Source organism: Primulina huaijiensis, chromosome 13, assembly GCF_012295235.1.
Source record: "Primulina huaijiensis isolate GDHJ02 chromosome 13, ASM1229523v2, whole genome shotgun sequence".
NCBI classification, from domain to species: domain Eukaryota; kingdom Viridiplantae; phylum Streptophyta; class Magnoliopsida; order Lamiales; family Gesneriaceae; genus Primulina; species Primulina huaijiensis.
Window position 1 is genome coordinate 18,827,181 of NC_133318.1, and position 69,952 is coordinate 18,897,132.

Sequence of the window (69,952 nt, forward strand, 5' to 3'; positions counted from 1 at the left end):
GTGTGTGTACACGTGTATGTGTGTGTGTGTGTATNTCCATTTCGATTTGTCACCTTTATGGCTTTATTTGTCAGCACAAGATTAATGTTTCATAATGTCATTATCGATTTACCGCTAATAACTAATCACTGGTGTTACTTAAGTGGTATCCAATCAAAACAATTTTTCTATGATATATTTGAAATGTTTCTTTTCATATGATATGTGACCAAATCTTAGCATTTGGAAATTGGAGGCGGAAGCTTCATCAAGGCTATGATCAATATCTTCTTTCTGCACTTCTTAATTAATTGTTATGCCCTAATGGTTTTCGGAGACGGAAGCTGCCATTCTTGATGCCTTGATTCTGGGTTTCGATCCATGTAATGGAATAGAACACCATATCTTTTTCGAGAGCACATAAACAAATGGAATTCATTCCTCGTATGATTCAAAACAAACATGACCATGCGAGAGTGTATTCCTTTGGCCAAATGGTAGAATATGTGAGGGTTAACAATATTTTCTTTTGGTCAATTTTTGAATAAAATGAAACTCTTAGCATTGGTTCTGATAAACTTCAATTTCTATGCATCACACAGATTTTCAATAAAATAATTTATATGCCTCGGATTTATCGTTAATTTTTACAAATGTAATGAATGTACTTTGACCACTAATACATATTATTTGAACGTTCGGCCATTCGGGTGGTTCTCTTGATATTTCTACGAAATAAAGTAAAATTAATTGATATTCATGATATTAAATGATTCCCCACTACCAAATTGTTACCTCGTTAATATATAAAGACACCATAATTTTATGCCTTTTCAAGCAAGCCGTATCCATTAGTCAATATACCGATATTTGCTGGAGCATTAAAAATTATAATTTTTGTTATAATTCAAACAAAATAAATATTCAAACACAAAATTATTATTTTAAAAATTATTCCAACCTTATTATATTTAGCAAGCAGCCCATCGCCTAATAAGAGCTTAGATGGTCGTCTAGATCATTTTTTTTAAATTTAAATATCTAATTCTTCTTATTTATCTCTATATTTATCTAATAATTTTTCTATATTCAAACTCAAAATAAATAAAATATTTATCCTCTATATCCGACACAAATTGATTGAAAAATATTTTGGGCAATCTCTTTTAAAAAAATAAAATTTTAAAAAATTCTATATATATTGAGCCGCCTTGACAATCGATTTTTTAAAAACACTCAGAGGCATCAGCATTCTAAAAATCGAGGCGATAGCAACCGTCCAAAGTCTAAGAGGTGTGAATAAGCTTAATTAATACGGGTTTATTACAAATTAGGTGGTGAAGTAGTTCTGCCCCACCAAGGACTTTCACCAATATTATCAATTCAACGTACACAATTAATTATCTATTAGTTTAATTAAATTAGGTTTTCAAAATATCCAAGATTTGACGCATGCCAGCTTGAAATCCGTGTACAATTTAAATTGTGAAAGAAAACAATAACGATAGTATTAGTATATACAAAAATCATATAATTCTTAAATTATTTATGTGAGACATTTGGAAATATCTTTCAGCATAAATTGATCATTTTTAGGAATATAGATTTGGGAAGATCATTAAATTAGACAAAGAACGCGATTTAATATATTTTTGGAGGATGAAATTTTATTTTCTAATAATTTTTTCTTGAGAATTATAACAAGTTTAGTTTAGGAAGAATATCCCATGAGCTTGGAACATGACATTTAATTTAAAGTAGGTCTTTTGTGAGACGGTCTCACGAATCTTTATCTGTGAGACGGGTCAACTCTACCGATATTCTCAATAAAAAAGTAATAATTTTAGCATAAAAAGTAATATTTTTTCATGGATGACCCAAATAAGATATCTATATCATAAAATATGATCTACGTCTCACACAAATTTTTGCCATTAATTTATTCCGTGGACACATTTATTATTTATATGCATAAAAAGATGGAGATAAACATTGCATTATCTTTCTTTTTTATGCATTAAGAGGTGTTACGGTAGTTGGTCCCGCCTTCCTTGCCATTTAAATTGCTTTATCTTCATACTATTCCATCCACCACAAATTATACCAAGATATTATACAAAAAATTTATAAAAATAAATTAATTTCAAAAAAGAAGACAAAAGAGGATTCAATAATGAAGATGGGGACCCCTCCCCTACCTCCCCCAAACCCATTTCATTCAATAATTTTAAATAATATATATAATATAAAATTCAATGTTAATTTATCAAAAAAGTAATTAACCATACGTCATGAACTAACATCACTTCTTTTCATCCTATTCTATATTTATTTCACATTTCAAATAAATTGAAAATATTGTAGGTGAAAAAAAAATTTAATAATTTAAACACCAAACCACGACGTGTCTATAATTTCAAGCAATCAGCTGAAAAAATATTTTAGGATTATGTCAAAAGGTAAAAATATCCGTGAGACGAGTCAATCCTACCTCTATTCACAATAAAAAATAATACTCTTAACATAAAAAGTAATATTTTTTCATGGATGAACCAAATAAAATATCCGTCTAACAACATATGATTCGTGAGACCGTCTCACATAAGTTTTGTGTTGGAAGAAATTGTTGGTGTAGCCGTGTTTCAACTAATTGATATATGAATATATGTAGGGATGTAAATGAACCAAACCGTTCGCGAGCTATTCGAAGCTCGGCTCGATAAAAAGCTCGTTTGAGTTTGTTTGTTAATCATATCAAACCAAGCCCAAGCTCGATTTTGAGCTCGAAAATTTAATCAAACCAAGCTCAAGCCTAAAGATATTCGGTTCGTGAGCTCGCAAACATGTTCGATTATAGGCTCGCGAGCTCGAGCTCGAGCTCGGCTCGTTTAGGTGGCTCGTAAGCTTGAGCTCGAGCTCGAGCTCGAGCTCGAGTCGTTTAGGTGGCTCGTAAGCTTGAGCTTGGCTCATTTGTTGAGTTGACAAATAAAAATATTGGGACTAATGTCAGTGGAAGGAATTGAATATAAGACATGTTTGAAAAAATGATGGATTCACATCATTTAGTCACAATTACATTTTTAATCTTATTTGCATATCATTATACTAAAATGTTCTTTAAAATACAATAAATAAAATAAATTAACAGAAATACATCAACTTATTCTCTTTCCCTAAAAATTTACATAACCAAGTCATATACAAGTTGAATAACTTTACTATTAGTTTGTGAAGGTTAATTAAAAATTTTACATGCTAAATTGATATGCCATTTGATATTAATCAATAATTTAAGTTAATTATGTCAAATTCATTTCATAATGATGTACTGTCTTCGATCTACTATATTTAATGAATATTCTAGATGATTTTCGTGATATCAGTATATAATGAATATTCTAGATGTATGATTTTGGAATGTTCAATAATATACTGATTTATGTTTTTTTAGCTCTTATTTGTGTCGTTTTGGTTATTTATGAATGAATTTACATTTTTATGTCTGATTTAAAATTAGTTTATAGATATATTTAATTTTTAACAAGCTCGATTCAAACTCAAACTCGAGCTCAATTATATTCTTATCGAGCTCGAGAACGAGGCGAGCTCAAGCCAAGCTTGTTAAACATGCTAAACAAGCTATTAATGAATCAAGCTCGAGCCTGGCTTGATTAACATGCTAAACGAGCTTTTAACGAGCCGAGCTCGAGCTTTTCTCGAGCTCAGTAATTTCAATACAAACCGAGCTCGAGCCTGATAATAGAAGCTCGAATCGAGCTCGAGCTCGAGCTCGAGCCTCAAACAGTCTGAAACAAACCAAGCTCAAGCTTGATACTGTTTGGTTTGGTTTGGATCGTTTACATCCCTAAATATATGAATAATGAAAATGTTTGAAAAGTGCATCTCTTAGCCTAATTATATTTAGGCTTGGTGTAAAATATTTGTTAAGTTTTGTAGGAAGGGGACGTTACCTCGTTCTTCAGTTAATTTGTTTGGTTCTATGTATGTATACGTGTATCTATCCCTTCTGACACACTTTGATGATGTCATATTTTCATTTTCATACGTCGAACAAAACATACATCGCCTATCTTTTTCACTCAGCAAACCTCAGTTTCTTTTCTTTTATCTGATGATCATTTGAAAACGATCGGGTCAAATCACTGAACTTCCCTTTGTTCGATCCATTCGCAGGTATAATTCATTCATCAAGAACATGTAGGAAAACAGATCAATTCTATATATATATATATATAAAATCCTTTACGTATTTTTTATTTTAATTTTTATTTCAAAAACATAGTGATATTGATATATGTGTGGACATATATACATGAATGGTACTATCTTTTTCCCAGCCTTTTAAACCTACTATCAACCTTCTCTCTCTCTCTCTCTCTCTCTCTCTCTCTCTTTCTCCCCTTCTTTCTTACTTTATGAAGTACAGTACTGGAGCTGAGAGAGTTTTGGAGACGATGAAGTAGAAGGCAGACGCGTAATTCAATTGAAGGGATCGGATTTCTAGATCATATATCATGTATGCATAGCTGGTAACTAGCTGATTTGCTTTATAGATCTCTAGCTAGCTAACTTCATGTGGTCTTTTTCTATAAAGTTACCAGCATATACGCTAGCTGTGCGAAAATGGGTTTTGTGAGCTGAATTTTTATGATTACTCTTTGCAAATGGTGATGACATAGCACGTGTATAATCTGATTTTCATCATACCAGGCCAGACCAGGTACTAAATACTATATGCATCTATATTTATATATACTCAATTGTCAAAACCTTTCTTCCTCTGCAAAGTACCCAAGATTTGGTGATGTATATGTATTCAACGATCATTGATTTCTATGGTACTTCTTCAAAAGGTATTTCCAGGAAGTTATAAGTGCGTGCAGAACAAGAATTAAGAGTCTTTTATGAAGAATTCTTGAGTTTTGTGGTTCCAGGGTTTCCGGGTGATGATAATTTATTAGTTAGTGGGTTTTTCCCGGGATTTTTCATCTGAAAAACGAATGATTATTAACATTTTCGAAATTTGAATTTGATTTACAGGGTTCTATGAGAATTTGAGTGGGCGCTGCGACTTCCAAGATAGATATGGCTACGTACTTTCATGGTAACTCAGAAATCCAAGGAAGCGGCGATGGATTACAGACCCTGATTCTCATGAACCCTACTTACGTTGGATTCCCCGAGAATCAACCGCCACAGCCACCCACCAGCAACAACTTCGTGTTCCTTGACTCCAGCAACAATATCAACCTCCCCCACGCGCCGCCGCCTTCCCAAATTCAACATTTTGTCGGCATACCTCTCCAAGGGGCAAGCGCCACTGAAGCTGCCTCGTCGCAAGATCCCTACGGCCAGCATGACGTGTCGGCACTCCACGGTTTTCTATCACGCAATCTTTACAACCAGCAAATAGGCCTCGCGTCCGCGCGTCAGGTCACACGCTCTCATCAGGGGCTTTCTTTGAGCCTTTCGTCGCAGCAGCCGGCCAGCCACAGCTCTTTCAGGCTTGAAAGGGAGGTGCCCACTCAACCGCTTATGGCTGTGGCTCAGTCGCGTGAGGACAACGTTAGAGTTTCGGGTGGATCACCTTCATCGAATTCCGGAGTTTCCAACGGCGTTAACGGAGTACAAACTGTGATGTTTAATTCTAAATATTTGAAGGCAGCACAGGAGCTTCTTGATGAAGTTGTTAAGGTACAGAAGGTAACAAAGATTGTAGCTGAATTAGCAGAGGGAGCCCAGAGAATCGGAGAGCCCTCAGGCGCCGCTGGCTCTGGCGGCGGAGGAAGAGAAGAAAGTAAAAAAGGTGGGGCTGAACTCACTACAGCAGAGAGACAAGAAATTCAGATGAAGAAAGCAAAGCTTGTTAACATGCTCGATGAGGTAAGCAGCTTAAATGACACATTTGATGATGTATTGATGCTGTAACAGTCACCATACAGAAAATTACTGTGATTTGTCACCGGAAACTTTTCAAAATCAAGGTAAAAAGCTTCTTTTTTTTTTTTGAATTTCGGTTTCATAAAGATTGAAAAACGGGAAAAGTACGGATAAACACCAGGTGGCAAGTAGTATTTATGATTTAAAACGAACAAGAATAAAAATTAATGGGTTTTCCAATCGATTTATTTTCCTTGTTTCTTGAAAATATATTTTATTAATTTCTTGATTCGAAGGTGGAGCAAAGATACAGGCAATACCACCACCAGATGCAGATAGTAATCTCTTGGTTTGAACAAGCAGCAGGAGTTGGTTCTGCTCAAACTTACACTGCCCTGGCTTTGCAAACAATTTCGAAGCAATTCCGGTGCCTTAAAGACTCGATCTTGGGCCAAATCAGAGCAGCAACGAAAAGCTTAGGCGAAGAAGAAAGCTTCGGAGGAAAAACCGAAGGCTGGAAACTTAAATACGTCGATAATCAGATCCCACAGCAACGAGCCTTACAGCAATTGGGAATGATCCAGCACAATGCTTGGAGACCCCAGCGAGGTTTACCCGAACGATCTGTTTCTGTTCTTCGTGCCTGGCTCTTCGAGCACTTCCTCCACCCGTGAGTTTGGCGATTGCGAAATCATGGTGTAATATTTTTTGGTTGGATTTCAGATTAATTTTCGATGCTTACGAGTCTTGTTTTATTTTTATCCAAAATGAGCAGATATCCGAAGGATTCAGACAAGCTAATGCTTGCTAAACAGACGGGGCTAACCAGGAGCCAGGTAGTGTAGCTAGACATCTTGAATTCTTGATCAATTAACGTTCTGCTTGATTTTGGGTAAAGAAATTTAGTTGGTTTGCTTTGAATCAGGTGTCGAATTGGTTCATCAATGCTCGGGTTCGATTATGGAAGCCAATGGTAGAAGAAATGTACCTGGAAGAGACTAAAGAACAGGAAAAAACGGGATCAGAGAATAAGTCTCAAGACGAAGATTCAATCTCAAAGAACACAGCTACACAAGCCAAGAATCCAATGTTTGAAAATCAAAACAGCAGCAGAAACGAATCTGCATCTGTATCAACTTCCACCGTTTTCACGTCCCCTAGCGGATTAAAGAACAACTCAGATTTCCACCTCATTGGATCATCTGAAATGGTAAACTTTACTCAAAAGAGTCCCAAAAAATCGAGAATTCCATCTACAAACATGGACTCAAAGCGCACAATTCTTGCCAACGAGCATATGTCATTGAAATTTGGTATCGAAAGGCAGAGTAGAGATGAGTTCACATTAATCGGTGCACCCACGAATTTTATCGGAGGGTTTGGTTCTTATCCGATGGGGGAACTCGGAAGGTTTGGAGACGAGCAATTTCAGGCACCATATTCCGGCAACGGTGTATCTCTAACACTTGGTCTTCCACACCAAAACTTTATGCCGAATCAAAGCATTCAACTCGAAAGAGGCGGAGGCGACTCAAACGATTTTGGTGGCATGATAGTGTAGAGTATACATTACATATTTAGTATAAGTATATATAATTTACATAATAAATACATACATTTTTTAATAGAACCATTTGAGTTCTTGGGGACAGCTTAGGATTTTAGTCTTTAGAGGATATATTGTCGGGGTTTGTATATTACTTTTGTTGCTGCTGATATATAGATGATTGTGGTAATCAATGTGGATAATAATAAAATAAGAAACTAGTGATTTTGGGTGGTGTATGCAAGAATAAATCTTGATCATCGATCTTTCCGGACTTTATATATTTTTGATTTGAAATTCCCATTGTTTTCAATAGAAATAAAGTGAAATGTCATGTTATATAAGTTTAGCTAGTGTACGCAGATCGATGAATTTGACAAGGAAATTGATTTAAAGAGCTAGCACAAATCCATTGGTACTGCGTAATAAATTTTGTAATTATGAATTTATTTATATTCGAGGCCAATGACTTTCTCAATCATTTTTTACTATAATATGTATTTAGATATACAAGCATTCTTTCCGTAAAATAATATGTTTTCTTGTGTAGTTTTAAAAATATTTCAGAGGACCTGTTCATCAATATACACTCAAAACTTCAGCTATAACCCGATTAGTGCTCTCCATGAAGTCAATCTTGTCGAGCCTATAGCACTCAGAATTTCTATTTAGTATGCTTGATTTTGTTGGATGTCTCGTATCGACTAAATTAAGTTATTAAAAATTTTATACGTGGACTTAAACAATTCTCTTTTTTTGAAATAAAGTTAAATCATATCCATGATCTTAACACGGTATCAGAGTCAGGACCCACCGTTATATGTTGGACTTGACTTGTGGATCACTCACTAATATCTTATAAGCTCCATGTCCCAATTGTTAATTCTTGGAAGTTAGAGGGATGTATTAGATGTTTCACATCGGCTGATTTAAGTTCTTAAAATTGTATATATAAATTTACACGGTCATCCCCTTTGAGCTAGCTTTTAGGATGGAATTAGGTTCAAATCTCACATCGACTTAATTAATTTTTAAAAGTTGTATATATAGACTTCGGTAATTCTCTCTCTTGAGTTAGCTTTTGAGGTTGAATTATATTCTAAGTGCGTGATCAAATTTTGACTACTAGATTTGTTTTTAAGTCAATATGTAATAACATGCCATCTGAACTTGATTATGTTGCATCCCTATCCAACCTACGCAAGCTATGATGGTTGATGTAATGGACCTAACAATTAAAAAAATATCGAAAAAGAGAAAACATTAGTAAAGCCGATCATCAATTGCATGTTATGGATCGAATCCGATGGCTAATTAAGACCCTTATCCTTGAATTTGTTATGGTTTTATACGTTCAAGATGATGCAAGTGACAAGGACATTGTCCTATATTTTTTTTCTTGAAACCATTAGTTCACATTTTCTGCTTCATGTATATTGTCTATTTTATATATTTTGAGAGTTGAATTCTGATTCGGTCCAGTCTTCTACAGCTATTTATTGGCCTTAAATTGTTTCTTACATTATCTTTTACGACTATACTGTCTATACACAGACCAATATTGTTGAAGCTTTGCATTGACTTGATTTGGTTGTTAAATAAATCAGAGATTAAAAAAACGATGGAAAATTAGAGCAACTGCAAAACTGGTCCCAATCTTATGTTAACATTCACAAGAAAAAAAAATTAAATAAATATTATACAACTGAATAAAACGGACATGAAAAAGTATTCCTACAGCACAAAATTCTCAGTAACAGATGTTGCTGGTATGACACTCAAAATAATTACACGGAATGGCATGTCTACATAAGTTTTAACTAGTAATTCATATTTTCAGACTAAGCTTGATGCACGAATCTTGTGATGTACAACGGCATTCCACATTCTAACCATAAGTTGGGACATGAAAATCTAATCGAATAACGATTAAATAAAAGTGAAGAAATCATACTTGACTGGTACTTTGATGGCTTCCATCTAACAAAGCTAGTCTTCTCTTTGAAACTTTCGACCGGTAACACCACACTTCAAATGCCTCAGTCAAGTCTGGATACCGAATTTCCTTACTGTCTAACCATTCTCTCAAAATTTCAGCTTGGTCACCAGAGGGCAACGTTAAGATTATAGACACCAATGATGACTCCAAAGATTGCCAAAGCTCGCAATCAAATTTCACCAACAAATTATTGTCTTCGTCAGAAGAAAAAGAATCCGTCAAAGGCTTCATCATCCTTATGTATGGAAGCCAGGTCATAACCATTTGAAGGCGTTCTAGGGGAGGCAAAACTACAGTTCCATACGCTATTGCTTCCAACACTTTAGTAGTCACTTCAAGGGCTTTCACCTTTATTCCATTTAATTCATCTATGGGACATGATTGCTCTGAAATTTTCACTATATTTGCCGATGTATCCACCCATATGTGAATAAATTCTCTTGAAATTTCCAATTTTGCAGCTATTTGAGAAGCCCATAACAAATCGGTTAAATATGACAGGAATAATTCCATTTGTCTTGGTTCGGGAACTAATTCTTGGAAATCACATACCAAAGACTTGACAAGATCAACAAATCTTGATAAAAGTCTGTGGACACATTGGCTGGCTTCAAATTTAATCACATCATCAGCTGTTAATAAAGGTGCATCATCGTCCTCGGTTAGCATGTATTCAAGCTGCTCCTGAGCTGAAGTTTTCAGATCATTCATCAAAGATGGGGGTGATGATGTGGCAAATCGAATGGCTGACAGAAAAATCTTCACCACAGCCGAAGGATTGACTGGCTGGAGACGAGCAAGTATTGGTTCTGCTTGTGACCCCATGCCTGGTATGATTTTTAGAATTTCTTCTTCCTCGGATTCCTCCCACGGAACAGCTTCCAAATAGCCCACACAGGTTGAAACAATTTGTGGGCAACCAAGCTCGACAGCCACACGAAGTGTGCCAAGTGCATTTTTTACGCCACACAAGTCCGTTACCAACATATCTGAAGTGATATAGAAGAGTCGGAGAACAGTAATGTGATAATCGAAGTCACGTTCTTCACAATTAACCTCAACACAATTACGTGAGTCAAGAATCTGGCATGTTGGCCAATCATCAGACAGCCGATCAGCAAAATACTTGCTTTTGCTAATGAGAATTTCCGAATGAGAGTAAATCCAATCATCACGTCCATCTTGTGTTCTTATCCTTACGACAACATCACTGGTGGATCTGTCACCAATCTTGATTGGAGTTTTCGATTCATTATCCTAAGATGATAAAAAAAAATACCACAGAAATAGTGTCAATGATTTCCCAATGAATGCATGTTCAAGGACAGGCATAAAACATAAAACAAGTCCACATATCTACTGATAAAAATGATAAAAAGGCTGTTGCTTTACCAACTAAATAGACTGTTGTTAATCAACGCAGCTCATTATTTTCAGTCATGTAAACCATAATTGTTCATGGTAAAAAAAAAAAAGGACAAAGAAAACTCACTGCTAGTTCCATCAACCACTTGTATAGTGATAGCTACTATAACTTTTTAGTATTGTAGCACCTGAAGAAAAAAGAGAAAGAATCAGCACATAAAAATATCACCCATCGGTGCATAGGTATAAACCATGTATATTGCATAGTGTAGCTTAAGTGCAGGAATGGATCAATGGATCCTAAGGTTCTCAAACCAACATGTTCATATAAAAATAAGATGTAATAATTTTCTTTCGGTTCAACAAACAGGAAATTTCACCAAACGAATGACTCATAGTCCAGAATTGTTGGCACCAACCAAAAGCATGCCAAATGAAAAGAAAAAACGGACATCGGTCGATTTTTCAAGGATTGATTGACAATGGCTGGCTCAGATTCAGAGATACATATTCTTTCTTTCCACTTTCTCAGTCCATTGACTTTATTTTCTAACCGAGGCATGTTGAGTTGATGTCACATGATAGACATATAATCTTTATAAGGTATGTGAGGTATTTCAAAATTTTCAAATGCACCGTGTGCTACACACATAATGTAGAACTATGCTACATAGCACAACCCGATACTTCTCAAAATCCTGAACTAGCATGCACAAAAGAAAGAGAATTGAAAATACTGTAAGAATGGTCGAAAAAGTCCATGATTTGGGAAAAATATCAAATTTTTAGCAGCATACCACACCCAAAACCATGAGTCCAAGCTTAGTAAGAAAGATAAACGAGTCCCTTAAAAGTGCACCAGCTTGCTCGTGAGAAGTCAAGTGAATAAATACGCAGAATGAAGCAAAATACATTTAAACTTAAAAAGTTAAGTGGATAAATAATAAGAATGAAACAAAGTACACTAGAACTTAACCAATTGATCCGAATGGCACAGGTGAAAGTGAAACCCATATTCCGAACACGCTCCTGCATTTTCTGAAAAATCTATTTCCAAATCAGATACGCCTAAAGAGTTGAAAAGTTCATAGGTATGCGAACAGGAAATCATAAATTAAGGCACTGAAAATTCAACAGCCCGAGATAGAGAACAAAAATAGCAAAAAACAGCTGAACCAAGATAAACAAGTAATTATAATGCCGAAATCGGAAAAAAAAAATAGTTCCAAGTTTCAGCATTTATTTCAGAACGGAAAGCATGTAAGCAACTGATTCAACAACTATACCTCAACAAGAGATTAGCTATAATAGCCTAAAGTAGAAAAACAACGATAGAGATTAAATTGGGGAGGCAAACCTCCAATTTTAATTTTCTCCGCAGAATTCCTTCTGATTACCATTCTTAGGTCACAAAGCTTCAGATTTCTCATGGTTGCCACAGTGCCCCGATTAAGTTTATGGCCCAATAAAATTGCACTAGATAAAGTTTTTGGGCCCAAAACAATAATGGCCCAATAAAATGTGCCCCGTATTTGGAGAGAGATCAAAATGTGTAAGCTAAGAGAGAGATAAATGTTTATCACTATTCCCTATATATTCATTCATTCGATATATTTTTGATGATTTTCTTTTAAGTTGTTCTTGGATTGTTAGATTTGAGATGCTGAATTTCAAAAATCGTTTATTTCAAATTCTTTTTTGTTTTTTTGGATAAATAAAATTGAAGTGAATTTCAAATTTATTAATATAGCAAATTATGCAGTTTCAATTGTATTTTTGATGATTTTTAAATACATTTAAGAAGAATATCATTTGAAATTCACACATCGCATCATTCCCAAATCAAACTCTCTTTCATCCAAATCAAATTCAAGAATTCAAACACAACCTTAAATAATCTCAATATCGGAATCTATTACTTATAAAATATAAAGGATATGTATAATCCAAACTTTTCTAGAACCGTACTTTCTTAATGTAGCCGTTTTCAACCGTGTAAGGGCGACTTTACGAAATCGGATGGCGGGACTCAATATATCTAGGAGAGAGGAGAATTATTTTAATTTTTTACATACATTAAAATTAAATAAATAATGGTTTTGTAATCACATGATTGAAAATCCATAATTAAATACTTAAAAAAAACCCCTAATTAAATATTTTAATTTCAATGAAAGACTGGCATGCTCCAAGTCCATCAAGAAAACTATAAATAACACAACTTTCGGACGGTATTTCTCAGATAATCCCGACATTTCTAACATTCGATTTACGACGTAGGTGACGATCCACTGCTTTTTTTCTTAAAGTTCATAGCACCCGGATATGACATTCTCACGCTCTCTTGAATTTTCATAATTCAGTTGACAATTTTATTTGGCTACATAAAAAAATATATAAATTTTATTTTTTAAAATATATTAAATTATTTCTCCTTTAAATTCATGGAGACATATGCAGGGTGCTTTTTATGTGTACACTATATAAATTTGTAGTCTCATTACATTTCTTGTTTGCAATCAAATAGCTTTAATTATTGGCCCTGCACTGTAAATCAAGTTATCTTGTAACACCTAGTGAAAATTTATGACGTTTGACAAATGGAAACAAACATATCTAATCAAACTAGTTGAATTAGAGTTATAATTATCACTTAAATTGATTTTCCATTCTTAACTCTAAGTTGAAATTTCATGTTTTTGATGTTTTTCCTACAAAATTGTAAAGACTCAAGATTTTAGTTAAACTTCAAATAATCTCTAAAAAAATCTATTTAAAATAAGCGAAGCTCTTCCAAACACTCTAAAATACTTCCCGTGACTTTTGTCTTGTAAATTAAGTGTACGTATAAAGCTCAAAGTTCCATACCTACAACACCATTCTCATTGTGATTATCCTATGCTAGTAATCAGAAGTGAAAGGACGACAGAAAAATCAGTTCACCTGTACCGCACATTTTGACTATGTAATAACTCGACTACAGCCGCAACAACGCTCTTTCCCTCGACTACAATGTCAAAGCCAGGCTCCTCGATCTTCCTTCTTAGAAGTTTGTCAAGCTCCCCACGCAGTTTCTGCAATTTCAAAACCATGTAAACAACTCATCAGCTTTTTCGTCCCACTAATTTATTTTCAAAAGCGATTCTACAAGTTTGGTTTCAGTTGCATTGAATGCGGAACAAACACAAAGTGAGGATAGTTCGCAAAAAAAAAATGTACCCGTATCAAGTCTAATACAGTCTCCGATGCCGAAAATTGAAGATATCCGCCAAGCATTTCAATGCCATCTCCACTATTGCTCGGAATGAGGTTCCCACCGAACATCAGCAGAGCATAATCAGATATGTTAGTGCAGTCTCTAATGTATATACTGCTGGTTTTCACCCTTTCGCTGTAAACCATGTATGGAAGAGGGAAAAGGTGAACGCCAGCATTGACCGAACCTGGATGAATGTCAACTTTCCCAACTTCTTTTGTGTACAATGCTGTTCGCTTTCCTCTTCGTTTGCACTGCACCACATTTGGGTAGAGTCCAGCACAGAGCATCGCACATACCATCTCCATGTCGTCACCGTATTGGTTGTGTGCCTGCAGAACCAGATAAGAGTCAAGAATCCATACAAACAAATGCGTGGAAAATATAAATTTCCAACGGAATATTTCAAGAACGTTTTTGTTTATCCACAATTTGGTTCGATTGAGTGAATTTCTAAATATGAACGACAAATTTTAAAGTTTACAAATTTTAAAGTTAACATACTTTGGCACCACGGGATTTATCCACAAAACCAATGTCAGAGAGTAAATCCAGAAACTGATTTCTCATATCCTCCACCATTTGCATGGTTATTGGTGATATAAAATTATCCCAACAAAATGATTTTTCCATCCTGTTGCATTTAGCATCTTTCCATCCTTCAAATGCCTTCAGAAGTGCAATGTGATCACTGTTAAAGGACAAGAACATTTCCACGCAAGTGGAGGATTATGATCAATAACGTGCATGCATTTCTTCAAAGTAGGTACCAAGAACAACGTTTTTGGCATGCCATCAGATGAAAATAGACAGTGAAATTCTATTGGCCTAACCTACAAGAATCTCCAGCAAAGGATCTCTTTGCACCAGTGGCTTCCTCTTTCCTATTTATTGGAAAGACAAATGGGTTGCGATCCGAAAGAGCAGCAGCTATTGTTAATGCAGGATCGAGGCACTGAAAGATGGATCCCATAAGAAGCATTTTTCCAATATTTGGGTCCAGAGGCAAAGTGCTGAGATGCCGTCCTGTTAAGTGATAATTGTATTTACTAACTTCGTAGAATAAATTTTAATCCACATTCTTAAGGACAAAATATGAACTGAACCATCGCTCACCGAGTGGTGTAAGCTCTTCTCTATCATTTAGGGCCCCGATTGTTTTGAGAAGTTCAATGGCATTTTCCACGGAGAGAGCATCAGGTGGCTGAAGTGCCTTGGACAAAAAAGTACTAATTGCTCCAAGCTGCAATCTCTTGATATGTAGACATAACTCTTGCAGAGGTGTTCGAAGCATTTCAGGCAGTTGATACTGGAGCATAGCATCGTGGATTATTTTAGGATATAACCTATAGCAAACTCCAGGTCGCACACGACCCGCACGGCCACGTCTCTTCAATTACCCAGAATAAGACATAATACCAAATAAATAATCAGATAACCAACCACAATTCTTGTAATAAAGACTAGTCACCTGGCCACATAAAAATGCACAAGCATATTAAATAGGCCTCGTATAGATTAATTTACCTGGTGCGCTGACGCCTTAGATATCCATGAAGGAAAAAGACAAGCCAACTTATTAAGAGCATCGTAGCTAGTCTCTTTTGCCTTTCCACAGTCGACAACGTACACAACATCATCTATGGTTATACTACTCTCAGCAATGTTGGTAGATAAAATTATCTTTCTGCAAAATATAAGCAAAGGAATCTGAATCAAAAGATTTGCATTTTAAAGATGGATGTGACTTAAAGTAAAAAGAAAATGCTGATCACAGATGCATGGATGTGACTTAAGTAAAAAGAAAATGCAGATTACAGATGCATGGGTGAGCTAAAAAAATATAGACATTGATTCAACTATTCGGAAGAATCAACGTAGCTAAAGCTGCAAGGTCATACTAAAGCACAGACATGGTTTCGACTATTTGGAAATGTTATTTTCTGGGATGAACTAATACTATATAGACCATTACGAAGACCAACAATCAATTAAAAAAAAGGAGGCATATTTACCAAGTAATCAATTGTAATAAGGCGTAATAATGATGACAAGAAAAATACGAGGATGGAAAAATTGAAACATTGGCAGATAATGATTTCATATCAATTTCTCAACCCATTTAGATATGTTTCCACCAGAAATTTAAAAAGAAAAACAGGAAGATGGAGCACTGCATATAGATGAAAACGAGACTTGTCATTTAGCTGAAAAGAAATCAGACAACTTATTTTGTTAACCATGCAGTAGGAAATGAAGAGTTGAATTTGCCATTTACAGATCTTTCTGAATAACAAATAGAAAATAAGAACATATGGAATATACAGAATGCACATTTTCTCACCTAACATTAGGCGGGGGGTTATCAAAAATTTCACGCTGATTGATAGTAGGCATTGAACCATGAAGAGGAAGTACCAAAAACTTATTTCGGTCTCCAAGAAAGTTGCTTGCTTTGACTTTATCAAGGAGATTTGAAATTTCGTCCCAACCACTAAGGAAAACAAGAATTGCTCCATTACCTTCATTGCAACAAATGTGTTCAATAGTCGCTTTAACCTAAAAATTTAGACAAAATAAGTTTTCTGAGAGCCTGTTTGACATGAAATGTAATTTAAAAAACATTTACCAAACAATGTTTTTCAGGAAACTACCAAGCGCCCAGCAAATTCAGAAAAAAACCTCCAAATTGATGCATTATGAACCAAACATCAATAATCCAAAAGAATAGAGAGAATGACAAAAATGGGATTACAACAAAAACTAGGTCACACATCACAAAATAGACAATAATATGACAATAAATTCAGAGTCAATCCAACAAAAGCATTATGAGTGGTACATGGTCAAATGAATTATTTTACGGAGGCCAAATTCGAAAGTGAATGCAAATGCATAAATGGGCCAAATAAATATGAAAAACACACACAAGCTACAGCATTGAAAATTTTTAATCAGGCCAAGAGATTGATTTCACAGAAGACAAGTATCTGGGTACCTTGCATTCTATAGGGTGAGTTATATAAGGGCGATGATGCATTACTGAAAAAGAAGGGAGTATTGTTACCTATGTCAAAACCAAAACCTTGAGATATTTTAGGAGGTTCTGTCCATAATTTCGAAAAATACTTTTCTTGAACAAGGGATATGTATTGTTAAACAAGAATTATGTCAAAACCAGTATTATGTGAAAAACGGGACGTGGTGATACTTTAAAGAGGTTTCATAATTTTTGAAGTACTTTTTCTTGGATACTGAAATATTGTCTGGAACAGTGATCAAAGCAATTCTCCTGCATTATTTATTAACTGAAGCAAAGTGCAAAATAATAAAAAAGAATAATCTTAAAAATACATACAGCCTGAATTGAATCTATTCTAGTGCTGCCTTTATTTGTAACCATCAAACTGAAAGGACACATACGAGATCTAAATCCAGCTGAGAACCAGACCAAGCTGCAAGAGATTGCCTGGTGCTTGCTTTGTATTGTTTGTAGTAGGAATTGATGTCCACATCCTGAAGAGAGACAATGGGATGAGTACGAGCCATGAGGTAGGATTTAAAAACTTCACGTTGCATTGAAATGTGACGCAATCATGGAAGGCTATACAGTCACATGCAATGTTACAGGGAATTGGGTGCGACGTTGGCGTACACATTTTCAGCATTGGACACATATAATTCCAAGTTCCATAATAGGAAAGTGTAAAAAGTACTCGGATAGACCAATCAAAACCACATTTTTACTAAATCTAAGGATACGTTAAATAAAATCACTAATGGAACAATAATTAATAACGCAGCATATCAAGTTATACACAAAAAACTACTCTTCCCATTATTCCTCGAATGCCATCCTTTACTCTTGTAGCTTTAGCTTGCAGAGATGAAGGATGAAGATTCATTCTATTAATTGCATGTAAGAAAAGATCACCAGATGGTTGAAAGTGATTTCTCAAGGCTTGACCAAGAATAATAATAATAATCAAACAAGACCATATGAGAATAGTCACACAACAAACACATCAGGAAAATAATTAAACAAGACTAAGCATGACAAAGCAAACCTCAAATAATTCTGTCAAAGGATCCTTTTTAGAACCTTGTGATTGCCGATTTCTTCTTGAATTTCCTGGAAAATTCTCGAGCTCTGTTTTAAGACAATAGCATGTTTTCTCCAACACATCTTCTAAATAAAATTCTTTCACGGGAAAGGTCAATCCCTTCAAAAGAAACATTCATGGAAACTGTATGAGAGACAAAACATCCTCAAGAAAACATCGAAGACAAATGCCAAGAGGAATTAGATTTGTGCCATACAGGGATATGGATACTGGGTGCATTTCCAAAGTATCGGGAAAATAAGTCAGCATTGATAGTGGCACTCATCAAGATAACACGAAGGTCAGAACGACGAGGTAGAACATCACGCAATATTATTAACAAAAAGTCCTCGTTCATGCCTCTTTCATGAATTTCGTCCACCAGCAAATGAGTAATTCCTGTTAAATTAGGGTCCTCGACCTGTTGTCCAGAAGGAAGACGAAATCATAGTCCTTATTTTCTCGAGAAAAATAAAATAAATGGTTTAGCTTGCACAAAACGGTTTCTAATCTTGACTAGAAAAAACACGAAAAATGAAAATTAGTCATTTTGTAAGGCATCAGAATTCAAACAAGATTTCATCTACTGAGATGCCAAAATATGAAATTGCATTTATTGTTAAAAAGGATCCCAATGTTTGAATGATTATTTCCGACATTTTCGTAAACAAACTAGAAGCATCAACAAGAAACACCAATGAAGATCACAATACCAGCTGCCGAAGAAATACTCCAGTGGTGCAAAATAGCAATCTTGTTTCATCAGAACGCTTTGATTCAAGACGAATTTGATAACCTACAGTTTCACCAAGCTTTTCTCCCCTTTCAGATGATACTCGAGCTGCAACTGATATCGCAGATATTCTACGAGGTTGAGTGCATATTATGCAACAATTACCACCGCGTAGAGATGATATTTCCTCTTCCAGGATAAACTGAGGAAGCTGGGTGGTTTTCCCACAACCAGTCTCTCCTGAAACTACCAGCACCTATGTACAAAATAAAACAAATGAAAAGTTGGCTGTTTGTTGCATTATTTTTAAAAATTTGAACCACCAGAGTCTACTAATAAAAATTGCCATAAAGATATAAACAACAAAAAAAGCCATTTGTTTAAGAGTATCGTAATCACCATAACAAAAAAGATAAAAATTGTCTGCTTGAGTAATCCACAAAAGAAATTTCTCTAGAAGAAGAAGAGGAGGTGGGAACCAAGAAAATTCCGCTTTGGCACGCTTGCTCCTGACTACATGTTGGACCCTTTGCCCACTTAGAAGTAGATTCAAACCGCTCCAAGAAAGTCCTTCAATAAGTTCAATCCTAAAGATTGAAGATAGAAGCTTGCTCGGCATTCTTATCGGAAGTTCTTTATTAACTCGACTCTTAGAATTTAAACTCAGGCAAGGATACCAAGAATACATATTAATCTGTTATCTACAAGGTAGCTCTTGGCATTGCAACCCCTTAGGCCAAATAATAGAGGATTGAGATTTCGAAATTAATTTTCAATCACAGCCAGTGTTCTAAATGGCGGTCGAGGCGGCCTAGGAGGCACCCCCTCAACCGCACCGCCTATGCATGAGGCGGGTTTTTTAGGCGGCCCAAGCTATACGACGTTGGGGAGGCGGGTCGAGGCGGCGAGCAGGCGGGTCGAGGCGGGGCGAAGCAGCGAGGCAGACAGTCAAGATTTTTAAGTTGTAGTCAACAATTTTAAANGGGCAACGTTAAGATTATAGACACCAATGATGACTCCAAAGATTGCCAAAGCTCGCAATCAAATTTCACCAACAAATTATTGTCTTCGTCAGAAGAAAAAGAATCCGTCAAAGGCTTCATCATCCTTATGTATGGAAGCCAGGTCATAACCATTTGAAGGCGTTCTAGGGGAGGCAAAACTACAGTTCCATACGCTATTGCTTCCAACACTTTAGTAGTCACTTCAAGGGCTTTCACCTTTATTCCATTTAATTCATCTATGGGACATGATTGCTCTGAAATTTTCACTATATTTGCCGATGTATCCACCCATATGTGAATAAATTCTCTTGAAATTTCCAATTTTGCAGCTATTTGAGAAGCCCATAACAAATCGGTTAAATATGACAGGAATAATTCCATTTGTCTTGGTTCGGGAACTAATTCTTGGAAATCACATACCAAAGACTTGACAAGATCAACAAATCTTGATAAAAGTCTGTGGACACATTGGCTGGCTTCAAATTTAATCACATCATCAGCTGTTAATAAAGGTGCATCATCGTCCTCGGTTAGCATGTATTCAAGCTGCTCCTGAGCTGAAGTTTTCAGATCATTCATCAAAGATGGGGGTGATGATGTGGCAAATCGAATGGCTGACAGAAAAATCTTCACCACAGCCGAAGGATTGACTGGCTGGAGACGAGCAAGTATTGGTTCTGCTTGTGACCCCATGCCTGGTATGATTTTTAGAATTTCTTCTTCCTCGGATTCCTCCCACGGAACAGCTTCCAAATAGCCCACACAGGTTGAAACAATTTGTGGGCAACCAAGCTCGACAGCCACACGAAGTGTGCCAAGTGCATTTTTTACGCCACACAAGTCCGTTACCAACATATCTGAAGTGATATAGAAGAGTCGGAGAACAGTAATGTGATAATCGAAGTCACGTTCTTCACAATTAACCTCAACACAATTACGTGAGTCAAGAATCTGGCATGTTGGCCAATCATCAGACAGCCGATCAGCAAAATACTTGCTTTTGCTAATGAGAATTTCCGAATGAGAGTAAATCCAATCATCACGTCCATCTTGTGTTCTTATCCTTACGACAACATCACTGGTGGATCTGTCACCAATCTTGATTGGAGTTTTCGATTCATTATCCTAAGATGATAAAAAAAAATACCACAGAAATAGTGTCAATGATTTCCCAATGAATGCATGTTCAAGGACAGGCATAAAACATAAAACAAGTCCACATATCTACTGATAAAAATGATAAAAAGGCTGTTGCTTTACCAACTAAATAGACTGTTGTTAATCAACGCAGCTCATTATTTTCAGTCATGTAAACCATAATTGTTCATGGTAAAAAAAAAAAAGGACAAAGAAAACTCACTGCTAGTTCCATCAACCACTTGTATAGTGATAGCTACTATAACTTTTTAGTATTGTAGCACCTGAAGAAAAAAGAGAAAGAATCAGCACATAAAAATATCACCCATCGGTGCATAGGTATAAACCATGTATATTGCATAGTGTAGCTTAAGTGCAGGAATGGATCAATGGATCCTAAGGTTCTCAAACCAACATGTTCATATAAAAATAAGATGTAATAATTTTCTTTCGGTTCAACAAACAGGAAATTTCACCAAACGAATGACTCATAGTCCAGAATTGTTGGCACCAACCAAAAGCATGCCAAATGAAAAGAAAAAACGGACATCGGTCGATTTTTCAAGGATTGATTGACAATGGCTGGCTCAGATTCAGAGATACATATTCTTTCTTTCCACTTTCTCAGTCCATTGACTTTATTTTCTAACCGAGGCATGTTGAGTTGATGTCACATGATAGACATATAATCTTTATAAGGTATGTGAGGTATTTCAAAATTTTCAAATGCACCGTGTGCTACACACATAATGTAGAACTATGCTACATAGCACAACCCGATACTTCTCAAAATCCTGAACTAGCATGCACAAAAGAAAGAGAATTGAAAATACTGTAAGAATGGTCGAAAAAGTCCATGATTTGGGAAAAATATCAAATTTTTAGCAGCATACCACACCCAAAACCATGAGTCCAAGCTTAGTAAGAAAGATAAACGAGTCCCTTAAAAGTGCACCAGCTTGCTCGTGAGAAGTCAAGTGAATAAATACGCAGAATGAAGCAAAATACATTTAAACTTAAAAAGTTAAGTGGATAAATAATAAGAATGAAACAAAGTACACTAGAACTTAACCAATTGATCCGAATGGCACAGGTGAAAGTGAAACCCATATTCCGAACACGCTCCTGCATTTTCTGAAAAATCTATTTCCAAATCAGATACGCCTAAAGAGTTGAAAAGTTCATAGGTATGCGAACAGGAAATCATAAATTAAGGCACTGAAAATTCAACAGCCCGAGATAGAGAACAAAAATAGCAAAAAACAGCTGAACCAAGATAAACAAGTAATTATAATGCCGAAATCGGAAAAAAAAAATAGTTCCAAGTTTCAGCATTTATTTCAGAACGGAAAGCATGTAAGCAACTGATTCAACAACTATACCTCAACAAGAGATTAGCTATAATAGCCTAAAGTAGAAAAACAACGATAGAGATTAAATTGGGGAGGCAAACCTCCAATTTTAATTTTCTCCGCAGAATTCCTTCTGATTACCATTCTTAGGTCACAAAGCTTCAGATTTCTCATGGTTGCCACAGTGCCCCGATTAAGTTTATGGCCCAATAAAATTGCACTAGATAAAGTTTTTGGGCCCAAAACAATAATGGCCCAATAAAATGTGCCCCGTATTTGGAGAGAGATCAAAATGTGTAAGCTAAGAGAGAGATAAATGTTTATCACTATTCCCTATATATTCATTCATTCGATATATTTTTGATGATTTTCTTTTAAGTTGTTCTTGGATTGTTAGATTTGAGATGCTGAATTTCAAAAATCGTTTATTTCAAATTCTTTTTTGTTTTTTTGGATAAATAAAATTGAAGTGAATTTCAAATTTATTAATATAGCAAATTATGCAGTTTCAATTGTATTTTTGATGATTTTTAAATACATTTAAGAAGAATATCATTTGAAATTCACACATCGCATCATTCCCAAATCAAACTCTCTTTCATCCAAATCAAATTCAAGAATTCAAACACAACCTTAAATAATCTCAATATCGGAATCTATTACTTATAAAATATAAAGGATATGTATAATCCAAACTTTTCTAGAACCGTACTTTCTTAATGTAGCCGTTTTCAACCGTGTAAGGGCGACTTTACGAAATCGGATGGCGGGACTCAATATATCTAGGAGAGAGGAGAATTATTTTAATTTTTTACATACATTAAAATTAAATAAATAATGGTTTTGTAATCACATGATTGAAAATCCATAATTAAATACTTAAAAAAAACCCCTAATTAAATATTTTAATTTCAATGAAAGACTGGCATGCTCCAAGTCCATCAAGAAAACTATAAATAACACAACTTTCGGACGGTATTTCTCAGATAATCCCGACATTTCTAACATTCGATTTACGACGTAGGTGACGATCCACTGCTTTTTTTCTTAAAGTTCATAGCACCCGGATATGACATTCTCACGCTCTCTTGAATTTTCATAATTCAGTTGACAATTTTATTTGGCTACATAAAAAAATATATAAATTTTATTTTTTAAAATATATTAAATTATTTCTCCTTTAAATTCATGGAGACATATGCAGGGTGCTTTTTATGTGTACACTATATAAATTTGTAGTCTCATTACATTTCTTGTTTGCAATCAAATAGCTTTAATTATTGGCCCTGCACTGTAAATCAAGTTATCTTGTAACACCTAGTGAAAATTTATGACGTTTGACAAATGGAAACAAACATATCTAATCAAACTAGTTGAATTAGAGTTATAATTATCACTTAAATTGATTTTCCATTCTTAACTCTAAGTTGAAATTTCATGTTTTTGATGTTTTTCCTACAAAATTGTAAAGACTCAAGATTTTAGTTAAACTTCAAATAATCTCTAAAAAAATCTATTTAAAATAAGCGAAGCTCTTCCAAACACTCTAAAATACTTCCCGTGACTTTTGTCTTGTAAATTAAGTGTACGTATAAAGCTCAAAGTTCCATACCTACAACACCATTCTCATTGTGATTATCCTATGCTAGTAATCAGAAGTGAAAGGACGACAGAAAAATCAGTTCACCTGTACCGCACATTTTGACTATGTAATAACTCGACTACAGCCGCAACAACGCTCTTTCCCTCGACTACAATGTCAAAGCCAGGCTCCTCGATCTTCCTTCTTAGAAGTTTGTCAAGCTCCCCACGCAGTTTCTGCAATTTCAAAACCATGTAAACAACTCATCAGCTTTTTCGTCCCACTAATTTATTTTCAAAAGCGATTCTACAAGTTTGGTTTCAGTTGCATTGAATGCGGAACAAACACAAAGTGAGGATAGTTCGCAAAAAAAAAATGTACCCGTATCAAGTCTAATACAGTCTCCGATGCCGAAAATTGAAGATATCCGCCAAGCATTTCAATGCCATCTCCACTATTGCTCGGAATGAGGTTCCCACCGAACATCAGCAGAGCATAATCAGATATGTTAGTGCAGTCTCTAATGTATATACTGCTGGTTTTCACCCTTTCGCTGTAAACCATGTATGGAAGAGGGAAAAGGTGAACGCCAGCATTGACCGAACCTGGATGAATGTCAACTTTCCCAACTTCTTTTGTGTACAATGCTGTTCGCTTTCCTCTTCGTTTGCACTGCACCACATTTGGGTAGAGTCCAGCACAGAGCATCGCACATACCATCTCCATGTCGTCACCGTATTGGTTGTGTGCCTGCAGAACCAGATAAGAGTCAAGAATCCATACAAACAAATGCGTGGAAAATATAAATTTCCAACGGAATATTTCAAGAACGTTTTTGTTTATCCACAATTTGGTTCGATTGAGTGAATTTCTAAATATGAACGACAAATTTTAAAGTTTACAAATTTTAAAGTTAACATACTTTGGCACCACGGGATTTATCCACAAAACCAATGTCAGAGAGTAAATCCAGAAACTGATTTCTCATATCCTCCACCATTTGCATGGTTATTGGTGATATAAAATTATCCCAACAAAATGATTTTTCCATCCTGTTGCATTTAGCATCTTTCCATCCTTCAAATGCCTTCAGAAGTGCAATGTGATCACTGTTAAAGGACAAGAACATTTCCACGCAAGTGGAGGATTATGATCAATAACGTGCATGCATTTCTTCAAAGTAGGTACCAAGAACAACGTTTTTGGCATGCCATCAGATGAAAATAGACAGTGAAATTCTATTGGCCTAACCTACAAGAATCTCCAGCAAAGGATCTCTTTGCACCAGTGGCTTCCTCTTTCCTATTTATTGGAAAGACAAATGGGTTGCGATCCGAAAGAGCAGCAGCTATTGTTAATGCAGGATCGAGGCACTGAAAGATGGATCCCATAAGAAGCATTTTTCCAATATTTGGGTCCAGAGGCAAAGTGCTGAGATGCCGTCCTGTTAAGTGATAATTGTATTTACTAACTTCGTAGAATAAATTTTAATCCACATTCTTAAGGACAAAATATGAACTGAACCATCGCTCACCGAGTGGTGTAAGCTCTTCTCTATCATTTAGGGCCCCGATTGTTTTGAGAAGTTCAATGGCATTTTCCACGGAGAGAGCATCAGGTGGCTGAAGTGCCTTGGACAAAAAAGTACTAATTGCTCCAAGCTGCAATCTCTTGATATGTAGACATAACTCTTGCAGAGGTGTTCGAAGCATTTCAGGCAGTTGATACTGGAGCATAGCATCGTGGATTATTTTAGGATATAACCTATAGCAAACTCCAGGTCGCACACGACCCGCACGGCCACGTCTCTTCAATTACCCAGAATAAGACATAATACCAAATAAATAATCAGATAACCAACCACAATTCTTGTAATAAAGACTAGTCACCTGGCCACATAAAAATGCACAAGCATATTAAATAGGCCTCGTATAGATTAATTTACCTGGTGCGCTGACGCCTTAGATATCCATGAAGGAAAAAGACAAGCCAACTTATTAAGAGCATCGTAGCTAGTCTCTTTTGCCTTTCCACAGTCGACAACGTACACAACATCATCTATGGTTATACTACTCTCAGCAATGTTGGTAGATAAAATTATCTTTCTGCAAAATATAAGCAAAGGAATCTGAATCAAAAGATTTGCATTTTAAAGATGGATGTGACTTAAAGTAAAAAGAAAATGCTGATCACAGATGCATGGATGTGACTTAAGTAAAAAGAAAATGCAGATTACAGATGCATGGGTGAGCTAAAAAAATATAGACATTGATTCAACTATTCGGAAGAATCAACGTAGCTAAAGCTGCAAGGTCATACTAAAGCACAGACATGGTTTCGACTATTTGGAAATGTTATTTTCTGGGATGAACTAATACTATATAGACCATTACGAAGACCAACAATCAATTAAAAAAAAGGAGGCATATTTACCAAGTAATCAATTGTAATAAGGCGTAATAATGATGACAAGAAAAATACGAGGATGGAAAAATTGAAACATTGGCAGATAATGATTTCATATCAATTTCTCAACCCATTTAGATATGTTTCCACCAGAAATTTAAAAAGAAAAACAGGAAGATGGAGCACTGCATATAGATGAAAACGAGACTTGTCATTTAGCTGAAAAGAAATCAGACAACTTATTTTGTTAACCATGCAGTAGGAAATGAAGAGTTGAATTTGCCATTTACAGATCTTTCTGAATAACAAATAGAAAATAAGAACATATGGAATATACAGAATGCACATTTTCTCACCTAACATTAGGCGGGGGGTTATCAAAAATTTCACGCTGATTGATAGTAGGCATTGAACCATGAAGAGGAAGTACCAAAAACTTATTTCGGTCTCCAAGAAAGTTGCTTGCTTTGACTTTATCAAGGAGATTTGAAATTTCGTCCCAACCACTAAGGAAAACAAGAATTGCTCCATTACCTTCATTGCAACAAATGTGTTCAATAGTCGCTTTAACCTAAAAATTTAGACAAAATAAGTTTTCTGAGAGCCTGTTTGACATGAAATGTAATTTAAAAAACATTTACCAAACAATGTTTTTCAGGAAACTACCAAGCGCCCAGCAAATTCAGAAAAAAACCTCCAAATTGATGCATTATGAACCAAACATCAATAATCCAAAAGAATAGAGAGAATGACAAAAATGGGATTACAACAAAAACTAGGTCACACATCACAAAATAGACAATAATATGACAATAAATTCAGAGTCAATCCAACAAAAGCATTATGAGTGGTACATGGTCAAATGAATTATTTTACGGAGGCCAAATTCGAAAGTGAATGCAAATGCATAAATGGGCCAAATAAATATGAAAAACACACACAAGCTACAGCATTGAAAATTTTTAATCAGGCCAAGAGATTGATTTCACAGAAGACAAGTATCTGGGTACCTTGCATTCTATAGGGTGAGTTATATAAGGGCGATGATGCATTACTGAAAAAGAAGGGAGTATTGTTACCTATGTCAAAACCAAAACCTTGAGATATTTTAGGAGGTTCTGTCCATAATTTCGAAAAATACTTTTCTTGAACAAGGGATATGTATTGTTAAACAAGAATTATGTCAAAACCAGTATTATGTGAAAAACGGGACGTGGTGATACTTTAAAGAGGTTTCATAATTTTTGAAGTACTTTTTCTTGGATACTGAAATATTGTCTGGAACAGTGATCAAAGCAATTCTCCTGCATTATTTATTAACTGAAGCAAAGTGCAAAATAATAAAAAAGAATAATCTTAAAAATACATACAGCCTGAATTGAATCTATTCTAGTGCTGCCTTTATTTGTAACCATCAAACTGAAAGGACACATACGAGATCTAAATCCAGCTGAGAACCAGACCAAGCTGCAAGAGATTGCCTGGTGCTTGCTTTGTATTGTTTGTAGTAGGAATTGATGTCCACATCCTGAAGAGAGACAATGGGATGAGTACGAGCCATGAGGTAGGATTTAAAAACTTCACGTTGCATTGAAATGTGACGCAATCATGGAAGGCTATACAGTCACATGCAATGTTACAGGGAATTGGGTGCGACGTTGGCGTACACATTTTCAGCATTGGACACATATAATTCCAAGTTCCATAATAGGAAAGTGTAAAAAGTACTCGGATAGACCAATCAAAACCACATTTTTACTAAATCTAAGGATACGTTAAATAAAATCACTAATGGAACAATAATTAATAACGCAGCATATCAAGTTATACACAAAAAACTACTCTTCCCATTATTCCTCGAATGCCATCCTTTACTCTTGTAGCTTTAGCTTGCAGAGATGAAGGATGAAGATTCATTCTATTAATTGCATGTAAGAAAAGATCACCAGATGGTTGAAAGTGATTTCTCAAGGCTTGACCAAGAATAATAATAATAATCAAACAAGACCATATGAGAATAGTCACACAACAAACACATCAGGAAAATAATTAAACAAGACTAAGCATGACAAAGCAAACCTCAAATAATTCTGTCAAAGGATCCTTTTTAGAACCTTGTGATTGCCGATTTCTTCTTGAATTTCCTGGAAAATTCTCGAGCTCTGTTTTAAGACAATAGCATGTTTTCTCCAACACATCTTCTAAATAAAATTCTTTCACGGGAAAGGTCAATCCCTTCAAAAGAAACATTCATGGAAACTGTATGAGAGACAAAACATCCTCAAGAAAACATCGAAGACAAATGCCAAGAGGAATTAGATTTGTGCCATACAGGGATATGGATACTGGGTGCATTTCCAAAGTATCGGGAAAATAAGTCAGCATTGATAGTGGCACTCATCAAGATAACACGAAGGTCAGAACGACGAGGTAGAACATCACGCAATATTATTAACAAAAAGTCCTCGTTCATGCCTCTTTCATGAATTTCGTCCACCAGCAAATGAGTAATTCCTGTTAAATTAGGGTCCTCGACCTGTTGTCCAGAAGGAAGACGAAATCATAGTCCTTATTTTCTCGAGAAAAATAAAATAAATGGTTTAGCTTGCACAAAACGGTTTCTAATCTTGACTAGAAAAAACACGAAAAATGAAAATTAGTCATTTTGTAAGGCATCAGAATTCAAACAAGATTTCATCTACTGAGATGCCAAAATATGAAATTGCATTTATTGTTAAAAAGGATCCCAATGTTTGAATGATTATTTCCGACATTTTCGTAAACAAACTAGAAGCATCAACAAGAAACACCAATGAAGATCACAATACCAGCTGCCGAAGAAATACTCCAGTGGTGCAAAATAGCAATCTTGTTTCATCAGAACGCTTTGATTCAAGACGAATTTGATAACCTACAGTTTCACCAAGCTTTTCTCCCCTTTCAGATGATACTCGAGCTGCAACTGATATCGCAGATATTCTACGAGGTTGAGTGCATATTATGCAACAATTACCACCGCGTAGAGATGATATTTCCTCTTCCAGGATAAACTGAGGAAGCTGGGTGGTTTTCCCACAACCAGTCTCTCCTGAAACTACCAGCACCTATGTACAAAATAAAACAAATGAAAAGTTGGCTGTTTGTTGCATTATTTTTAAAAATTTGAACCACCAGAGTCTACTAATAAAAATTGCCATAAAGATATAAACAACAAAAAAAGCCATTTGTTTAAGAGTATCGTAATCACCATAACAAAAAAGATAAAAATTGTCTGCTTGAGTAATCCACAAAAGAAATTTCTCTAGAAGAAGAAGAGGAGGTGGGAACCAAGAAAATTCCGCTTTGGCACGCTTGCTCCTGACTACATGTTGGACCCTTTGCCCACTTAGAAGTAGATTCAAACCGCTCCAAGAAAGTCCTTCAATAAGTTCAATCCTAAAGATTGAAGATAGAAGCTTGCTCGGCATTCTTATCGGAAGTTCTTTATTAACTCGACTCTTAGAATTTAAACTCAGGCAAGGATACCAAGAATACATATTAATCTGTTATCTACAAGGTAGCTCTTGGCATTGCAACCCCTTAGGCCAAATAATAGAGGATTGAGATTTCGAAATTAATTTTCAATCACAGCCAGTGTTCTAAATGGCGGTCGAGGCGGCCTAGGAGGCACCCCCTCAACCGCACCGCCTATGCATGAGGCGGGTTTTTTAGGCGGCCCAAGCTATACGACGTTGGGGAGGCGGGTCGAGGCGGCGAGCAGGCGGGTCGAGGCGGGGCGAAGCAGCGAGGCAGACAGTCAAGATTTTTAAGTTGTAGTCAACAATTTTAAAAACCAAATCAAAGTCAACTAATTTTAAATATTAAAACCCTAGCACACCTCAATTTCTTTATTTTATTTTTGGTTTTCACTCTCAACCACCACACACAATCCGCCCGCCGCCACCAACCGCCGCCGCCGATGATGAGAGGATCATGGATGTAGTAAATGATGCATATGTAGATGATTTGGAAGATTAGTTATGTTTAGTCTACTACTTGTTCTAATGATGGATAATTGATTGAAACTTTGAAATTTAAACTTAGTTTTTTGGTAAAAATAATTATATTACTTTGTTAGCATAATAGCATTAATATGATGATGAATTTTTATTAATTGCACATTATCTATATGATATTATATTTTGTGCTTAAACATTATTTAATTGCACATTTTATATAAAAATGATTATATTGCATGATTATCTATAAAAAAATTACTTAGAAAAATTCAACCGCCTAGGCGGCCGAGGCGGTAGGCGGTCCCGCCATTTACAACCTTGATCACAGCCCAAATCATTCTACATCCATAGATTTGAAGTGACGTTTCTGACCCCTAAAAATGAGCTATTCACCAATCCTCTTGAACAAGTTTTGACTTTCAAGTTGCACCAACATTTGATATATTCAGTTCTACTACTACTCTTTGCATTGCTCAATCCCGCTTAACCAATTTTTGACTTTCAAGTTTCACCAACATTAGATATATTGAGTCCTACCACTATTTGAAAATGTTCACAAAAAAAAAAAAAAAAAACTTCATTTCCCATCTATCCAGCTACTATTTGCATAATTCACCTAGAAAAAGTCTCCCCTCTCCCGCCTAGTCCAAGCAATTTTTGACTTTCAAGTTGCACCAACATTTGATATATTCAGTTCTACTACTACTATTTGCATTGCTCAATCCATCTTGACCAACTTTTGACTTTCAAGTTTCACCAACATTAGATATATTGAGTCTTACTACCACTATTTGAAAAAGTTCATCCAAGAAAAAACTTCATCTCCCATCTATCCAGCTACTATTTGCATAATTCACCCAGAAAAACTCTCCCGTCTCTCGCCTAGTCCAAGCAATTTTTAAATAATATTAAAACAAGTAAGTCGTAAAGGTATTATCTTCACGCTAACTGACCCTAGAAATTACAATCACAGAATATCTACAAATGCTGCAATCTCATGCAGCTAAGTGCAGAACAACCTCTTCAACCAGCAATCATTTTTGAAAACACCACCACCATCATAATACACTCCTTGCCGTCATCTGACTGTATGGTTTCACTTACATATAATTACTCACCCCCTTCCCACGAATTAATCCCGAGAAATACTATGCTAAGAAGATATGAAGGATAATGGCAAAAAAATTGTACCTGTTCTGCCGCAACAGCTTTCAAGAATTCTGATTTCATTTTGAATGCTGGCAGCTTTTCTCTAAATGACAACATTGCCTTCACACTATCACTTTCCTGAAAGTCAATCAATCAGCATTCAGGATTCACAAATTATATTAAGAAGGCAAACTTATAAAATTTGATGCATCATGTGCATACCCTCATCTTTTCCTGTTTCTGTTTTAGTTCTATATTGAGTTCATTCAAGCCAGTCTCAATCTCCAACATTGGTGCTTGTCTCCCAATTTCAACTGTTTTGGATAGTTCATTGACAGTATCAGCAGATGTAGAAGAATTAAATCCCGCAGATGTAGTCCCCTTGGAAGTATTCAATAAATTTCCAACTCTTGTCTCAGTCTCCATGGACATACTGATCTGAAACGATAGATTCCATAAGTAACACAATCAAACTACATGCTGAAATTGTTTCCTCCAATGGCAACACACCTCTTTCTTGTTGGAGCCATGTCGTTCATCAAGATCTGCACGATAATTTGGCAATGGTACTTTGCTCACAACAAGTGCCTTCCCTTTACCATACACACAACTTCCTTTCCACAAAATAAGACCATAGTGTTATGCAGAGTTAAATAACACTATTTTCTAACAAATCAAAACGAAAAAAATCCTCAAAGAACGAAAGTACATGATTGAGGGAAAAATTATAACACTGTTAATGATTTTCTAGTAACAGAACATTTGCATGAACTTATCATGATGTAGACAGAATTTTGGCCACAAAAAGGTTCATAAAAAACAAATTATATTTGTCACCTCTTTGAAACAGCGTGTTATAACCTGAAGTTACTATGAAGATCATATAACCAATTTAAAAATAACAGTATCTTTAGAATATCTACTCTAAATTTAAATATGTTTACACATGCACGCATAAATTTCCACGGATATCAAAGGAGTTCAATTCTAATTTTCTCCGACTCAAGTAGATTGGATAATCAAAATTTTGAAAAGGGATCTTTCTGAAGCATATAACAACGAAAGTACATAGATAAAGATTTTAATTTTCATCGAAACAATTATGAAACCGCTTTTCTTTGACCAAACAACTTACAAGTAAAGACCCAACTCATAAGCCATATCACCCAGGATTTGCTGATCATCTCTACTGAAATTCCTCCTAATTACCATCTCCTGCCCTCCTCCAATCTTCATCTGTTCCAACTTTGCCCACCATTCATTCTGGTCCATCACCTCAATCTAGAGGCACGTAAAGACAAGCAGCATCTCAACTTCCGCCAAATGAGAATAGAATAAATTCCAACTACATACTAGATATTCTGATAGAATCGGTAAAGGAAATTCATTTTGTGGTCTCAGAGATAAAGATTACCAAGTCCTGATCGAAGATTACTTCTTTTCTTAGAAAGGAGTGATGAAATTGCAATTCAAACGTCAAAACTGAAATCTTGATGCATCAAAATACAATCAGCTGTTATTTACTACTAGTTAGTCCCATAAACCAGATCTTCGGATTAAAATTATTCAACCATTCTCGAAGCCACATATTCACTACCCCACGTAAGTAAAAAACTGAAAACGATACCTCCGCCGCTTTCTGACGGAGACGCTCAGCACGCCAGGCAGGGTCCCGCCATCGCTGCTCCCCACCACCTCCGTGACCCACACCTCTGCCGCCTCCTCCGCCACCTCTCCCTCTAGAACGGCCTCCACTGCCACGACGGCCTCCTTGGAAGTTTGGACGGTGAGACATGGCAGCTAAAGTTGAGATCCGAGTAAAATTTCCTTCCAAGAAGTTCCGGCAACCAATCACTTTGGCCAAGACCGCAAATGAGAGAGGGCTCCGTAACTGAAGAAGGCAGAAAACACCGCAACCGCCGAGGGAGTTGGGAAGAAGACGGGGCGACATGAATTAGCTGCACTGGCCCACTACGCGCAACAAATTTATTGAGCCCACTAAATAGTTGGGCTTTAAAGCCCATATTTTGTTCACCCATTTATATTGGTCCTATGCACAGCCGACAAACTACACGTAACATATTTAGTGAGCCCGCTCAATAGTTGGGCTTTAAGCCCGTAGTTTGTCGCCCCGTTAATGTTGGGCCTTTACACATCCGACGAATGTAGAACCCAGTTTTAGGTATCGAACGATTTTTGGGCCTTAATTGTTTGACCAGCGAATAAATCTTCGGAAATACGGCAGCCAAATATCGAGGTACGTTTACTTTGATAGTTTTTATCTCGCATTGGCTCGGTTATCATATTCTACGACAAGCGAAGACGATATTTTTTTGTTTTTTGAGCACTTTTCTATCATAATGTACATTTCATGGTAAACTTGTGGATCATATGATTCTATAGTATAGCTAGCATAGGAGATATAATGCAAAAGACAGAAATTTGAGGGTGTTTTGGACAACGTTCTTACTAGAAAAAAGTAAGTCGCATTCCATGTAGAGAGCTGTTTGCGTCCTAATTGTTTGGCGATAATTTGAGGTGCAAGGATTTTGCCTAGTGGTTCTGATAACTTTCATTTTTTAATACTTGTGGATTAGGCCAACTGCCAATGTCAGCTTTTTTTCCAATTTCTTCTTATGAGAAACAATTTTTACCCATTCTTTAGTTTTTTTTTTTTGTAAAAATTATGGTCCTGGAATGTTGTACTGTCTTTATTTCGAATGAGCAAAATTTGAGAGATTATATTTAAACCAGCCCTTCTATTCTAGTTGTGGCGGAGAGGTTTCTGTCGAGTTTTTTTTTTATTAATTCGCTATAAAGCGTTCTACCCATCAGTAGAGCTTGTGCTGGTGTAACCATCGTAAAACGTTTCATCACAATCTTGTGTTTAGATTTTGATGAGAAATATAAAACGGGGAAAGAAGGAACGAACAATTGAAGGCGTCCTATCGCTATGATCTTTGTTAAGTTTTTCTTCTGTTTCTTGTGTGTGTTCTTGCACGATAGGAGATGCCTGCAGCTGCTGTGTCTCAATGCCCCAACCGATAGTCAGAGATACTGGAACATTATGTTTGAATTGTTGGATTTGGTCTTTCGAACCCAAAATATGCTCGTTATTCATTTGCATTGCATGCGGTTACATTTTTCTAACAAATCAAGAAGAAAAAATTATGTATAAGCGAGGGATAAATAGCCACTCTTTTAGCTCTTCAAAGTCTCTCTTTGCCCTTCCCTTATTACCAACAAATGCAAAATTATTGGGTTCGTGAGTCTCACCCAATTACTATCTTCTTGAATAATCCATAAGAAAATACGAAGAAAGGTATACTTTTCAAATCAATAAACCATATACAAACAAACATATTAATCGCTGGTGAACATGTGATTGAGATCATGGATCACTTCCATGGTCGAAGCGAAAGAACCACGATCAAGATAATAATCAACAAGAGCAAAATCCCGAAACAAGCCCATTTCCTTGTATTCTTTTGATGCTTCCTGGCTACCTCAAGCTGCTTAGCTGCCCCCCTGACATAGGAATTAGCCCTATTCACCTGACTCTCAATATCATCCAACTGCTCCCCCTGGCTCTGCACCAAAACCGCCATATCCAAGAATACTTGGTGCAGTTCCCTCAAATTCCTCTCTATTTCCTTCACCGCATCATGCCTCTCTTGAATCTCCATTATAGTATCCAACATCTGCCCTCTTCCCTGTTGCTGTATCGCTTTCTGCAGGAAATTCTCGCTCTCCCCCGTCTCTATCAATCTATCCAAAACTTTCTCATCCGGGTTTTCCCCTGTCACGGTATAGTATCTCCGCTGCACCGTCTCTCTATACTCGGAACCCATTCTCTGTCTCAGTTCGTTGAACTTATTCATGGTTCCCTGGAGTTTTTTCCTCAGGCCATTGACGACAGAAGTTCGAGTTCTGTCCGAAGAGCTTCCAGGGCCACGTCCAGGTACCCTGCGGTTGGCGGTGTTGGAGCGGTCTAATTCTTCCAGACCGAGTTTAATGAGTTTCGCAGTTTTTAGAGAAGCAGAAACATCGGAATCCATTCGTGATCGGAGGCTCTTTATGGCTCCAGCGTTGTGCATGGTCTTGCTTTGCTCGTGCGAGATCTGGAGCTGGCCGTAAAGGGTCTCCAGGTCCTGAAGCTGGTTTTTGATTACTTGCACGTCCTGGAAAAATCTGTCCAGATTCTCGCCACCTGTTTCGATGGAGCTGCTCATCTCTATGGTATGAGAATTCGGCGGCGGGGAATGGTTTTCTCCCCGAGAGAATGATCTTGATAGTAGATCGTTCATGGTTTCTCTTTAATGATTTCTCTCAGTTTATGATTTGAGGCCGTATATGCGAGAATTAGATTTGGTATATAAATGGATTTGAACTTGAATTATTAATAGCATAATATGTTGAAAAATATGGTAAACTTCGGCAGGTTGAATGGGTTAGAAAAGAGACTTGTCAAATGAACGCGCCTGCCAGTCAGTTTCTTAGAAATACAGCAGGTCAGACCTGATGAACTTGCATAGAATGTTCCATCTGGCATGTCCATGTTATCCATTATATACTTCATGGCTAACTATTTTTTTACGAAAAAGGGTCTAAACATGAAGACAAATATAAGAGATACACTAGTCTTACACATTGTTTTCAATTTAAATAGTTTGTGTTTTTTGCGAGTTAGAAATTTGTAGTAATCATATTATAATAGCAAAAACTTGTGTGAGACGGTTTCACGGGTCGTATTTTGTGATATATCTTATTTGGGTCACCATTGAAAAAATATACTTTTTATGCTAAGATTATTATTTTTATTGTGAATATCGGTAGGGTTGACCGGTCTCACATATAAAGATTCGTGAGACTGTCTCACAAGATACCTACTCTATAATAATTGGCCTTTGTTATTGTTTCTACGATATTATTAAGGAAAACTACAATTTTGATCTTTTGTTTTTTGCTATTCTATAATTTTATGTTGTCTAATTTCAGTTTTAGTCAAATATTTTTCGTTTTTTTGTCAATTTTAGTCATTTTTTCATCGGAAATTTTGTTATGTTGGTATGACACTGCTCACATCAGAGTTATGTCATAACCATTAATTTGAGTGTTGTATATGTGTCACATATGAAAAATAACTAAAATTACCAAAAAAAAATAAATATAGTGGATCACGACTTAAATATAACATAGGTGATCAAGATAGCTGAAAGACTACAAAATTAATATTATAATTTTCTCTACCATTAACATCCGATATCATATCAACAAAACAATTGCGATTTTAATTATTTATTTTGGATCTATGCTCCAAGAATATATTTAGATAAGAGGACATGCTAAATCAAAGCATTAAAAAAGTGAAAACTATAAAAATATTATGAACTAAGCTCACATTTGCTCTAGGCACTAATCTAGTATTTGTAAACCATGCATGGTTTTACACATATTTTTAATGTAAATTATTAGTTTAATTACATATATAAATATATTAATATATTTTTGTTTAATAATATTTCAAAATCAATACATTTAAATAAGCATATGAGAAATAATGAAAAATATTATTATTTTTTAAAATAATTAAATTAATGATATATAAATTGAAACATTATTAAATATAATATTAATTCACATTTTTTATCATTAAGTTTTTGTAAAAATCTACTATATATACCAACAATTCTATTTATATATGCGTGTGTGATGGTAGGGGTAGATTTGTAAAAATAATATACAAATTAATGTAATAGTATTCCGTCGATTTGATTTATTGTTATGATTTAGATTATCACCATGTTATGTTGTCACATCAAAACTTGTATATATTTCCAACCACTAATTTCCTATCACCAACAAAATTTTTTGTATACTTGAAGATTTTGGTTTGATCCAATATTATAATAATATAAAATTTTTCAATACGATAATGATATAAAATTTGAAAAATATCGAAATATTGAAATAATAGAATATAAAAATATATATAATATTTTTTAATAATAAAGTTCTAAATTTTAAAAATATAAGTTTTTATATATAGAAATAAAAATATCGTGCCGACTTCACGATAAGATACAAAATTTTGATATAATCGATATTTTAATAGGTATAGAAATTTTCAGTATATCGAAAATTTCGATACGATACCGATATATATTCTTTTATAATATAATTTTTTATACTATATATAATATATAATTTTTGCTACGATATAATATATGATGCACCCCTATACACGACTAATTACTTGGTCAAAAATATCCAACTCCCCTGTATGTTTTGTGACCAATCAAATCAAATAGAGTATAGTCTTTGAGATAAAATTTTCTATCGTTAATGTGATCAAAATGACTCGATGTTAGAGTGTGCGAAGACATTTTCCTTTCCATGAAGTTGTAGAAAATTATAATCTCTTTATGATTTTGATTTTTTGTATTATAAAATTTTATATTTATTGAGTTATTTTTATATTTTGAAATTTTGGTTTTTTTTTTCCGACATGATGCTAATCTTCTCCGACATAATGATGTTAATGTGATGCAGATACGACGTTTACATATACAATGCTACATCAATATTTTAAATAAAAATATTAAAACTATTAAAAAAATTGAAAGATATCAGATTATTAAACATTATTTCAACAATATAGATGCTTGAAATTGTGAAGAACATATATATCCAACAAAAAAACTTCAAAAATCATCTCCACTGAAGGGGGGGGGGGGGGGGGGGGGGGNTGTGATTTTTTTTTTGGCCACGCCAAGAGTACATTAAATAACCTAATTGAATAGCTAGTTAATAAAAATAGCCTAATTGAATAGATTATTGTATCAATAGATGATATCTATGCTCGTATTTTTAAGTACAATGGTGTGTAATTTGAACTAGGTGTTCAGCTGTCATAATTTTTGTTGATTTTAGTTCATTTATTGATATATTAAACTTCGAGAGATTCTACTTTTTTTTTTTTGGTTATGTTTTTTGAAATTGTTTAACTTTTCATATGAATTGTTTCCATATTTTGAAAGTATACCATTTATAAGTAGGTTTCTCGTGAGATGATGTCACAAATCAATTTCCGTGAGACTGATCAACTCGAACCACACTTAAAGTGAAAAATAACACATTGAACATAAAAATAATATTTTTTCATGAGTCGAGTTGGGTCGAGTCGGGTCGGAGATCCGTCTTACAAAAATGACATTTGATACTTTTGTTCTTATTTATTGAGTTTATGTAGTAATTATTCGGAGAAACGATATTTTGAAAGTAGATAGAAAATAAATTAGATTAATAATAAAGTCATAGTTCTAATTAGTCTGTGGAATATTGCTTAAAAGTTAAAAGCCATTAGTGCTAATATTGGAATATAAAAAAGAGAACAAGTGTACCGCTTTTCTGGGCCTAAAGAAGGGTAGGTGAAAACACTAAGCAGGCCCATTAAGCTTCAAGTAAATCCAACAACACGTACAGAATGGACTCATATTTTATTGGGCCTTTATAGTAATCCAAACATTATTTAATTTGTAAAAACACGTAATTAATCCATAGCAAATAATACTCAATTTGAGAAGACATGTATGTATGTATGTATGTATAAGGGGAAAAAACAACTTAATATATAAGTACGGGAAAATTTGTAAAATAACTTCGGTCAACTATTTAATTAAGAAAATGGCCTCATCATTTGTATTTGAAATACACTTTCTTAATTAAATAGTTGACCGAATACAAATGTTGAGGTCATTTTTTTAATTAAATAGTTGACCTATGTTAAAAAACAAAATATCTCGTACAAATACTAGATTGCAAGGAAACGATCAACCGCACAAATGTTCAAGTTTCAAAGATTTCAAAACCAAACGCCGACTTTCCAAACCATGCATGCTTATACAAACTCTTGATCGGTCCTGATTTAACCAGGTTCTATTATTGAGGGAATAGAAATGTTACACACACAAAATCACATCACGATCTTACATATATTAACATTGTCTGAATCCACCCGTGTCAATGACTGACGTGGCTTGATTCGAGAGAGAGCCGAAACTCGATAGACTGGCAGAAGATATATATGTTTTATTTTATATTTTAGATGATTTTGTAGCTCCTTATAGGAGAAGGAAGATTTAGCCAAGAATGAGTTGCCTTTTAGATTTGAAATCCGATACCGATACCGATTCCGATCCCAGTATCAGCCACATTTGTAATTGGCTGAAAAGAAGTGCTGCGGAGATGATTGACATGAAAGGGAAGAAAAGTGCTAGCGTTCCCCTTTGAGAAAAGTTGACTGGTTGCTTCGGAGGTTGGACTAGTGGACTGGTTTCCATCGGACTGCAGCACGATGGAGATCAGGGATTCAGCAGGCTGTGCGAACCATTCCTCTTTTTCATCAGCGTTTTTGGTGCTGATGCTTGAGTTCTTGGTGTTGAGGAAGCGGCCACCCCTGCCTCTTGGACGGCGCATGGCGTGAAGATGGCGGGATAAGTGCATAAATGGCTGAAATTCGTCGAGAATTTTTTTTAAAGAATAGTATCCGATATCTCAAGATTTGAAATATGTAAAACAAGAAGTGAAAAAAATAAAATCAGTATACCAATAATTTTATATGTATTTCAACAATTCATGTAGTAATAGTACCTTGCGGGATTTGGTGAGTTTAATCTTCATCTCTGCCTTTGCCCGTGACCTTCTACGCCGCAAGATTCCATTGTATTGCTTCGCATTCACAAAAATCGGCCCTCCATCAGCAGACATGCTCAACGGTAACATGATCCGCCCCTGAAAACGTACTAAAATTCAGGTAAAAGAAATGCTTTAAGAGTAGAAAATGTATAATTATTAACTTGCTATGAACATTTTTTTATAAACAAAAAATAAACATTATCTCCATATTCCTGAATCTGGATTTGGTAGAGTAAGAATTGGAGGAAACAATGGACGAACCGCGATTAATTGAGTTCCGCGAGGTGAGTATACTCCAATGCATTGCTCGGTAGAAGGATGTTTTGAAAATACCTGTTCAACAATTCGTTTTCAAGAAACAGATCACACCAGATTCTAGCACCACTGTTTCATCTTATTGATTAAAAAAAAACTAAATTAATTGTGTGTACCAGAGATTGGCCGAATCCATGCTCCAAATCCCCTTGATTTTCAGTTTGAATTCGATTTTTCTCACCGTTTTCAGCGGCTTTGCAGTCACCAAAATCATACCCTGCTCAACATGTGAAAGAACTGTGGCTTTCGAAAGCAACGATATTATATATGTTCAAATCAAAAGAACCTTCCTTCTGGTAACTTAACCGTGCAACTTTATTTGGAATCAAGCTTCGTTTTCGAATCGAATAAACTAAGGTAGTTGCCATGATATCTCGAATCTTTTGTGTTTTCGCACCATCTACTATATCAACTGAATATGTAGTTCATGTTTCGTCACAACAATCCAATAAATATGGTAAAAAAAACCCGTAGAAGTAATTTTACAATCCCACTAATTTGATTAAATGTAGTCCATGCATCGATCCTCTAGAGGAATATTTATTACGTACATCTAACTATTTACCTGAGAAAATAGTGAACCGAGTTGCATTTCCCTTTGCAATTTGGTTTTCAGGTTGCATCGATATTTTATTAGCCGTGGCGAAATCATTGAGGTCAAGGCCAGTAGATGAAATTATCTTCGATTGGACGAAAGATTCGCAATATGGCGGGTCGGATCCGAATCCAGGCCATCGAGGAACAGTTGGTAATACCACACCGCCATTGATGGGATTTGGGACATGAATCCCATCATGTTCTTTGAGGAATTCTGTGTGCATGGTCATGTTTTTAGCTTCTGTTCCTGCACTGATCACCATTCTTGATTCCGGTAAAAACCCTAAGAAAGTATTTTCAATCTTTATGCATATTCTAAATAATTTCCTCAGAAAAATATTTTTGTAATTTTCTTAGAAAAGTATATTCATTGTTGATATAATCACGATGAATTAGTACTTCCCCGATAGGAAAATCAATATTTAATTAATTGGAAATTTTACTATATATCGGAATATGAAAACTTTCCAAAGTTAAACAACGTACGTAGATATCCGTTTTTTTCCTAGAAAAAAACACGTACACAAACAAAGAAATTAATGAAGATTAGACATGAGTAAATGAAGATAGAAAAAAAGTTGCATAATGTCACACTAATTAATTATAACTTCAAAAAGAAAATGTGAAATTTAGAATTAAGGTCACTGCAAAATATAAATAATATATCCATGTAATACATCTTTCCAAGTCTAACAACTTGCTTAATTCTCCAGAAATTCACATTTCTTGCCTAAAACTTAATTTCCATAATATATTTCTAATTCTGTGACCAAATTATATCTACCAATCCATCAAACATGCCACCAAAAGCCAGAAATCTCCAATCTGGATGATATCACTCAAAAAATCAATACCAAGAATCCGAAACAGAAGAACTTCACTGTTTCCAGAACAAATTTAAAACCAGGATTTCAGCAGAAAATCAAAACAGATTTATGTATGCAATGATCAAGAAAGAGCCCAAAAAACAAATTATTAAAAATACAGAAAATTTACGTTTTCTGAAATATGATTTCCTTTTTAGATATTATTCAGAACTCGGACAAAAAGGGAAAGTAAAGATTACACAGACACGCACGTACCTTAGCTAAACTGGAAGGAAAACAGCCTTCTTCAGAGTAAAAAACAAAGCACAAATCTGTCGGTAAAATTTCAAACAGCAGCCATTGGAGAGAAGAGAATAGAGAGAGAAACTAGAGAAAAGGGTAAGTATGTATAATGGTGAAAACCAAAGAGGAAGGGCCAATCATATAATTTTCCTCTCATGCATTTTTGCTTTCTTTTTTTATTTAAACTTTATGCGTGTAATATTTATATTATATCTCTTTTTCCCAGAGCCTTTTATTTTTAAAATTAATTAATGTAATTTTAATTAGTGTTTGTTGGTTTCTCACTCATTCTCAATTATATGCTCCATTAAAGAAGAAAAAGGAGAAGACGACAAAAGGAAGGGGATTATGATGAATCAATAATTGTTGATTTACTTTGATCCATTATAATTTTTAAAAAAAATTATATTTTCTAAAATTTTGATTTCTTATTTCTTTCTATATTTTATATTTTTGTTGATTGTTATAATACACTATGATCCCTAAAGAAAATGTTAAATTATTGTTCACTAAAATATAGATTTTTTAGACAGAAACAATGAAAAGGACAAATATATCACATTTCTCCATAGGCAACTTTGTGAATTATTAATTCAATATATATTAATATAATACTTATATATAAGCATAAAGGATTATTAATAAATGGATATTGGAAACAATTGAAGTTCAACAAGAGATTATATATGTCATTTGATACCAATGAAAAATGTGGTAGTTAATGAATTCTAGTACAAAAATTTTTGGTATTTCATAAATTAAAATTTCGTCATGAACTAAATTTGATTTGACACGAAATTATCGATTTTTTTTTTAATTATTTCGTGGACCGTGAATTGGAATTTTAAACTTTATGGACAAATCTTAAAGAGCTAGATCCAAACCTTGCTCGATTACTAGAAGTCGAGGCCAAATAGATATCCATAAAACAAACGTGAAATTATAATGAAAAAATGATTTCAGATGTATAAAAAATCACAAAAATTAATATTTAAAAGAATATAACAGTTTTTTATTTTTATTTGTGTAGAACCAAGTTGGTAGCCAATAATCAACTAGTTGGTGCTGATCATTTTTATCAATCAATTATATAACTGTCTTAAACTGTTTCCTCAACAAGTGGAGTACATGTGGAGCAATAGAAAACGGCAACTTTTAGTTCAAAATGGATCCAACATTATATGGCCCCATGTATTTATATTGTGTATTTATGCTAATACATGCATATTTCTCAAAAACTGATGCATTATGATTATGACCTCTTACTAATTTGTTGTCGTTCCAAATTCGTGCCGTGAGTAAATTTTCGGATTTACGCATTAGTCTGCCTGAAAATGATGCTAATCAGGTAAACCGCATTAGACAAATTTTGTGCGATGAGATCACACAAAAAATGTTGGTTGGGAAAGTTACACTCATGACCACTTATTAAACACTCAGCTATTCCACGAATTCGAATGCTCCCGATGAGCAGACATTTCCTAATATTAACTTTATTTAAGATTGTTTTAATTTTGATCTTGTATACAGCCCCGGCCCTTTTATTTCCCTGGCCTGGAGAAACCATAATAATTACAATGTTAAGTTAAATGGCCTATGTCAACCATTAATTAATTCAGAAAGTTTAATATATTTTTTTCCAATTGCTTAATTAACATCGTTCGTTAGTTAATTCTTGCTAAGTTCTCTTTATGCCAAATGGTCTCCTGTGGATTCAAATACATTGTGTCTGATGTAATAATTTCTTGTGTCATATATATTCAGAAAATTTTTGTCGCCCTTCTTGTGTCGGGTTTAAGGATACTCGGACAAATTGAGGTGTACGTCATTAAACTAGGAGGGACTCCAAATTTAGTCGAAGACCTAATTTGTTAAGATATTTGCCGAATAAAAAATATTGGGCAGCTAATATTCCATTGGATAGGATACAATATATACACCATCATGATGTGCACTTTTCTTGTTTACGAACAATCTTATTTCGGTCGATAAGTTACACATATTCTTTCTTGATTTATCTCATTGTGACAATGACCACGACACACACNTTATACGATCCACTTTGAATCAAATTTTTGCATGACTGCTCAATTTATTGTTGCTTAAGTGCATAACATTGGATTAATATGGATGTCTTCCATCATTTTAAAATCTCTAGTAGTTTTTCGAATTTAATATTTTACTTTGGATGTAAATTTCTTAATAATTAAATATCATTTCGAAAAAATTAAAATTAGCATATTACGGTAAACAAAATGATACGAAAATTAAAGTCTTATATCATTCATCATTTCATATCAACTTGTCGTAAACTCGAAATTGTGTCCCTAATCGATTATTATGTTTCTACACATAATTAGTAGAGGGCGACATTATAGTAGTTTTAATTTAATACTAAAATAAAATCCAAACTTATCATTTCCGAACATCTTGTTTTTTTTTTTTTTTTGTACAAATGTTAAATTTAGTAATGTTACCTGAATGTATATATTAATTACATTTTGAAGCAAGTAATGGTCAGTGAATTGGGAGTAGGGGAGGGCCAAAATATTTCCACTTCTGAAAAAGCAGATTACATAGTGGTGTAAAAGTTTCTGTTTTTTATTTTCCAAATTTTAAAGTTTCGAACTCTTTTTTACCCACTTTCTATATTTCTAATATTAAGTTTTATTCCGATGTTACAACGGATGTATATTCATGAGATTAGTCGATCTAAATCATACTTGAAGTGAAAAATAATATTTTTGACATAAGAAAATAATATTTTTTATAAATCGAATTGAAGATTTGTCTCATAAAAATTAATATATTAAAATGTAAGTTTTGTGATTTGGGGGAAAAAAAATCCACCAATTTTGAGGTTAATATGCATGACACTTGTAGCAACCACCATGCTAAAAAGAAACAAATATTAAGATTGAACATCATCAGTGACACTCAATATATATAACCCATGATATCTAACCATAAAAATCGAATATTTTCGCAAATAAATAATTTTTTTTCTCGATATAAATTTTTTTTCGGGAATTATAGAATAGGAACGAAAAGAATTTGATTTGTTATTTCGTAACATTTTTGAAGCTTTGAAACTTCCTTTCTCGTAATTTATAATTTTCTTCCTTGATAATGCAAAAAATTCATAGTTATTGAAACACAAATATTATATTGTCCCTAGCTAATTGAATGTGAGTCGATATTTTGGACGTGAATGGGTAGTGCGTGACATAATTTTATTTTTCTTAAATTCAAGAATAATATATATATATATATATACACACACACACACATACTTTCGAACACTTTCGACATTATTGTTAATTACAAAATAGAGGTTTATCCCAGTTGCTTTATTTTCCATGAAAAGGAGATATCATTTGATTCCGTGGATTACAAAGTATTAGCCACTAAGTTTCAATAAGTGGGACATTAATTTTTCTGACTTTTCAAATCAACATCACATAAAATAAAAAATTATTATATTATCTAGATTGAAAAATAATTTTTTTGTCATAAAATTAATATTTTTTTTATACGTAGGATGAATAGAAGAAGATCGGTCTCACCGGTCAACACTGTTCATATTTACAATAAAAAGTAATATTCTTAGCATAAAAATTAATAATTTTTCACGAGTGTCTCAAATAAAATATTCGTCTCATGAAATTAATCCGTGAGTCCGTCTCATGTAAAATTTTGTGTTAATTAATGTTTTTATAGACAATGAAAAAAGCACATATTAGCTAGAAAAACATCTCAAAAGATACATGATATATGGATGAGAACACAAGTCATTCCGACAAGGATTTAAAGTATGTAGTGTCAAGCCTCCTCCCCATCTCCCTGGCTTAGCTCAGCTAAGTAACGGAAGTAAGGATCATTTCTCGATTTATGCTTGTCATCCTCGTACGAGAATATTGTCAAAATATTCTGGGATATCCTAGGTTAGAAATATGCCTTGAGTTTAGCCCAACAGCGCACAGCTCGGATCGAGCATCTCATGTCCCGAAGCAGGCAGGATTTTACATTTAACGAGCCAAAAAGTTGAGGCTTTAAGGGCTTGGGTTTCAGATTTCGAGTTGGGCCTCTGAATATGCTTTGTTTTAACATATCTAAACCACAAAGATTTTATTTGTATTATTATATGTAAAAAGTTTTTATTTATTTTTAAATTATTATTTGACGTATAATTAGTATATAAAAATCAATATGTTTAAATTAATATTAATCATTTAAAGAATGCACTGGTTTTTTAATTTATTTAGAGATCAAGTTATATTCATGTCAAAAATAAAATAATAAACACTTGCATACACTAGATTAATGCGAAATAATTTTAATCATGCGCTCGAATGAATGATTTGATTTGGAGAGATATTTGAAATGCCATATATACTAAGTCAGATTCAAATCCATCATAATCATTATTGCATTTACATAAATTAAAGGTAAGTTGAATTTACAACTCACTCAATATAAATTCATTCAAGTAATTAAATATATTTTAAATCCATAGATTTGAAATTCATAATATCAAATCCCTTCGTCCAAGCATTATGTACATAGCTATGAGAAGCTCAAAACCAAATCGAAATCGACATACTTGTAACAATATTGTAAATGGAGAATATGGATTAATCCATAGATGTAAGTGTGCATTTGTATAAAAGGGTTATAATTAAACAAATATTTTAACTTCATAAGTAGAATCACAATATTGTTTATTGGATGCATTTGTATCTGGTTAGTTTCATAATTTTTGACTGCAATTTTTGTGTTATATGAGTTGAAAATGTAACTAAAAAAACCATTAATTGACTGTTTAGACGAGAGGATTTGCTAATTTGGTTTCCAATTTTTAATCCAAATTCATGGAGGTTACATTTGGATTGGAGAATTTGTATTTGGGAGAGTATTCGAATGAATTATTTGAAATGATCTCATGTTATTATGTATTTAAAATTCATCTCAAAAAATAACTATTTAGGATTTGAAATCAATTATCAAATAGATTTATCCAAACAAATTAATTGATTTTTTTTTATTATGAATTTGAAATCATTAGCTCAATATACATCAATTCAAATGCAATTTATATTTAGGTTGTATTTAGATAAATGAATTTGGATTTGAAAAGGTACTTGAAATGATGGTTTCAAATTAATCCATATTGAAATTCATCATAAGGACTCAAAAAACAGCTAGTTGAAATTTGAAATGCATTATTCCGTTGATTTTGTCAAGATATTTATTAACCATAATGATAGAATTCAATTTCGTAGGTCATAGGGTAAATTGAAACTCATTCCTCGAAATCTCATAGATAAAATAAAATGATTTGGATATGGTAATATGCGAGTACCGGAGAAAATGAACTTCAAGTGAGTTTCGCATGATCCAACGACTATAACAACATCATGTTCAGTAATGTAGAGGATCCAAATCCAAAATATATACTCCAATCCAAATACAGCTAATATATATATGTAATTTCTTTAAGGATAATAACAAAACCACTAACAAGAAAAGGTCAATATTGAACCAAAAAAAAAAAGAGAACTCGGGCACAAGTTTTTGTCATAATCGGAGAAAGATACAAAATCTTCTCATTTATTTGTTAACCTTTATGAGTGGACCGACGAGAGTTGCGTTTCATGCAAATATTTTAGAAATTAAGAATTACATTGGACCCATTTACTAATTATAATCAACACGAAAATCATAACTTCTCGTATATAAAGCATTTTTCCATTAATTTAATGTTACTTCTTATGTATCATATATTATTAATATTAACAATCGACCCTCTAATAGAAACTCTTGTAATTATGATAATCTAATTGTATTATTAATATAATGTTAATCCTTTGTTTTATTTATGAATAGGTTGGTCATCGGTGATTATTTGTCAAAAATTGTGATTATTTGTCAAAAATTTACTTTTTATATACAAATAGAGTTTGAAAAGGCTTAAATTTTCAAATTAAGAACAATGCATGAAATTTCCGGTAATTTCATGTTTTTAATAATATGCTAATAACTTTCGATATAAATTCACTTTTGGTATCTAAAATCAATAAATAAATTACTTTGTTATATATACATTTCAAATTTAATTGATCTCTATTATTTGTGATTTTTTAAATTATTTATTATAACGGTTACATACCTGAATTGACCTAAAACATCGGAAATTACTCGGATTTAGCCCGAGACCTTGGACCAAATAAAAGATAGTGACCACGTACGCCAATAATTGCGTTACTCAAATAACAAAACTAGCTAATAGAGAATTTGAAGCCATCGGCGTTTCATCTCTCTCTCTCTCTCTCTTAGCCGCCGCCCGCCGCCCGCCGCCATGGACAACCTCGCATCCGACCCCTCACACTTCCGGCGGAGGAACTCAATATCCACCTCAGGTTTATTGGTCCCAACCAAGCTCACCTTCCTCGACCACCACAGCTCTTCTTCCACCGTCACCACGATCACCACCACCACCTCATCTACCTCCTCCTCATTCCCGTCCGATGATCTGGAGCTACTTCCGATCAAACGGAACCCTCACAGCTACACTTCGCTGAAGGACCTTTTGCCCTCAGTCGCGGTCAACTCCCCCAAGCCAAGTGCGGTCTACTTATCTCCGCCAGGATCCGACATCTGCATCCGGAACCGTCTCGTGAAGCAGGCGGCGTGGGCCTACCTCCAGCCCACGTACACATCGCCTGGACCCGCTGGCGGTAGCTTCTTCCACCGCTCGTGGCCTCGCGTAGCCGCCGTATTTCACTTCATCTGCCGCAACGTTAGGATGGCCTTCGATCGGACCCTCCGTGCTCTTCGGCTCCGTAGCTCCAGATAACATCAACGGATATGCGGCGATTGATCCTGATTCGTATCCAAAAACCACAGATATGTACAATTTTTCTATTTCTTCTCAAATTTTTGTCTTATGTAATAGCAAATTGAAATGTTTGTATGTAATCCGTAAGTTCCAAACAAGAAAATGAAATTGAACATACATATATTTATATGCACAAAATGAACATATAATGAATGTACATTTAGTTTTTTTTTTTTTTTTTCTGTTTCTTGGCACAATTCACACCATATAATTTTCTAATTCCCAACCCTGCAGCCCGTGAACTATAATTCAAAACTGATTTTTCTACAAACCCACAACTAATCAAGACATATGAATCAAGAATAAATGACATCCTCCGGTCGAATGAAATGTTTATGATTCCTGAGTTTGGAAGGAGTGTATGGTTCCGGCACCCGCCGCTTGTCGAGGCTGTTCCTCTTGAATAATCTGGACAGCTTGCTCGGCGGCGTAGGAGCCGCCACTGAGCGCTGATCATACATGACAATCTGGTAGAGATGTAATGGTTAAAGCATGGTTAGAATTCGAGAAGCGCATTGAATTGATGGCGACATTAATGGGCCTGTGAGGAATTTTGATTTGTCAATGAAGTGAGACCCTAATTTTGTGTCTTGAATGCACATGATTTGTCACAATCGGAGATCTGATTTTATATTCTAGCATATTCATCCTACTATAATCTTTCCATTATTTATGAAAAATGTTACATGTACAATCAAGATTACACCGACGATCACACATTGTGTGTAACTTTCATTCATTATTCATAAGCAAATACTTTATTTTGTAACCAATTATTTGATATATACTAAGTTATCAAGTCATGTCGACCGAGAGACATGTATTCTGATGTCGTATGCTAAGAACATTTTAGAATAAGAATGTAAACGCCATCGCGCGGCCATTTGGAGGATCGCTCGCTAGCTATATATGAAATTTGCATATTTGCATTCATCATCGAAATCTTATTCGACAAAATTTTAATTATAAGCGTGTGGGGGTATATACCTCAATGGGTGGTGTGATATTCGTAGATTGGGCGGCGGCGGATTGGAAAAATTGAAGAATCTTAGTGGAACCCAATTCAGTGCAATTTTCCCAAAAATAGATTGCTAAATTCCAGGCTCTGTCCCTAAATTCCAGTAAGCTCCTCTCAATATCTAACTCGTGCTTCCTTACATAAGGCCGCAACATACTTTCGTAGATAAATCCACTTCCCTGTACATACCAATAATAAACCCAATACTAAACAATTAAACAAATCCAACAAATAAATAAAAGACTTTAAATCAATGTGTAGAGTCGGGTGTTTTTACCTTTGTTTTTGGATACCATAAAAAAATGAAGAGTGCCAATTTCAGCTCACCGTATATTGGGATCCTATGGAAGGATTCACGATAATCGTAAGGAACAACAAAATTAGAAGAAGGGCGACTACGGAGTCGGATACGTGCTATCTTGAATTCGAAATTGAAGGAAAAAGGGAAAATTGTACTACAATTAATATATAGAATGCATACCAAGAAACCAAAACATCGCCAACTTTCTCAAGTATTGTCAATATTGCCACAATTATCCTGCAAACAAATAGATAATAATAAAGATACGGAAGATCAAGAATGATGCCATATAAATCATAGTGCTAATAAAAATGTGTACAATGTTTGAAAGAAAATAAGATATTGAATTATTAGGTGTCAATGGGCGTGCATCGTGCATAATAATTTACAATATAATAAGTTCTAAGTGAAGTGTTTTGTTCTGAAAATTTACAATAATTAGTATATATACCTTTTTATTTTACATTTCACATAATTAGTTACAATTTGCATCGAAAAATAAATAAATAAATAGTTGTGTTCCATTTTTTGTACACATAAATTTAGATTATAAAAAAGTAAGTAGGTGTCGTGTAAAATTAGTTTTCAAAGTGCCGCTTAGCAGTCCCAAGTACCAACAAATAAGTTAGTTCAACTAAGAACAACAGAAAAGTATATAATAATTAATCACTATAGTACTTTATTATAGAACCATTTGACTTTAAAAATATCAGTAGATTAATTGGCTCAACGTTTCTAAACATTATTAGCTCTTAACATGCCATTAATTATGGTCAAAATGATAATTAACTGCAAATTGTGTGTAACGATTTGGGATGAATTCATTCAATTAACCAAGTAAAATTAACATAATAGAGCGATTTTCATTATTATTATTATTATACTTTCAATAAAAGAAAAATACTTGTCCTCTTTTTTTTTTTTGGATGGGAAATGCGTGCTTACGTACCAATATTGACACCAAAACCGGAGTTCTTGAATCTCAACTCTATTTTTCTCCATGGATTTGAAGCACTGTAACGCGGGATAAGCGTATCCAAGAACCAATCTAACAAGCCAATCAAATCCAATTAAAAGAAGTGAATTCCAAGAAAAATTTCCTATTAAAGAAAAAGGGATCAAATAAAGCAAAAGTAAGGCTTGAAACACCAACAGATCGTATAGTCGACTGCCAAAAAGAGCAAAAGGATTTACAGAGATTACATACATTAAACCGGCGGTGACGAATTCCCCGATCATCTTCAACACTACTCCAAAACAAAATTATAATCCCACAACAAATTAAATAGAAAGGTCGATATAAAAATGTTGAAGTACAAATCCCAAACAAATTACTTACATATATGTGTGTATTTTCAGCTGTTGTGTGCAGGCGGTGGACCAAAATATATAAATGGAGCACAAAAATGCTTCGAGTCAATGAACGTGAAAAAATATACTAATCATTGAAGTAAACTGAGAGAAGATAATAAAATATAATAATTAAACGACAATTCAAGTGACCAAGAAAAATATAATTGGAAATTATGTTACCTCTGCAGATTAGAGGAAGAATCCTTGTTAGTGAATTGAAAAAAGAAAATCCCAGAAATGAAGCGGCGAAAATTAGATAAAGATTGAAATAAAAATGGTGAAGATGGAGAGAGAAGGGGGAAGGTAATCAAGTGAAGGGAGTGGTTTCTTGGCACAGACGCCTCCCGCTTTATTTTACACGTAACTCATGTGATGATGATTCCTTTTTCTTCCATTTTAAGGTGGTTTGTAGTTGGTTGCCGATGAGGGTGATTTCGTCTTTTCCTCTCTGCCGGATATTAGGGTGTTGAAGTAGTCTGATTTGTCCTCACACCAGTTTTGTTTTTTCAAACAAAACATCGACTTATAATTATTCAACTACAAAAATCTACAAAAATTTGTGAGACGATCTCACAGTTTATATTTTTTGAGACGGATCTTTTATTTGGGTCATTCATAAAAAAGTATTACTTTTTATGTTAAGATTATTATTTTTTATTGTGAATATCGATATGGTTGATCCGTCAGATAAAGATTCGTAAGACCGTCTCATAAAAGACCTACTCTTATTCAACATGTTGTCATCTGAAAAGTGAGATTTTTGGCTGGCCATATTTTTGTAATATTTTTATTATATATTTTGATTTAAGAAAATTAAAAATTTGGCTGCTAGATTTTTGAAAAAGATTTTTAATTATTTGTCAGAAATATTGAGGAAAATATTGGAAGATATTATTTTGAATATATGAGAAAATATTATATTTGGAAAGATATGATGAAGATATTGGAATATATTATTTTTTGAATATATGAAAATATATGGTATTTTGAAAGATTTGTTTTATCTTGAAGAAGATCTAATATATAAGTTCTCATTTATTTTGAAGATTGCCGAGAGTGACCACATATGGTCGAAGAGGTCGAATCCGCATAAGCTGAGAGTAATATACATTGTTACGATTTTCGTTGCAACTTCTTCTGCGAAGAAGTTTTATTTTCGAGCCACTTATTCATTTTGTGTTTATGAGCTGCATCCAGTGGTAGTACATAATAGATTTGGAGCGTCTTGATTCATTCTTCAGAAGAGGAAGGTAAGTTCTTGGGAGAGTCCGTGCGTAAGAGGATTTCTAGAAGACGGATTCAAAAGCTTCTTTGATTCATTCCTCGGGAGAATAAGGTGAGTTCTCGAGATAGAATAGTTTGTATATTGAAGATAGTTAGAAAAGACAGATTCAAAATATGAGTGATGCTTTACAAATAAAGTTTATTGAAAGTGTTCATCATAAATGTGTCATAAGAAAAGAGACAGTTGATTATATGGTTTAAGTACTTCTATGATTGTAACATTCTTGAGGTTTAATGGATTTGTTTGATGGTTGGATGTGAACCCGTGAATATAGATCGGTTGGATCGAACTACATTAAAATTGCTCGTTTGCTTTCACTTATTATTATTATTATTATTATTAATTCGGCTAATTATGAAAATTGGGCAAAATAAGATGAAAACTAGATCAACAAGTAGTATGAGAGTATGTTCATTATTTTTTGTGATGTTGATCCTGGTGGTTGAGTTTGGTTTTGAAAGGCAATGGTATAATGCATGATGGAGAAAACGAAAGGCCGTTACAAGTACACATGATGCAATGATGGAAAATTTGTGAAAACGAATCTGCTAAGAACATCACATGGTTGATATTCAGGTGGAACATTGGATTATGATCTGATTTTTTATGTTCACAGTTTATATCTTTAATTTTGTTGCAACAAGCGTAGCGACAACACTTTTCAGATGCAACAGACATGGGGAGAAGCTGATTGGAAGCATTTTGATTTGATTTATGAGCTTTGGTTGATTTATGACAAAAAATGAAAGTTATCCTATTGTTAATTTTCTTGATTAATTTTGTTTTAATTTTTTAGAAAAAAAGTGAGCCAAAGGGAGATATTGAAAAGTGGTATTTTGGTTGACTATTTTTTTGATATATTTTGGTTCAAGAAAATTAAAAAGATTTGGTTGCAAGATTTTTAGAGGATTGTGAAAAGATCTGTGATTATTTGTTAGCGATATTGATGAAGATGATTCGAATATATGAGAATACATGGTATTTGGAAAAATATGATTAAGATATCAGAAGATATTATTTTGAATATATTAGAAGATATGATATTTGGAAAGATTTGTTCTATCTTAGAAATGATTTATATATATGAGTTTTCATTAATTTTGAAGATTTATCAAGAGTGGTCAGTGAACACATATGGTCAAAGAGGCCGAATGCTAATATACGTTACAATTTTCGTTGCAACAACTTCTGTGACAAAGTTTCATTTTCAAGTCATTTATTCATTTTGTGTTTGTGAGCAACATCCAGTGGTGGTACATAACAGATTTGGAGTGACTTGATTTATTCCTCGGGAGATGAAGGTGAGTTCTCGGGAGATGATGATATGTGCATCGAAGGATTTCGAGAACACAAATTCAAAAGCCTCTTTTGTCCATTCCTGTGGAGAGGAAGATAAGTTCTTGAGAGAGAACAATCTGTATATCTGAGGGAGTTCGAGAAGGTGGATTCAAAAGACTAGTGATGATTGTCAAGTGAAGTCTACTGAACGTGTTCATCATAAAGACGTCATGAGAAAATATGTCTCTTTTATTTTGTTTAAGTCCTTGCATGATTTTAAAATTCTTGAGGTTTAGTGGATTTTCTTGATGGCTGGACGTGGTTCCGTGGATGTGGGTCGATTGGACCGAACCACGGTAAAATTGCTCGTATCTTTTATTTTGCTTTCATTTTTAATTTTTTATTTATTGAGATAATTATGAAAATTAGGCAAAATAAGAGGAAAATCGGATCAATATTATTGTTTACAGATCGAGTCAAAAAAGAATATGAATGACTCTATATAATCTACAAGAGTCCCACAAGACAAAACCATGCGAAGCTAGGAGATACATTACATGATTGGCATGACGTTGAAAGGTTTGGATCTTCCATTTAGCTTTGTGTGCTTGCAAACAGTAACGATGAACAAAAGAAATTGTGACTGCATTAGTGTTGCAAAAAAGAAAAGATTAAGAATTGCGTTAAACACATTTCTGGCGTATGTTTCAATGATAATCTTTGTTCAACGATGTTGAATAGTCACCACCAAATTTCAGGAACAACTATTAATTCCGCCACAGAAGGTGAGAAATTACCCTAAAAATATTGGCACACGATAAAAGCATTATTCATGATCATTATGAGCAATAACTCTCACGCTTATATCATGAAACCCCCCCACGCCACCCCACCCCAAAACATCTGCATCTACATTAATATTTACAACGTCATAGCGTGATCTTAATTTCCAAACTAACGGTTGTGGTTATGATAAAGATTTGAGAATGCACTTCTTTTGACATGAATTATATTGTTTCCAGATCCATCATGCTCAAGAAACCACGTCATCTACCATCAAAACTATATCTAAAAAAAAATAATTACTATCGAGTCATAGACTCTATGAGACCATCACAGCTATGGCCACATCATTACCTTCCTCAGAAGAGCTAATGCACCACGAAGCTTCTGCCCTTGAACCAAATAACAAGGGCCAAATTGATGTGGCAGACCAAATCTGTCACGTCTCGAGACCGGGGTTAGTTGAAATCGATGTTATCCAACGATCAAGTAATTACTAAACAACAAGCCTAGTAATACAGTATAAACCTAAATCAGTTTATTTCACAAATATCATAAAATAGAATCGTCTTCATAATAGTAATTCTGAAAATGATAAAAATATATGAATAAGTTTACAACTTGAATTAAAAATTCAAAAGAACATTAACTTAATTGAGTTGCTTCATGTGCCTACTATCAGCTCCTCCAGTTTATAAAAAAATAGTTTTATCGCTTGGTGTTCTTCTTCTTCTCACGTATGATAGCATATTCTGAAATGTAGAGATTGGATTCTGAGACCCGAGAGAGAGAAATAATTTTCCGAACTTGGACATAACTTTGATCACTATAGCAAAATTTTGGAGAGATATTTCGAAAATTTGGAGAGCAAACTCAAAAATTTGAGGTGTAAATTTTGAATGAGAGTTTCTCCTATTTATAGAGGGGTGGCTGATATCCAGATCATGTGTTATCTCCTCGTTTAAACTTTTGAATTGAATTTTGAATATAGAATATATTATCATCTATTATCTATCATGATCTCTTATCATATATCTTTATCTTGTATTTATATATCCTATAAATCAAAATATAGTCATATTATCTTCTTAAATTTGAACTCTTTGAGTATTTGTAAACAAAGATTTAATTATCACAAACCACTTTAGATAATTTGGATAATTATTTAAATATATTATTTGATAATCTAGTACAAAATTTCAAGTACATAAATAATACATCGAGTTTGAAATTTGTGGGGTTTACAATTAAGAACTTTTATGTTACCAGTAGCAACACGGAGGCCCAAAAAGAAAGTCACGCGTCACTAATGTCACTATGAAAATGTGATCGAATCACCAACATGAATTTCATGACACCAAAAAACATGAGATGATAATATGAAAACAAATCAGCATATTGGCTCACATCAGACTACATCAACCACATTACCCATCAGACAGAAAAAAGATAGAGTAAAAGGATAAGATCCAAATGTAGTGATGACTTGAATTTCATTTACTACTTAGGTATTTTGAAAATAAAATCCGAACATTGATTCTAAAAGTAGCTGAAATATTTGATCAAGTGGAGACGTCTGAATCATTTTATGAAAAAATTAAAGAAAGTACAATAATTAGTCGAAAGAGGCATACGTGAAAAGAATGGGAACGGGTAAATGGTTTTTTCATAATCAAGCCTAAATATGAGGTTATGGGTTATGTCTTACTGTAAAAATTAAGAGACACAAAAATTTTCCTTCGAGTGGAATGCCAAATGAAAAGCGGCCAAAACTAATACTTGCAAACTAAACAACAATCACATTTTATTTTGCGAAAACTCTGGATGCTAGGTACATACACTGAAAAAATTTTTCAGGAATTGAGGTGCCAAGAGAGTCTAAACAACATGCAGACAAATTGAAATATATTTGAAATAAATATGTTATATATACCACGCTCTTCCACAAGCACAATTGATCGTTGTAGTTTGAAATATACTTTTCCCAAGATCGTCAACCTGAAGAAAGAAATAGATTTAATTATGAACAAAGAAATTTAGTTGTTCTAACTTTCTAAATACATATAGAACCCCAAGACAAATAGCATTTTTCCAATAGAAACAATGTTCATACCTGCTCAGACCATGCCGAGTAGAATAAAAATGTGTGTCTTTCCTACTAGATTGTCAGAATAATTTAATGATGAGTAAACAACGTTCAGGTCTTCCAAAACTGATTACATTAGCAAGTGTATCTAAAAAGTCTGCCCAAATATGATAATTCAATTCCTTTAATACTTACTACGCATGTTTGGTATAAATACCTTTGGAATGATTTGAACAATTTTCTTCACCGGTTCAAAAAATGCAGCACCCAAAAATTGATGCGTGACATCAATCACAACGCACTAAAAATAACAAAGAACTTCTTATTAACTTAAAATAATCAACCACAAAATCAATTCTCACACCTCTGTATTTAGACATGTCAAAACAGGCTGACGGTCATTTTCGCGGGCCTCTAAATGGCCAACCCAGCCCAACCCACCTTAGGCCGCGGGCTAGGCGGGCCGACCCGCTTATTTTTAACCCGTTTATTTTTTTAAAAAAAAATACTAAATAATATCGCAGTAAACATAGAAGAAAAATATATTTTAGTCAAATAGTTTCATAAAATACTTAAAAATATTGAAATAAGAGACATTAAGAAAGCACCAACATAATCCATAAAAAGTAAACTGCTTAAATCAAACATGAAGATTGAGACATGGAAGAGAACAGAAAGTCGAAGAAAGAGAAGGTTGTAAATTTTAGAAAATATTATGTGTTCAACAATACACATAATTATCAAACCTCCGCCGGATCCACAAAATTTAATTACAACTCGTCGGACTTCAAAAAAAACCGCTCTTGAGTTCACAAACAACTGTTACGCTTAAATATTATTTCAAGATTCATGAATAAAATTTACAGAAATTTCTTCCCTTTAAGATTCATGAATAAAATTTACAGAGATTCACATTTTATCAGAGTGAGTGATGGAGGCGAGGCCAAAGAGAAAAATAAGAAAGAAATAAGATAAGAGAGTGATGGAGGCGCATGAGACTTATTCCAATTTTTATATAAAACTTAAAACTTAAAAATAAAAAAATAAATTATACCCTAATTTGTCGGGCCAACCCGCCCCGTTTGGGCCCAACCCATCTTGGCCCGCAACCCAAACGGGCTCAGCCCATTTGGCCTGCCTCCAAACGGGCTGCTATTTTATCAACCCAACTCGCTCAATTTTTATAGCGGGCCGGGCCGACGGGCCTGAACCAATTTGACAAGTCTATCTGTATTGTTGAAAATGCAATCAAGTTTAGCAACATGACACCAAAAACACATGAGATTAAATGTGAAAAATAAATCTGTATATTGGTACCAGAAAACTTTTCGTACTCTCGATATGGTCGAGAAGACGTCCATGGGTCTTAATGAAGAGATTGACACCCTTCTCGATGGGTTTGGTCGGATCAGAATCACCGACAGACAAAGAAATGGATGAGCCGGACTTGAGAAGTTCTGGGCTACGTAGTGTGTCTGTGGAATTGAATGTTAGATTGGAAACAAGTCAGGGATAAATAATAAGTAAATATTTTGTACCTGAGCAGCCATGACTGAAGTTGAGCAAATGATGAGGACGACAGTGCCGTCCTAAGTTTTGGTGTGGTTCTTGTGGAGCGATTCCACTACAGGGATGAGTAGACCCACAGTTTTTTCGCAGACATACCAATCACGTCCTTGAACGTTATGGATGGTCAAGAGATGTTGGACGAGACGTCCACAGTCCTTTTCCAAAAATAAAAAAAAAATGTTGGAAATACAAGTGAATAAGATGATTGATAACTCATAACTTTGATAACAAATTGTTTGATTAAATCACTAACATTTCATACTTGAGAAATGTAACGGATGTGCATGTGGTTCAATGTAGTGACAGTGAGTTGGGAAAATGGGGGAAACAACTTCTCCAAGGCCATGAATCCAGTCATTTGCCTCTTATCTTTCGCAAGTTTACTGAATAAGTATCCAGCTAATTTCTGCCCATCCATCTCTTCAGTCTTTCTCGATGATTTATCGGCAGCTTGTTTCTGCCGACCATCCATCTCTTCAATATCTCTCGGTGATTTTTGCGCAGCTCGTTTCTCCCGCCCATCCTTCTCTTAAACCTCTCCCGATGTTTTTTCAGGTCGAGGAGTATAAATAGGAAGAAGAAAAGGGGGACCATTCTGTTATAAGTTAGAACTGACAAATAACTTCCCCCCGCGAAGAAATAATCTTCTACAGGGGGTGCATGTGCAGTGTGGTGGGAGTGGGAATTGGGGGCGTCTTTCGTTTGTTTTGTTTGGATTTAAAAAATGAGAACCATTATGTGTCTAATTACATTTTAAAAAAATAATTATTCTTTGTCACGCCTCGAGACTAGGGTTATTCGACACCGACGTTATTCAACAATCACATAATTATTAAACAACAAGCCTCATAGTACAGTATAAACTAAACCAATGTATTTCATAAATACCATAAAATGGAATCATCTTTACAATAGTAACTATAAAAACGATAAATCTGCGGAAGTGTTTACAACTTGAATTAAAAATTTAAAAGAATATAAACTTAATTAAACTTGTTCATGCGTTCACTACCAACCCCAAAACTGGTGTCTGATACTTGTTCCTCTATTTCTTCTTCCAATTTAGTTTGGGAGAGTAAAGTAGTGGGAGAGTGATATGGTCGTCGCTCAGTAAGTGGGGACTGTTAGAGCACATACATAACAAATACACATGCATTTTGAAAACCACATATCATATCATGCATAACATGATTTTCATAATATGTCATCATCATAACCATAAGAATAATTTTGGCCAAGCCTCTGAGATTCCTCCACTTTCCATGGTTTATTGATACCAGTCCATAATTTTTATTTCTCTATGGATGAGCCGGACTTGAGAAGTTCTGGGCTACGTAGTGTGTCTGTGGAATTGAATGTTAGATTGGAAACAAGTCAGGGATAAATAATAAGTAAATATTTTGTACCTGAGCAGCCATGACTGAAGTTGAGCAAATGATGAGGACGACAGTGCCGTCCTAAGTTTTGGTGTGGTTCTTGTGGAGCGATTCCACTACAGGGATGAGTAGACCCACAGTTTTTTCGCAGACATACCAATCACGTCCTTGAACGTTATGGATGGTCAAGAGATGTTGGACGAGACGTCCACAGTCCTTTTCCAAAAATAAAAAAAAAATGTTGGAAATACAAGTGAATAAGATGATTGATAACTCATAACTTTGATAACAAATTGTTTGATTAAATCACTAACATTTCATACTTGAGAAATGTAACGGATGTGCATGTGGTTCAATGTAGTGACAGTGAGTTGGGAAAATGGGGGAAACAACTTCTCCAAGGCCATGAATCCAGTCATTTGCCTCTTATCTTTCGCAAGTTTACTGAATAAGTATCCAGCTAATTTCTGCCCATCCATCTCTTCAGTCTTTCTCGATGATTTATCGGCAGCTTGTTTCTGCCGCCCATCCATCTCTTCAATATCTCTCGGTGATTTTTCCGTAGCTCGTTTATCCCGCCCATCCTTCTCTTAAATCTCTCCCGATGTTTTTTCAGGTCGAGGGGTATAAATAGGAAGAAGAAAAGGTGGACCATTCTGTTTTAAGTTAGAACTGACAAATGACTTCCCCCCGCGAAGAAAGAATCTTCTACAGGGGGTGCCTGTGCAGTGTAGTGGGAGTGGGAATTGGGGGCGTCTTTCGTTTCTTTTGTTTGGATTTAAAAAATGAGAACCATTATGTGTCTAATTACATTTTAAAAAAATAATTATTCTTTGTCACGCCCCGAGACTGGGGTTATTCGACACCGACGTTATTCAACAATCACACAATTATTAAACAACAAGCCTCATAGTACAGTATAAACTAAACCAATGTATTTCATAAATACCATAAAATGGAATCATCTTTACAATAATAACTATAAAAACGATAAATCTGCGGAAGCGTTTACAACTTGAATTAAAAATTTAAAAGAACATAAACTTAATTAAACTTGTTCATGCGTTCACTACCAACCCCAAAACTGGTGTCTGATACTTGTTCCTCTATTTCTTCTTCCAATTTAGTTTGGGAGAGTAAAGTAGTGGGAGAGTGATATGGTCGTCGCTCAGTAAGTGGGGACTGTTCGAGCACATACATAACAAATACACATGAATTTTGAAAACCACATATCATATCATGCATAACAGGATTTTCATAATATGTCATCATCATAACAATAAGCATAATTTTGGCCAAGCCTCTGAGATTCCTCCACTTTCCATTGTTTATTGATACCAGTCCATAATTTTTACTTCTCTATGGATGAGCCGGACTTGAGAAGTTCTGGGCTACGTAGTGTGTCTGTGGAATTGAATGTTAGATTGGAAACAAGTCAGGGATAAATAATAAGTAAATATTTTGTACCTGAGCAGCCATGACTGAAGTTGAGCAAATGATGAGGACGACAGTGCCGTCCTAAGTTTTGGTGTGGTTCTTGTGGAGCGATTCCACTACAGGGATGAGTAGACCCACAGTTTTTTCGCAGACATACCAATCACGTCCTTGAACGTTATGGATGGTCAAGAGATGTTGGACGAGACGTCCACAGTCCTTTTCCAAAAATAAAAAAAAAATGTTGGAAATACAAGTGAATAAGATGATTGATAACTCATAACTTTGATAACAAATTGTTTGATTAAATCACTAACATTTCATACTTGAGAAATGTAACGGATGTGCATGTGGTTCAATGTAGTGACAGTGAGTTGGGAAAATGGGGGAAACAACTTCTCCAAGGCCATGAATCCAGTCATTTGCCTCTTATCTTTCGCAAGTTTACTGAATAAGTATCCAGCTAATTTCTGCCCATCCATCTCTTCAGTCTTTCTCGATGATTTATCGGCAGCTTGTTTCTGCCGCCCATCCATCTCTTCAATATCTCTCGGTGATTTTTCCGCAGCTTGTTTCTCCCGCCCATCCTTCTCTTAATTCTCTCCCGATGTTTTTTCAGGTCGAGGGGTATAAATAGGAAGAAGAAAAGGGGGACCATTCTGTTATAAGTTAGAACTAACAAATAACTTCCCCCCGCGAAGAAAGAATCTTCTACAGGGGGTGCCTGTGCAGTGTGGTGGGAGTGGGAATTGGGGGCGTCTTTCGTTTGTTTTGTTTGGATTTAAAAAATGAGAACCATTATGTGTCTAATTACATTTTAAAAAAATAATTATTCTTTGTCACGCCCCGAGACTGGGGTTATTCGATACCGACGTTATTCAACAATCACACAATTATTAAACAACAAGCCTCATAGTACAGTATAAACTAAACCAATGTATTTCATAAATACCATAAAATGGAATCATCTTTACAATAGTAACTATGAAAACGATAAATCTGCGGAAGCGTTTACAACTTGAATTAAAAATTTAAAAGAACATAAACTTAATTAAACTTGTTCATGCGTTCACTACCAACCCCAAAACTGGTGTCTGATACTTGTTACTCTATTTCTTCTTCCAATTTAGTTTGGGAGAGTAAAGTAGTGGGAGAGTGATATGGTCGTCGCTCAGTAAGTGGGGACTGTTCGAGCACATACATAACAAATACACATGAATTTTGAAAACCACATATCATATCATGCATAACATGATTTTCATAATATGTCATCATCATAACCATAAGCATAATTTTGTCCAAGCCTCTGATATTCCTCTACTTTTCATGGTTTACTGATACTAGTCCATAATTTTTACTTCTCTATGGAGGCGATGCCGTATAACGGTTACAATACCGCCGTGTAAGGGTCATAAAAATATCATGCATATTGAGATTCCGACTCATATCCAGTTGAATCCTTATAGTGCCAAAACATAAAACATACGATAATCGTATCAAGAACGTGTAGAAGAAGAATTGTACTTGATCGTAATTTTTGAAAAACGAAATAATTCATAAACGAAATTATAATTTTAAAACAAACCCACTTACCTTAGACCTAGAAGAAAACGTGAAGAATTCAAAAATCATAGAAGAATCATATAATCGACACTTCGAAAACGTAGCAGCACATCGACCGAAAAATTAGCCGTCTTGCAAAATTCTTGCACTTTATTGAATCGTTGGATCGGACTTAAACTTCTATTGTACATTCAAAAGTACATAAAATAAATTATGAACGGTGGAGATCAGGCTTGGAAGGGGTTTTAATCTGTTTATGGACCAAAAATCATAGGTATGTTATTCTCACCTAAAATCTGAGCAGTTGTTTTTGCGAAGGCTATGTACGAAAACTAACCGTTGGATTTTGTCGAATTTTGGATATGTTATTCAAAACATATGCTAGCATATTCTGAAAGGTGAAGATTGGATTCTGAGCATTCAAACGAGAGAAATATTTTTTCGAACTTGGACAGAACTTTGATGACTGCAGAAAAATTTTGGAGAGGAATTTTGAAAATTTGGAGAGCAAAAATAAAAAATTTAAGTGTAATATGAAGTGTAAATTTTGAATGGGAGCTTCTCCTATTTATAGAGAGTTGGTTTTTATCCAGATCGTTTATTATCTTCTCGTTTAAACTTTTGAATTAAATCTTGAATCTAGGATAGATTATGATAGATTATAATCTATTATCTATCTTATTTTATATCTTTATCTTGTATTTATATATCCCAAAAATCAAAATATAGACATATTATCTTATTAAATTTTGAATTCCTCTTGTATTTTTTACACAAAAATTTAATTATCTCATACCACCTTATATAATCTTGATAATCTTAAAAAACTTGATAACTTTATAAGAAATTCGAGTACAAAAGTAATATATCGAGTTGAAATTTCCGGGTTTTACATCCTTGGCCAATGGTTAATGCTGATTGCAGGTAGTTTTTTTAATTTATTCATGTAGATTTAGTTGTTTTTTGTAATTTTTTTTATCCGAATAAGCAAATATCGGGTCTACGCTCAAGTATCGTCAGTAATACGGACAATTAAATTATATCTTCGTAATATAAAACAATATCATATTTGTACTTAAAAAATTAATTATCATAGAGTGCATTTTCAAACTATTATTATGGATGAAAATCATGTATAATTTTTGAATTTACATGTATTAAAAAAGCAAAGATCTAAAATGATATATTTATGGAGAGTATTATATTGTTACTCTTCGAAAAATTTGTTAAATAAACTATATTAATTTTCACAGTTTATTTTCTTAAAACACGACTCTCAATTATTAGAGAAGATTTTTTGTAAGTTTTAAAATAAATAATAATAATAATCATCCGAGTATTGTGTTCGGAAATGGCAGAAATCCGTGCATTGGATTGGCTCAAGCTCTGAATCTCTCCGATACATACGCTTTTTATGTAAGTTCATTTCTAGAATTTGACGATTCTGACTTGAAATGTTGTCAGAATTAAGATTTTCTCAATTGATTGATTTAATGTAAGTGTTGTTTGTCTATTCGCCTCTAATGTTTCTTTTAATTATGGATTTTATTTAATGGACGGGTCCGAGGCTATTTTACTTTAAATGGGCCCAAGACAACTTACAGTAACCGTCGAAATGTGCCCTTTAATATCAATACAAGGAGCCACGCTTATGCTTAGTAAATGGAAGAAAAGAAACAAATAAGAAAAAGCGTCTTTTGCTTGTTAATATCTTGTTTCTTTTTTAAGGGTTTGAAATGTTGGCTCTAAGTGAACCAACAGAATCTAAGTCGCTGGTAGCAACAAGGTAAATGGAGGGGTCAAATAGAGTGGAAAAGAGGTTTAAAGGACAGAAGTGTCGAACAAACAATGGAGGCATGACTTTGTTTCAATATGATTTTTAAGCTCGGCAATGATCCAGAATGTTACAGACTTCAATAGTGGGTTAATGCATATTTGGTTGAATAAGTAAACGAATGTAGAAGCCTCGAGGACTTGAGAACTAATTTTTTACATCTTATTCGGTTCTATTCCGTATAAATTCCAGTTTTTGATGATGTATTTCATACAATTCTATTACTCCAATTTAACCTGTTGTTCTATTACTTAATGTATTAAAGCTGTTTGAGACCTGAAATATGTGATAGTGTTTTAGATAAGCCGCTAGAGTAGGGATAGGAACTTGGTAGAGAGCAGCTAGTAGTGGAACTTATATTTTATTTCCTTGATTAGTATTTCCTAATAGAACAAGTTTCGGCATGTTGTTGGGATGTGACGAACTGAATTAATGCGGGACTACTGTCTAAGTAAACGTGTGTTAAGAGCTTTATAATCAGCATGGATCATACATACAGAAAACTGTTGTTTCTAAGATTTCTTAGGGGTGGGATGCCATACTGTTACAGCTAGTGAATGATAACCGTTTTTCTCATAGAACTGATATCTGTGGGCTGCTACACCTATGCATCATCGACTCAGTTATACATTTCTGTTTTGGTTCGAGGGAATCCTAAAATAATCTGCATGATGCAAGAAGCTATCTCAAACATGGAACCCCTTTTTCCAATACTAATTTGTTCTTTTATGTGTCAAGATTTCAGAGAAATGGGACTATCGACCACTGTGTGATACTAAAAATGCAGCTGATGAAGTGATTAAGCCGCTCGAAGAACATTGGTGGCAATTGCTGCCTGAGCATCCAACAGAACAAATGAAGTAACTGGTCTACATATCTGACGTTGGGTTAAGAGGTGGGAGCTACATAACTAATCATTCCTCAACATAAAATCAAAGCACCATTTGTTTTATGACGATGACAGATTATTTAATTTAACTCTCTGCCTTTTCGTGTCCTAAAATCAATCTTATAAAACTGTTGAAAGAGCATGCATGTATATAAGGCAAAAGCTGATACGGGAAAGGGAGAGGGTTGATGTGATATAATTTTTTTGCCCCAGTACATATGAATATCCAGACAGATTTTTGAGGCGATCAGTTTCGCATTTGACTTAGTAATTTTTTCATTATGATAGGAAGAAAAATAAAAAATAAAAAATAAAAAAACTTCCTTAGCTCATGACATTAAGAGGGTATCAGTGTGGAATTGCATATCCTTCAGGTATTTGCGAAGTCCAATACTTTTGTCCCCTTTTCTTCTAATCGTTACAACCCCATCTTGCATGATACGCCATTCCAGAAATTCATTGTGGTAAACCAGTATCTCTTCATCTTCACCTACCATCAGTGTCCTAAAATATAATTCGGGCAGATCAATGGTGTACTGTTTAATCCATGTCTGATTCTGAACACCTTCAAGCTTCCACAATGTCCTCGATGACCAGTCGTGCTCTGAAAGCATATGCAAAATTAAATCTCCATTTACATCGTGAAGCGTGCAAATATAGGACTTGACCCCATCTGGAAATGCAACATTGAAGAATTTTTCCTCATCATATAAGTCGAAGCACAGGAAACATGGATTCCAAATACCAGGGAGTCCTCTCCAGTATGACCTATGAGCGGGTTCTGTCCAGAGTGAACTACGAGTACGTCCTATCCAGTATAAAACCCCATTAACAAAAACACCATCCTGGTAGCCATCTAGCATACATGGTGTGTTGTTCTTAATGGATTTCCAGCCACCAGTACTCAAGTCTTTTAAGTTGTTGCTATAGGAAAAAGTGATCATCTGCCATTGATTGTTACTTACGCTGATGATAACGTATTGGTTTGGGCTAGGAAGATAACAGAAACCATAGGCCTCGATGCCTTTTGAATATTGTTGTTGGGGTAAATAGATGACTTTCCTAACACTTGGATTACACACGAAGAATCTCTTCAGGTTGACCACGACCGGAGGGGAGAGGGAGATCCCATTGGTCCAACACATCTCCGTCGAGGCTAACGGTGATTAAAACATAATCATGGGAAGAGGAATCTCACAAGAGTAAAAGATTGGGATATTTGAGAGATTTTTCATCGTGTAGGCACCTGAAATAACAAGTAGAGATCAAAGTTTTCCATTTTTTGCAGACGATCCTTAGTTTCATAAGGGTTTTTGAGCGCAACCTTGATAGTATATCCTCCACAATGGCATCCGGCAGAGCACAACCATCTCCTTCTCCATCAATTGCAATTTTCATCATCTTTTAACCATGTTTGCGTGTACATGTATGGCTAGGTGTGGAAGACAGTATATTTATAGGACTAGACTAGAATTTGTCTAGCTAGGGTATATTTGTTTATATGGAACCCTAGTTATGCAAGGAAATAGTTGAAATGAGAATCTTTATAATTTCGTGTTAATTGTTTAGTATTATTTGATCAAATTAAAAATAATAATAATACATGCAACGCGTGTGCATTTTTTTATTAAGAGTGATAATACACAATTTAAATTTTAAAAATATACATAAAGATAAAATTAAAGATCTAATAAAAAATACTATTGTAAGAAAATAAAAAAAATTAAAGTTATAATTATATACTAGTGTCTCTACTCATGCATATATATTAAACAAAATTGTTAAATAATTTTTAATTTTTTTAATTCGAGTGATTATTTTAAAATTTAAAACTTTAAAAACATTTTTATATTAATTATTTGTGTTATGAATCATATGATTATTTATCTTAAAAATTATAAATATAGATAAAGTTACAGATATTTTTTTTTATAGAATATTCTAGTATGGATAAGATGCATATGTACTAAAATAGGTTTACGAATTTTTTTATTGAAAAAAAAATTGTAATTTGAAAAAAAAAATTGGATTGTCAAAAAATAGACCATGATACGACACTAACATTAGTTATTTTAAGTGTCTCAAAATTAATAAATAGTATGTATATATATACACACACATATATATATACACACTATTTATTATATATACACGCACATATATATACACACACGCCAAATCTATTTTCGATACGTTGCATGCTCATATTGTTGAAATATTTATCTAAACATGATGATTTTTAATATTTTCAAATCAATGATTTCTCGATATTTTTTATTAATAGTGATAGAATATCTAAAAATTCAAAAAAAAAATAGAAAAAGATATGATTGATTTAAAAATAAAAATTGAATTGAAGAAAAAAAGATTATTTTTGGGGAAAAAATCACCAATAAAAGTATATGACAATGATATAATTGTAATTTTAAATAAGAATTTCTCAAATAAATTGAAAATCAGTTAGTATAGAGTCTTCAACTTTAACACAAAAACTCATATAATATCATCTAATGAGTTATTTTGTTAGACGAATCTCATACTTGACACATGAGACCTGCCTTTCAATATGATAATTTTTCTGGTTTAAACAAATCATTATAACATTTAGACTTTTTATTATTTTGTGTTATATTTATTTACATAATAAATTTTTTTACAACTTTTAATACAAAAACTTTTGTCTCACATAAAAATTTATGAGATGAATCTCGAACTCTATGCAACTTATGAAAATTATTATTTTTTAGTCAAATGTATTATTTTTAACTATATGTATGATTAGATCAAGTCATCTCATGCATATAAATTTGTGACTAACTTTTTTTTTATTTGGAAAAATGAATTGTTATAATTGAATCTTGAACTTATAACGCGTCCCATATTTGAGAGGTTGGTATAAGATGAGCTACACATCATCGGCAGACCCACTCTTTTTTTAAATATGTCAATTTTGGTTGTTAAAACATATAATTATTGTATTGAATTGAATCAAAATTTTAAAATAAAAGAAAAGTAATGTATTATGCATTGGAGTAATTTTGTCAAGTATTAAATTTAAGAAGTAAAGCGGAATATTATTAATATGTTTTGGAGTAAAAATTAACTATACTATTTTTCGTGGAAATACCGTGTTGTAGCGTTGATATCGCCAATTTTTATTTGCTAGGAAGCTAATATCTTTCGATCTGCCGCTGGCGTCAAACGTCACGCGATTTCTATGATTCTTGACCATTTTTTTCCCATTTCAAGAACTAATTTTTCCAGCTACAGGTACTATTTTCACAGACGATGCCACGACGTTTTCGCTGATGCACTGTGATTTAAGCAAAATCGCGCCATTAGTCATTGTATACTTCCGTGATTTAGTGTACCACCTCTGTTTATGTTCATTAGCAGGAGATTTTTGGGCACAAGGTGTTCAATTTCTCGTATGGGCAGCGAGATGACAAGTCTTGGGTCGACAAGGAAGCATGCTAATTTTCGGATCATTAACGTTTCTGGGTATTTTCAGGAACCCGTTCTGATTATATTCTTGGGTTTTAATGATATAAAAACCTGATATTTTGTTAATCTTGGAATCATTTGACTCAGATACAAAGCAGATTTGTTGGAGATTCATTGCCAGGATCCTACGTTTCATGTCTTGTTTATTCCTGGCAATCCTGGTACATAGTAGTTCTTGTTTGTGTACACTGTGTGAAGGGGGCACCATGAATTTAGTTGAAGTGTGAACTAAACTTGTATCGTTTAGAAACTAGACCAAAATTTATGCTTGGGAATTTATGTGGTAGGTGTTATCTCCTTTTACACCGAGTTTTTGGAGTCATTGTTTGAGCTGCTAGGAGGGACCGCTCGTGTCACAGGCAAGAAAAAGATTGATTTTTTTGCCAGTGTTGGAAGTTCTAAAATAATGGTTGTTTAGATATAAGAATTTCTATCATAGAACCATGCATCTGGTGCTGATTAGTTGAGTTTGTGCTTGGTGAAGCTATTGGCCATGTATCTCACACGCAAAAGGTATTTATTACTTTGAATCTTGATTTTGAGGCGATTATGG

At 34.3% G+C, this 69,952-nt stretch overlaps 9 protein-coding genes across 38 annotated transcripts in view; 2 read left to right on the forward strand and 7 right to left on the reverse strand.

Moving 5' to 3' along the window:
* Positions 1-4,345: 4,345 nt before the first annotated feature.
* Positions 4,346-7,729, forward strand: LOC140991558 (BEL1-like homeodomain protein 1). Of its 5 annotated transcripts, none has more exons than XM_073461570.1 (6): positions 4,446-4,529; positions 4,665-4,720; positions 5,041-5,883; positions 6,177-6,550; positions 6,656-6,716; positions 6,806-7,729. In XM_073461570.1, exons 3-6 carry the CDS (start codon positions 5,086-5,088, stop codon positions 7,439-7,441), a joined length of 1,869 nt encoding a protein of 622 aa, XP_073317671.1. In that variant the 5' UTR covers positions 4,446-4,529; positions 4,665-4,720; positions 5,041-5,085; the 3' UTR covers positions 7,442-7,729. The 5 variants fall into 5 exon arrangements, with proteins under 5 accessions (XP_073317675.1, XP_073317674.1, XP_073317671.1 ...); XM_073461571.1 differs by lacking the exon at positions 4,446-4,529 and adding an exon at positions 4,854-4,943 and having other exon boundaries at positions 4,573-4,720; XM_073461574.1 differs by lacking the exon at positions 4,665-4,720 and having other exon boundaries at positions 4,346-4,516.
* Positions 7,730-9,103: 1,374 nt separating this feature from the next.
* Positions 9,104-12,250, reverse strand: LOC140991104 (BTB/POZ domain-containing protein At3g05675). 13 transcript variants are annotated; one of them, XM_073461031.1, is made up of 4 exons: positions 12,148-12,250; positions 11,759-11,828; positions 10,918-10,978; positions 9,104-10,682 (listed from the first exon to the last, which is right to left on the reverse strand). In XM_073461031.1, exons 3-4 carry the CDS (start codon positions 10,927-10,929, stop codon positions 9,375-9,377), a joined length of 1,320 nt encoding a protein of 439 aa, XP_073317132.1. In that variant the 5' UTR covers positions 10,930-10,978; positions 11,759-11,828; positions 12,148-12,250; the 3' UTR covers positions 9,104-9,374. The 13 variants fall into 13 exon arrangements, with proteins under 13 accessions (XP_073317132.1, XP_073317129.1, XP_073317138.1 ...); XM_073461028.1 differs by having other exon boundaries at positions 11,754-11,828; XM_073461037.1 differs by having other exon boundaries at positions 9,104-10,655; positions 11,767-11,828; positions 12,148-12,241.
* Positions 12,251-13,575: 1,325 nt separating this feature from the next.
* Positions 13,576-19,239, reverse strand: LOC140991103 (DExH-box ATP-dependent RNA helicase DExH1-like). The gene is made up of 11 exons (XM_073461024.1): positions 18,863-19,239; positions 18,367-18,570; positions 18,114-18,269; positions 17,470-17,562; positions 16,391-16,605; positions 15,574-15,733; positions 15,163-15,436; positions 14,880-15,072; positions 14,551-14,737; positions 14,010-14,378; positions 13,576-13,864 (listed from the first exon to the last, which is right to left on the reverse strand). The coding sequence occupies exons 2-11, from the start codon at positions 18,505-18,507 to the stop codon at positions 13,730-13,732; spliced, it is 1,923 nt and encodes a 640-aa protein (XP_073317125.1). The 5' UTR covers positions 18,508-18,570; positions 18,863-19,239; the 3' UTR covers positions 13,576-13,729.
* LOC140991302 (BTB/POZ domain-containing protein At3g05675-like) lies at positions 18,854-20,423 on the reverse strand. Its single transcript, XM_073461218.1, has 2 exons — positions 19,890-20,423; positions 18,854-19,138 (listed from the first exon to the last, which is right to left on the reverse strand). The coding sequence occupies exons 1-2, from the start codon at positions 20,421-20,423 to the stop codon at positions 18,854-18,856; spliced, it is 819 nt and encodes a 272-aa protein (XP_073317319.1).
* Positions 20,227-33,476, reverse strand: LOC140991437 (DExH-box ATP-dependent RNA helicase DExH1). 5 transcript variants are annotated; one of them, XM_073461390.1, is made up of 19 exons: positions 33,138-33,476; positions 32,646-32,791; positions 32,021-32,120; positions 31,733-31,948; positions 31,553-31,648; positions 29,192-29,467; positions 28,696-28,899; positions 28,443-28,598; positions 27,799-27,891; positions 26,720-26,934; positions 25,903-26,062; positions 25,492-25,765; positions 25,209-25,401; positions 24,880-25,066; positions 24,339-24,707; positions 24,063-24,193; positions 22,096-22,157; positions 21,247-21,307; positions 20,790-21,011 (listed from the first exon to the last, which is right to left on the reverse strand). In XM_073461390.1, exons 1-18 carry the CDS (start codon positions 33,459-33,461, stop codon positions 21,258-21,260), a joined length of 3,252 nt encoding a protein of 1,083 aa, XP_073317491.1. In that variant the 5' UTR covers positions 33,462-33,476; the 3' UTR covers positions 20,790-21,011; positions 21,247-21,257. The 5 variants fall into 5 exon arrangements, 4 of the variants coding, with proteins under 4 accessions (XP_073317489.1, XP_073317490.1, XP_073317492.1 ...); XR_012177910.1 differs by having other exon boundaries at positions 20,944-21,011; positions 22,083-22,157; XM_073461388.1 differs by lacking the exons at positions 20,790-21,011; positions 21,247-21,307; positions 22,096-22,157 and adding an exon at positions 20,227-20,743.
* A 1,190-nt stretch (positions 33,477-34,666) lies between these two features.
* Positions 34,667-35,937, reverse strand: LOC140991438 (syntaxin-121-like). Its single transcript, XM_073461392.1, has one exon. It carries the CDS (start codon positions 35,815-35,817, stop codon positions 34,909-34,911), a length of 909 nt encoding a protein of 302 aa, XP_073317493.1. The 5' UTR covers positions 35,818-35,937; the 3' UTR covers positions 34,667-34,908.
* A 3,496-nt stretch (positions 35,938-39,433) lies between these two features.
* Positions 39,434-42,330, reverse strand: LOC140991722 (nuclear transcription factor Y subunit A-10-like). 4 transcript variants are annotated; one of them, XM_073461843.1, is made up of 6 exons: positions 42,202-42,330; positions 41,088-41,366; positions 40,639-40,739; positions 40,469-40,540; positions 40,163-40,303; positions 39,434-40,021 (listed from the first exon to the last, which is right to left on the reverse strand). In XM_073461843.1, exons 2-6 carry the CDS (start codon positions 41,347-41,349, stop codon positions 39,674-39,676), a joined length of 924 nt encoding a protein of 307 aa, XP_073317944.1. In that variant the 5' UTR covers positions 41,350-41,366; positions 42,202-42,330; the 3' UTR covers positions 39,434-39,673. The 4 variants fall into 4 exon arrangements, with proteins under 4 accessions (XP_073317944.1, XP_073317943.1, XP_073317942.1 ...); XM_073461842.1 differs by having other exon boundaries at positions 41,088-41,371; XM_073461841.1 differs by having other exon boundaries at positions 41,088-41,402.
* Positions 42,331-49,229: 6,899 nt separating this feature from the next.
* LOC140990931 (HVA22-like protein i) lies at positions 49,230-52,267 on the reverse strand. Of its 6 annotated transcripts, none has more exons than XM_073460807.1 (8): positions 51,979-52,267; positions 51,785-51,804; positions 51,653-51,692; positions 51,395-51,493; positions 50,626-50,682; positions 50,422-50,485; positions 50,114-50,323; positions 49,230-49,667 (listed from the first exon to the last, which is right to left on the reverse strand). In XM_073460807.1, the coding sequence occupies exons 3-8, from the start codon at positions 51,682-51,684 to the stop codon at positions 49,659-49,661; spliced, it is 471 nt and encodes a 156-aa protein (XP_073316908.1). In that variant the 5' UTR covers positions 51,685-51,692; positions 51,785-51,804; positions 51,979-52,267; the 3' UTR covers positions 49,230-49,658. The 6 variants fall into 6 exon arrangements, with proteins under 6 accessions (XP_073316908.1, XP_073316905.1, XP_073316902.1 ...); XM_073460804.1 differs by having other exon boundaries at positions 49,230-49,593; positions 51,653-51,695; positions 51,785-51,854; positions 51,979-52,254; XM_073460801.1 differs by having other exon boundaries at positions 49,230-49,593; positions 51,979-52,253.
* Positions 52,268-69,010: 16,743 nt separating this feature from the next.
* The window catches only part of LOC140991420 (uncharacterized), a 5,082-nt gene continuing 4,140 nt past the window's right edge, over positions 69,011-69,952 (forward strand). Inside the window, exons 1-5 of one of the 2 annotated variants that reach the window (XM_073461366.1) lie at positions 69,011-69,165; positions 69,289-69,396; positions 69,487-69,560; positions 69,687-69,758; positions 69,884-69,912. In XM_073461366.1, coding sequence (XP_073317467.1) covers positions 69,113-69,165; positions 69,289-69,396; positions 69,487-69,560; positions 69,687-69,758; positions 69,884-69,912 — 336 coding nt within the window. In that variant the 5' untranslated portion in view covers positions 69,011-69,112. The remainder of the gene's footprint in view (positions 69,166-69,288; positions 69,397-69,486; positions 69,561-69,686; positions 69,759-69,883; positions 69,913-69,952) is intronic. The other variant, XM_073461367.1, reaches the window with a different exon arrangement.

Coding starts and splice junctions, on each gene's coding strand:
- LOC140991302 (XM_073461218.1), bottom strand. CDS start 20,423: ATGCTAACCGAGGACGATGATGCACCTTTATTAACAGCTGATGATGTG. Junction 19,139..19,889: donor AATCTTTGGAGTCATCATTG/GTGTCTATAATC, acceptor TTTTGTACATAG/GTGCTGGTAGTTTCAGGAGA.
- LOC140991722 (XM_073461841.1), bottom strand. CDS start 41,382: ATGGTGATCAGTGCAGGAACAGAAGCTAAAAACATGACCATGCACACA. Junction 40,740..41,087: donor TCGGTTCACTATTTTCTCAG/GTAAATAGTTAG, acceptor CATGTTGAGCAG/GGTATGATTTTGGTGACTGC. Junction 40,541..40,638: donor ATGGATTCGGCCAATCTCTG/GTACACACAATT, acceptor ATTGTTGAACAG/GTATTTTCAAAACATCCTTC.
- LOC140990931 (XM_073460806.1), bottom strand. CDS start 51,684: ATGATCGGGGAATTCGTCACCGCCGGTTTAAT. Junction 50,486..50,625: donor GGCGATGTTTTGGTTTCTTG/GTATGCATTCTA, acceptor ATCCTTCCATAG/GATCCCAATATACGGTGAGC. Junction 50,324..50,421: donor TATGGTATCCAAAAACAAAG/GTAAAAACACCC, acceptor TGGTATGTACAG/GGAAGTGGATTTATCTACGA.
- LOC140991437 (XM_073461388.1), bottom strand. CDS start 33,461: ATGTCGCCCCGTCTTCTTCCCAACTCCCTCGGCGGTTGCGGTGTTTTC. Junction 26,935..27,798: donor CTCAGCTGGATTTAGATCTC/GTATGTGTCCTT, acceptor CTAAATTTTTAG/GTTAAAGCGACTATTGAACA. Junction 26,063..26,719: donor AACCCCCCGCCTAATGTTAG/GTGAGAAAATGT, acceptor TATATTTTGCAG/AAAGATAATTTTATCTACCA.
- LOC140991438 (XM_073461392.1), bottom strand. CDS start 35,817: ATGAACGATCTACTATCAAGATCATTCTCTCGGGGAGAAAACCATTCC.
- LOC140991558 (XM_073461574.1), top strand. CDS start 5,086: ATGGCTACGTACTTTCATGGTAACTCAGAAATCCAAGGAAGCGGCGAT. Junction 5,884..6,176: donor TTGTTAACATGCTCGATGAG/GTAAGCAGCTTA, acceptor CTTGATTCGAAG/GTGGAGCAAAGATACAGGCA. Junction 6,717..6,805: donor CGGGGCTAACCAGGAGCCAG/GTAGTGTAGCTA, acceptor GCTTTGAATCAG/GTGTCGAATTGGTTCATCAA.
- LOC140991103 (XM_073461024.1), bottom strand. CDS start 18,507: ATGAACGAGGACTTTTTGTTAATAATATTGCGTGATGTTCTACCTCGT. Junction 16,606..17,469: donor CTCAGCTGGATTTAGATCTC/GTATGTGTCCTT, acceptor CTAAATTTTTAG/GTTAAAGCGACTATTGAACA. Junction 13,865..14,009: donor CTGTATTAGACTTGATACGG/GTACATTTTTTT, acceptor TTGAAATTGCAG/AAACTGCGTGGGGAGCTTGA.